Source organism: Rattus rattus, chromosome 14 (genome assembly GCF_011064425.1).
Source record: "Rattus rattus isolate New Zealand chromosome 14, Rrattus_CSIRO_v1, whole genome shotgun sequence".
Taxonomy (NCBI): Eukaryota; Metazoa; Chordata; class Mammalia; order Rodentia; family Muridae; genus Rattus; species Rattus rattus.
The window spans coordinates 46277199-46349287 of record NC_046167.1 but is presented as its reverse complement, the minus strand read 5'-3'; the positions used below and the strand labels follow the sequence as shown (position 1 = coordinate 46349287).

The following is a 72089-nucleotide window of genomic DNA, read 5'->3' as shown; positions in this document are numbered from 1 at the left end:
AAATTTTAACATAAGTAATTCACAAAATACAGATATTGAGGAATTAAGAAACTTTCATGTAGGGGTTGGGGATTTAGCTCAGGAGTAGAGCGCTTGCCAAGAAAGCGCAAGGCCCCGGTACAATCCCCAGTCCCCAAAAAAAAAAAAAAAAAAAAAAAAAAAAAAAAAGAAAAGAAAAAAGAAAAAGAAACTTTCATGTAGTTTTGTTTCTATACACTGTACATGAAATTTAATTTAATTTTTCATTAAAATTTGAATATTTAGTTCCTTCCTCTTTTATTCACTTTTCTTCTTCACTTTCAAAAGTCACACCAAGTTAGGCAGATATTAAAGAATCAAATTTATGAAAATCTAAGTGATTTAGTTATTGCCATTGTTTAGTATTTCAGGATGAAGAGATGACACACATTTATTTAGCTTCCTCTTTTCTGTCCATAAGAACTGACATTTCCTTTCCCCAGACAACGAAAATATAAATTTATTAATTGAAGCTGAAGAATATAGCTTGCCATGGTTATAATAGTTTTAAAATGAAATTGTATCACAAAAAATAAACTATTTTACAGTAATTTCTATGTAAGCTTAAAGTCAACAATATATACAAATATTAATTAATAGAATGTATTGAATTAGTCCTTGTATCATTAATAAATATTTAACTTACTTCATTTATTTTATTACTAATTTATTACTCTAATGATGCAAAAATCAATGTTTTAGCAATAATTTAATAAATTAATGGTTTAAAATTATAAATAATTTAATAATTAATATTTACTTATCTTTATTTCAATTAATCAGCTAATTCATGAAAGGTTAATGAATAATCATGAAGGTTAAGAAGTTGAAACACTGAATATTAAGAACAGGAAATACAAATGCTTTACAATGCTTTCTCTTCTAAAGCACAATCATTGACATGAGGTTCTTATAGGGAAGCAGCTAGAAGAAAGTAAGGTACTTACAAGATATGCAAACTGTCTAGATGAGAATTGGTTCTGGTACTGAGTCATGTTAAGGAGAGAGAAATAACATCTAGTCAATAAAAAATATGACAACAGGTTTATTCCTAACAGAGACACATTCTTTTGAGGCCCATCACATTGAAGGTTTGCCTGTTTCTATAGTTGCTTTTCTTCTGACCTTGAGAAATGACAATTACTGAAAGGGGAATGAATACACTCTTACTTCTGCCCTATATTAACGAACTCTTATTACTAAATACCTTTTAATCACAATTGCTAGATTTATGGTCTTCTTGTAAGGTTAGATTTTCTCTCTCTCCCTCCCCTCCTCTCTCTGTCTCTCTCTCTCTCTCTCTCTCTCTCTCCTCTTCCTCTCTCTCCCCTTCCTCTCTCCTCCCCTCCACTCCTCCTCTCCAGTTCCTTCCATTCTTCCAGCACTTCTTTCTTGCCACTTCAGCTGTTTCACTTTATCTCTGTTACAAATATATAGTTCACTGTACTATTCATATTTTACAGTATGTGCCTTCAGTATGCTAAATGAATATGTCAATAGAGTTGCATGATTTTGAATCCAAAAACAGAAAATGAGAGTTATTCCCGAAGCACATTGTAAAAGTTTGTATCATAATTAATTTCATCTTTTAATAAGGTAGAGAAAATATATTAATAACATTGGATACTATGAAATTTCATGGCACTGTCCAATTGGCCCTGTCCTTGTTTCAGTAGTTTGGGCATCTTTTATCTATAAGCTGTATTCTCAAATAATTTTTATCATGATGTTTTGTGTTTCTCATTCTCATATAGTTCAAGTATTAGTATGGAGGTTTAGGTACTTACGAACTCTACATGTAACTGGTCAGCAAGATTACGGAGGTTTTCAGCTTTTTGGATAGCACTGTTAAATGTTTCCTCGAGAGGGTCCCAGCAGCCACCATCTTCCACCATACATGCAGGAATTGATGCAGCTTTCTCCCACAGGAGCAAGTTTGAAACCACCAGCATCAGGAGTGTTCCAGCTACATAGAAACAAAACCCAACTGAGAGATGGTGTATTAATCTGAGTTCTCCTCAGACCAGACTGCTGTATCTGGCCAAAGGATTTTAGTTTTTAGATTTTTTTTGTGTGGTTGGTTTTTGTTGTTGTTGTTGTTCTTCTTCCATCTTTACTTTATATTGGATAGCTGCAATGGCATATAAAATCGCTCTCAGTACTTAGGCAAGTAATTGAAGTTTTCTGAACAATAGTTTAAGGAGCAGGTTATTTGACACATTTTGTATTGTATAAGAATTGTTTCTAAATTTAAAAAATCTAAAATTTAAATTAGTTCTATACTTGTATTTTGAGTCATATATTTTAAATGGATTAGTATCTTTGGAATATAAGCTCATTTTAGTTACCAAACTCTTGAAGAATGTGCAGTTTTAAATCATCATATCTGATGTCAATATTTTTTTTTGAAACTGTGGCACATGGATAAAACAGATTACTTCATTGCTTCCTCTATAAACTGGGCAATAAATACAACCATAATAATCACTAACAAGGAATTGAAGAGACGTTGTTCAATATATGATATTAGAACTACTAACATGATAAAACTCCATTAGAGATTTTTTTTCCTCAAAAACTACAGATCATTCTTTTTAAAGTTGATCTGCCCAATAATTTTGTCAGAAGATTAGACTCTATGTGATCTTGAAAGACCTCCGAAGTGGGGAGATCCTCACTCAAGTCTCGGGATGACTTGACCACCCCCCAAGAACTAAGGAGAGAGCGATCTTGATGCAATCAACAAGAGGTTTATTGATAGGGATGACAGAAACCAGTGCACTGGGGCCGAAACTCGTATCCCACACAGGAGTAGAGGAGTTTGACCTTGAATGGTTGGAAGAAGGGGTATTTAAAGGAAAAACCACACAGAATCACAAGGAAGAACCCCCTGTTTCTCATGATTGTTCTTTAAGATTTTAATCTAACGTTATGGTTAACCAATTCCTGCTACTATGGTCAGCTGCTATTATGGCAGTGGATGAACTAGCTAGTGCAATTACTCTTTCTGTGATCTGCTAGTTTCTGGAACAGTCAGTTCCAGGGCCCGCTTTTGGCTTCAACTTTTGTCTAGGGGGCAATTTTAAACTTTTTCCTTTCAATCTGAACACATTTAGGTTGGGGAAAGCTTACATGTTCAGTTTGTTTTTCTAATGGATTATTGTTGGCTAAGGTAGAAGTCAGAACACCAACTATCAGTACTTTTTATTCACAATCACAATTCTATTTCTTCAGCCTTGATGATCCACTGATTTTACACACTCAGTGTGTTCCAATATCTAAAACTCCAAAACATTGTCCATTTGGATGCATTGCTTTTCACTCAGGAGGATGTCTTTTGTATTGGAAGCTATTAAATATTTTCCATCAGTCTCACTCATTGGACACCAGGAACATGTTCATATTTCTCTCTCCTCAAGAGAGAAGACAAGACAACACAGACTTTCTTTGAACATAGCAACATGTTTCAAATTAAATGATATTGAAAACTACTAATCCAATTGTCTCCTGTAACCCTGTACAGTTTCTTTGAAAAAATAATTTTAAAGGTAATATAAAGCTATGCAATAATCTACCCCTGGAAATCCATGAACAAAATCTCTTCATGCCAGATAGAACATCAAAGATTGCAAATAAAGAATTCCATTAAAATAAATTTATGAAACCCCTGAATTAAATACTTTTACTAAGAGAGCACAGGTGTGGAGTGATTTACTTACAGAAGGGAGGTTGACTCAATGCCAGCTCCATCACTTAGGAGTTCCTAAGCAGGATGAGTTCTGTCTCTGAAGATCTAGTTCACTGGAATTGTACATTCAGTTAGTTTCCTGATCCTATATATTCTAGTGGATAACCCCCAGGGCATGCACAGCCATGGGACAACCAGAAGTAACTTATAGAAATAGTCTTTCATAAACCATGTCTTATATCTTCAGGGGATGTTAACTGTTTTATTACATCATACTTAATATCTGTCTGGATGGTTTCTCTTTGCTTGTTCCTACATGTTGATCCTTGTGCAAATTATATCTGAAATCTCTGAAGCCACCTGAGCTGCCTGATTTGAGATCATCTTGTCGGATCATGAGGAAATCATTGTTCATGATTACATCACATTGCTTAGATTCTAACATTCTTTGTTTCATCTTTTTCCTAATATTTATTAATAGCGACATAGTCTTCCTTGAATATTTGACCAACGTACCGCAGCATTAGTAAATTATCCATATTGTTATGAATTCTTTAAAGGCTAATGAATTAGTGGCTTTCAGACTCTGGAATCTAATCAACATTGAGGGATCCTCTAACTCAATGAAAACAAAATATCATAATATTGTTGAAAGAGAATACTTGCTGATTAGAAAATGAAGTCAAATCAGTTGGGTCTAATATTGATACAAAAAAAAATACAGCTATAAGAGTATCATGAGGGATTTTAGAAGCCTACTGTAACATAACTGTTGGGAAGGTAACTCTGATCTCCAGGTCATTGACATATCAGAGATTTAATTCCATATAATATGATTCTCAGGGATCCCTTTTCCTACACATATTTCATTTCCTTTTTATTAAATATTTTATATATTTACATTGCAATGGCTACCCACATTGCCCTTCAACCATACTGAAGTTCATCATTCCATCCCCCTTTCTCTTTGAGGGTGATTTCCCACACACCCAGCCCACCAACCTTATCCCAGGCATCAACAAATTACTCTGGAGCATCAATTTTCTACAGGTTAGGCACACTCTCTCTCATTCTGTCAAACAAGACATTCCTCAAGTACATATGTCTAAGGGGCCATGGACAGTGTACTCTATGTATGCTCTTTGGTTGGTGGCTTAGGCTTTGGGAGGTCAGAGATGTCCATGTTAGATGAAAGCATTGTTCTTCCTTTGGGGTTGCCATATATTTGAGCTCCTTCAACCGACCCCTAACTCTTCCATGGGTTCCAGTACCTCAGTCCATTAGTTGGCTGTAAGAATCTGCATCTGACTCAGTCAGTTGCTGGTAGAGCCTCTCAGAGGACAGCCATGTGCTCCTGTCTGCAAGCACAACATGGGGTCAGTAGTAGTGTCATAATTTGGTGTGACTGCATGGGATTGATCCAAAGTTGAGCTCATTGCATGGCCTTTCTTTTAGTCTGTGGTACATTTTTGTCCCTGGATTTCATTAGATAGGAACAATTCTGTATCTAATATTTTGAAGAGTGGGTGTCTCTATGACTCAACTGGCTGTTATGACTATCTATTGGAGGTGATCTCTTTAGGTTATATCTCCCCAGTGTTGGGCATTTCAGCCTATAGTCACTCCCATTGAGTCCTGGGTGCCTCTCACTGTCTCCCACTCCCTACTCCTGCATATTTAGATACATTATCCCAGCTCTCTGGGATTCTATCATGTATCTTTCTATGTTTAATTCTCCCTCCTTTCCCCATACCATTACCTTCTCCTACCCAGCTGCTTCCCTCACTCTGACTTCTGTAATTATTTGTTCCTTCTACTAAGTGGGACTGAAGTGTCCATACGTGGTCCTTGTTTATTATTCAGCTTCATATGGCCTGTGAATTGTGTCATGAATATCATGTTCTTTTGGTTAATATGCACTATCTGTGGGCAAATACCTTGCACATGTTTGGGGTCAGGGATAACTCACAGTGGTTGACAGCAATGGCTACTCTTCCAGAAATCCTGAAGTCAATTCCTAGCAAACATATGGTCATTTACAACCTCTTGTACTGGTGGGATCTGATGACCCCTTTGGGTACATTTGAAGACAGAGACAATATAATAATATCTATAGCCTAAACTCTCAAAGTTTCTTTAAGACTTGCATGTAGAATCCTTTTAGTTTTTTCAACAAATGAGTAAATGTGTAGATGTAGGATTTATGAAACAGAAGCTTAACAGAAGTTCACCACTTTTGCAGACCTACTGTCACCTGCGTCTAGACAAAATAAAGTGACTTGATGATTCTGCATCCACATGGACATTATTCACAGATAAGCAAAGGTATTACATAGAATGAACAAGCCTTGAGGTTATATGAGTGGTTTCTTCCAAATCATAAGACTGTGTGGAGTAGCATGGATGAGATCATTACTTCTGTTGTAAGCTTATAATCTAAAGACATCCCTCTGTACTTTTTAGGTTTCTTCTTTTCAGACCAACATAAGATCATTAAGAGGTTGCATTTTGCTAAGGGAATTGGTCCCATTCAGACCTGCCAAAACTTTTGTCTCTTCAGAAGTCTTTTAGCATTCCATAATTTCTTGCTTGGTCTTATGCTGTCTAGTTGTTTATCTGTCCACAATATTTTAGGAAAGGGCTCTGACCTGAATTAGTAATCTCCTCCCAACAGACTGTTTTATTTTCAACAACATGTTAAATATAATTTTCATAACCTGAGACAGAACACTGTAAACTTTATGTGACGTCTACATTTTTTTCTTGCATACATCACCATGACCCTATCTACATTAGAGAATTGTATACAAATGAGTGTAAAAGAGAGAGGTAATTGCCAACTACTAATGTAAGCTGAATCTTTTCTTTTTTATTCCTTGATCTATTTTCTCATTATTGCTGTGTTATTTTTTCTTCATGATTTTTGATTTCCATGATTTCTAATCAACTTGGCTAATGGATGAGGGCGGTTCCTTGATGAATCCTTAAAATGTACTCAGCTCCACTTAATGTTCAGATATTAAAGCAGTGGTAGTCAATCTGTTGATTGTAAAATACTGTCCATTTAAGACATCACTTTCTGACATCAAGAGAATATCCTGTCTCATTTTCTACCTCATGGAATACTGTTATTCACTTTAGAGCCTTTGTTCTGCTACTACCACACATACTTATCAGATCAACATTACTGTCGAGGATCCTAGATTGGTTGCAGTGAATATTTTGCCACATTTGTCTTCCCATAAGCCCAGTTCTCATATCTTTTTCTTTTTTTGAGTGTATTTTTATTATATTAGAACTTTATAGTTGATATTTAAGTCATATTCCAGTCACTTCTTTTCTACAGAGCCACTGCTTCTTCAAGTGCAATTTTATGCTGAATCATGATTTCCTGAAAGATAATATAAAAACTGTGTAGTGAAACTTTTGGAAACCAAACTGTCATCTCTTCAACAAAGTTAATGTGTTTTTCACAAATGCAGGATTTGAGATCTAAAACTACCTGACAGTAGTCAAAGGGCTTATTCTTGACATGCCTAAATAGGTATAATCCACTTAACTTTTAACTTAGTCAAGATGAAGAATCTTTCATCAATATTACCTGACTATACTACTTAGTAGAAAGTTGGATTCTCTTCTCAACTTTTTGTATCCTGAAATCTTTCTTTGTTTTTGGACTCTAATTTCTTTTCCCATATTTGGGTATTGTTTTTCTGCTATGCAATTTTATTCTAGATTTTGTAAACTTTAAAATGTACCTATTACAAACCTATTTTCCTGTACTAGTGCTCTTTGTCTGTCTCTTTCTCTCCCTCCAACACACAGGTGTACAATTTACCCTAACATTAAAATAACATGAATAAAGTATTGTTAGTTACATGTGATCCTTTAAAAAGATGATGAACCTAAAAACACATTGTGTGTTACGAGGCTCCCTAATCCATTTATGTGGAAGATAAATATTTTAAAATGAAAAAATCTAAGTGACTGACCTATAGTTTGTTGAAATAAAGAGTACATATTATAGAAAAACTGATATTTCTAATAAGGGGGCCAGTTGATCACATTTTTTTTGTCTATCTAAATTCTTTTGCCTTCCTTGCAGGTGATGCATTACTTTTCTCCTTGATTGCTTTTTTTCACAGGAATTAAGTGTCTACTGTGGGTATTCAGAGATCGTGACCCATTTAAACTGCATGATAATATTGCCAGGTACGAATGACCTAAATCATTTTCATTTATTGATACACATGTATAAATAAGTCAAGCTACCCAGTAATATGTTTGTTTCAATTTTTAGATTATTTTAAGATTTTTAAAAAACAATGGAACCAAAAGGCATTTATAAATATAATTTAGTGAATTATACATGGTATTTTTCCCTTAGCCTCTAGCAAAGTCGTCCATTCGTTGGTGGATAAATCTGAAGAACAATGACAAAATGTTGCCTTTAATAAAAATATCAATGGAACTTACTATGGAGGTTTGGTACTCTATTTCATATTTGCTAAGAGGATCATACATGAATCACATTAGTAATTTAATATAATTAATCGATTGGTGCCGGTTATTTAGTGATATGAAAAGGAATATAAGGGAGGACCTGAATAAGTCTTACAGATGAAATGTGTAAAGCATATTAAGAAGGGGAACATGTCAAATAGTGATTACTTTTATAGACACTTGAGAGTTTGATGCACGTGATTAAGAGCAAGCCTACATCCCCTTTCGCACAAATCATGTAAGGTGTACAAAAACATTTTAACCTTTCAAAGCCCCAGTTTTCGTATCTTAGCCAACTTTTATAAGGATCAAATGTAGCAGTGTCAGAACAGTGCTTTTTTAAATGTTTAGCACTGTAGTACCCTCAAGAAAAGCCATCACTTTCTCTCTTTCTTTGTCCTCATTTAACATTATTTTTATCAAATGTTATCAAATCATGGAATGTTATGGCATGAATCACAAAGAAAACATGATACCAAATATACATTAAGATAACATGACATGTTGAAGATCTTTCTATGATGGAGTTCCCAGTTACATCCTGACAAATATGTCATAATATTTCAGAAGAATATTTTCAGTACTTGCAATTAAGGAAGATATATGGAATATATAAGAAGCAGTTATAAAATAGAGAATCTCACATGTCAAGAATGTTTGATGTGAAGGTCAATAATACACATAGCTTCCAAAAGAGGGGAAATCTGAAAGACATAATAAATTCAACAGGTTCTGGAACAATGGGTCTTTAATTAAGAGCACTTATTCCTCTTAGCAGATATAGGTTTGGTTCTCACCACACACTTGACATCTCATAACTACCCATTTTTCCACGTCCAGAATACAGCAGGATTCAAGTACATATGAATTGACAGGCATGCAACACAGACAATATATATTTTGATATATATAATGTATATTATTAAAATTAATACAATTATATTAGTATTTTAATAGATATACATATATGTGTTCCTAATAAGACTGTACAGTTCACCTCTATGTTTCCTACGTGATGAACAATTAAATGATCTATTTTGGTGCCTACACAATCTACAGTATAGCAAAGACACTCATCAGTTAATTTGAAGAAACATGAGCTGATGATTCATTTGCATCCATTTGTCCTTGTGGGTATGGAATTGCAAAGGAAGAAGTATGACAGTCCTTTTTAGGCTATAAACTGATAATGATGGAAAGGCTCAGTAAGTTTGAGCTCAGGAACTGTATAAATGAATTTATGCTCAAAATATAAAAATACTTGTTTAGATTACAATTTTCAATATGTATTGCTTATAATTTGTAGTTTAAAAATTAAGGTTGGGACTCTTTTACACTTTTCTTGCTCCATATGTAATCATATTTTATGTTTCATCTGAATTTTTCACCCATCTCCTTCTTTACTAAGCTCTTCTCCCATCCTAAATTTTGCTGTCTGAAAGAAAAGCTAAACCCTTAATTTTACCATCATCTTTCACTGAGTCCAATACAATAATACATACAGATCTGTTTTAATTATGAACATAGTGGAGCATGTGACCTTGTTATGTGTTAGAGCAACTTTTGGGTATATGCCCATGAGTGGTATAGTTGGGTCCTCAGTTAGAACTCTTTCAATTTTCTGAGGAACCGCAAGACTGATTCCAGAGTGGTTGTACCAGCATGCAATCTCACAAACAGTGAAGGATTGTTCCTCTTCCTACACATCCTCCCAGCATTTGCTGTCACCTGCATGTTTGCTGTTAGCCATTCTGACTAGTGTAAGGTGACAGACCATCAGCATGTGGACTCCTGATTATATCAAAGCATGAAAACCAATATTTAACATATATTATAATTTTTTTTTAAAAATTTGATTCTTCTAAACATCGACTACATGTAATATACTCACATTGATAAATTCCTTTCTTTATTGTCTAAAATATGTCTTATTCTGAGGCAAAATAAAATTTCTTAATATTCTTCATTACACTAAAGTTTTCAGTTAATTTTCTTTGCCAGTATTTTCTACAAAGGAGATTTTCCTGAAAATTTCTTCTGTTTGTAATATGTTTTACATACATGATACTAACAAAATCATGTGACATAAATATGGGGCCATTGTATACTTAGACTTCAGAACAGAAAGATTCCTCAGTTATTTGAAAGTCAGAAAATGATACAGGAAAACTAGGGAGTTAAAACCAACAGCTTCAGTTTGTACATGATACGTGAAGTTTTTAAATGATTTACTATTCATTTTTATTAAATATTTAATTTAATTTATTTACATTTCAAATATTGTCCCATTACCTATTTGATCTCACTTCCTCAAAAGTCCCAAACCATTCCCTCTAAACTTTAACTCTTAGCGTTTATCACCCCTCCTACCACATCATGCTTCTCCTCTCCAGCATTTTCATTTGCTGGAGCATTATGTCTCCATAAGATAAAAGACCTCACCTCCAACTGATGCCAGATAAGGCAGTTCTCTGCTAAATATGTAACAGGACCAATGTACCCACCAATGTACCTTTTGGTTGGTGGCTTACTCTCTGTTAGCATTGTGGTGTCCAGTTAGTTTTTATTTTTGTTATTCCTATGGGGAGGCAATCACCTTCAGTTCCTTCAGGCCTTCCCCCAAATTCTTCCATTACCAGGGCTCAATCAAATGGTTTGGCAGTGAGTCAGGTGGTGGCAGAAAGTCTCAGAGGACCACCATGCATGGAACCTGTCTCCAAGCACTTTTTGCCAACAGAAGTAGTGTCAGGAGGGAGCATGTGTATTTGTTATACATTGCAGCATCTTTAGGGTATGTATCCAGGAGATATATATTTGGGTCTTCAGGTAGAACTATCTTCAATTGTCTGAGTAACCACAAGATTGATTTTCAAAGTGGTTGAACCAGCTTGCAATCCTACCAGCAATTGAAATGTGTTTTTTCTCCACATCTTTGCCAGCATTTGCTGTGGCCTGAGTTTTGGATCTTAGGCTTTCTTTTTGATGTAAGGTGGGATGTCATGGTTGTTTTTATTTATATTTTTCTTTTTTTTTCTTTTTTTTTTTCTTTTTTTTTTTTTGAGCTGGGGACCGAACCCAGGGCCTTGCACTTGCTAGGCAAGTGCTCTACCATTGAGCTAAATCCCCAACCCCTTATTTATATTTTTATGATGGCTAAGGATGTTGAAAATTCCTTTAGGTGCTTCTCGGCCATTCAAGATTTCTCAGTTGCTTCCGGTTTCCATCTGATCCCTGGAGATAACCCTTTTCGATACCTCTCAGTACAAAAATGCTGCTTGGGGAGAACTGATCTCCCAGGATTGCTGACACACCTCAGGACACAGATGAGACCACCACTATTGCTCTAATAACTGGGTCAGGAGGGACCCACCAGTATCACATAGGGCACAGGAACCAGTGAGCAGCCGAGGACAGAAACCTTCAGATTTCTGTCTGTACCTGAACCAACCCTGTACCACAGCACTCAGTACCCAAATCCCACTCCAATGGAGCTAGTTTTCCAGGAGTGTGGAAACACCCTGTATCAAAGCTCTCCACACATAATTACTGCCCAGAAGAAACTATCCTCCCAGGAATGCTGACAATTAAAAGTAGCTATCAAACTTACCTATGCATATGTCATATATATATATATATATATATATATCAGATATCTGGTGATAAGAATAGATAGATTTTCCACAGATGATACATATAGAAGACAATTAGGTGTTATATGATAAATTGAGATAGATGATAAATATGGTAGGTTATGGATATGATAGAGATATAAAAAATAAATTCATATATGATAGATGGGTAGCAATATAGAAGATAGACAGATAGACAGGTAGATAGATATAAATAGACAAATAAATGGATAAGAGCTAGATGGAGAGATACATAATACATAAATAGGTAGAGTTAGATTTACAGATATGTAGATGATAAATGATGTATAAGTAGATGAACTGTAAATGACAGAAGGATAATTTTTAGTTTGATAGTTTAGATAGATAGATCAAAAGATAAATAGATAGATAGACAGACAGACAGATAGATAGATGGATAGACAGACAGATAGATAGATAGATGATAGACACTTAGGCTTCCATTCCTATGATCAGACACTATTATCAAGGCAATTCTTATAAAGAACTTACAGTTTCAGAGGTTCAGTGTTTATCAAGATGGAAAGAAGCAAGTCAGTGTCCTGTCAAGCATAGCACTGGAGGAGCTGAGAATTCTACATCTTTTTCCAAATGCAAACTACAAAACACTTGCATCCTCTGGCAGCTAGGATGAAGCACTCTAAGCTCACCTCCATTGTGACACACTTCCTCCAACACGACCTCACCCACTCGAACATAGTCACACCTCCTAACAGTGCCACTTTCTTGGACATGAATACTGAAACCACAACATTCTATTCACTTGCCCACATAGGCTTGTTCAACCACATGAGCATGTAGGGACCATACCTAGCCATAGCATAATGTTCAATCCTCTAGTCCCACTTCAAAAGTCCCCATAGTCTATGACAATGTTGAAAGTCCAAAGCCTAAAAATTCTTCTGATGTTTAATTTAACCCTATTAAATCAAAACTATAAATTAGATTACATTCCTCTAACATCACAAGGTATAATTCCCACATGAAAATGGCATAGTGAAGAAATACTGGCCCAAAGTAAGACCAAAAGTGAGCTGGGCAAACTCCAGATTCTGTATCTCTATGTCTGTTACCAAGGCACTATCAGATCTCCAATTATTATTTTTGTTTTTTGGATTTTTAACTGCAGAACCATTCATTCTTTTTGACTGGTTCCACTCCCAGTTAGCTGCTTTCTTCAGCAAGTATCCCAATGCTCTCCCATCTCAAACATCTTGGGATTCCCAAGCAACTTCAACATTACAGCTTATTGTTCCAGTGCCAGGGATCCATACAAGATTATCTTGGTTTATGTACACTGCTTGAGTCACATCACCTGCTTTGCTTTCTGTAGAACTCTAGGCTCTAGTTGATGCCACTCCACTTCTATTTCTGTTCATCATGATCATCCAATAGTACTGGTATTTTAAATTGCCTGGAGTCTTCTGTTGCAACTAGGTTTCACCAATATCCTCTCAGAGGCTCTTTACATGAAGGAAAGTCTCAAATTTGGCTATCTGTTGAACAAATCATTGTGTACTCAGAAAACAATTCCCAGAAGACTTTACATCAATGATGCTGGTCTCTTCTCAATCACTGTGAATTTCTTATCTCTAGCTATAGAGTATCAATTGCACTAATAACCCCTTCTATTCCAGAATTCAAAGCCAGAGGCGAATTACTGAAGCCACTGAGTTCAGCTGCTTGGTAGAAATAGAAAATGTCCCCCTTACAGTATAGAACATTAGTCAATTAGCATCATGCCTTGAAATATGTCAGCATGCAGGCAGACAAAATTCTGAAGAGACAACTTAGAGTTTTACATTTGGATCCACTGGCAGCAGGCCAAAATGCCTGGAAAGACTAACTGAACCCTCAAATCCCATCTCCCAGTGACACACCAACGTGACTATGCCTACTTTAAGAAGCTATAGCTCTGGACACTGACAGAACCTGAAGGGACCAACTGGATAAACAGTTCTCTGCACCCAAATCCCATGGTAGGGAGAGCTAAACCTTCAGAGAGGCAGATCCACTTGGGAAACCAGAAGAGACTACACTCTGCCCACATCTCTGACTCCAAAGGAAAACACCAAACACCATCTGGGACCATGGTGCACGGAGGCTCCCGGAAATGGCTGTGCAGGTCCTCCTGGTTGCTGCCCCCCGACGGAGAGCTGATAAGCAACACCCCACGAGGAAACTTCAGTCTTGGGACACAGGTAAGACCAACTTTTCTGCTCGAAACGACCTGCCTGGTGAACTCAGAACACAAGCCCACAGGAACACCTGAAGACCTGTAATTGGAAAAACTACACGCCCGAAAGCAGAGCACTCTATTCCCATAACTGGCTGAAAGAAAACAGGAAAACAGGTCTACTACACTCCTGACACACAGGCTTGTAGGACAGTCTAGCCACTGTCAGAAATAGCAGAACAAAGTAACACTAGAGATAATCTGATGGCGAGAGGCAAGAGCAGGAACCCAAGCAACAGAAACCAAGACTAAATGGCATCATCGGAGCCAAATTCTCCCACCAACGCAAACACGGAATATCCAAACACACCAGAAAAGCAACATCTAGATTCAAAATCATATTTGATCATGATGCTGGAGGACTTCAAGAAAGACATGAAGAACTCCCTTAGAGAAATGCAGGAAAACATAAACAAACAAGTAGAAGCCTACAGAGAGGAATCACAAAAATCCCTGAAAGAATACCAGGAAAAAACAATCAAACAGTTGAAGGAATTAAAAATGCAAATAGAAGCAATCAAGAAAGAACACATGGAAACACCCTGGATATAGAAAACCAAAGGAAGAGACAAGGAGCCATAGATACAAGCATCACCAACAGAATAAAAGAGATAGAAGAGAATCTCAGGAGCAGAAGATTCCATAGAAATCATCGACACAATGGTAAAAGATAATGTAAAACAGAAAAAGCTACTGGTCCAAAACATACAAGAAATCCAGGACTCAATGAGAAGATCAAACCTAAGGATAATAAGTATAGAAAAGAGTAAAGACTCCCAGCTCAAAGGACCAGTAAATATCTTCAACAAAATGATAGAAGAAAACTTCCCTAACCTAAAGAAAGATATACCCATAAATATACAAGAAGCCTACAGAACTCCAAATAGATTGGACCAGAAAAGAAAGTCCTCCCATCACATAATAGTCAAAACACCAAATGCACAAATAAAGAAAGAATATTAAAAGCAGTAAGGAAAAAGGTTAAGTAACATATAAAGTCAGACCTATCAGAATCACACCAGACTTTTCGCCAAAGAATATGAAAGCCAGAAGATCCTGGACAGATGTCATACAGACCCTAAGAGAACACAAATGCCAGCACAGGTTACTGTATCCTGCAAAACTCTCAATTAACATAGATGGAGAAACCAAGATATTCCATGACAAAACCAAATTTACACAACACCTTTCTACAAATACAGCGCTGCAAAGGATAATAAGTGGTAAAGCCCAACAGAAGGAGGCAAGCTACACCCTAGGAAAAGCAAGAAACTAATTGTCTTCGCAACAAAACAAAGAGAAGAAAAGCACATAAACATAACCTCACATCCAAATATGAATATAACAGGATGCAATCATCACTATTCCTTAATATCTCTCAACATCAATCTTCTCAACTGCCCAATAAAAAGACATAGATTAAGAAACTGGATACTCAATGAGGACCCTGCATTCTGCTGCCTACAGGCAACACACCTCAGAGACAAAGACAGACACTACCTCAGAGTGAAAGGCTGGAAAACAAATTTCCAAGCAAATGGTCGGAAGAAGCAAGCTGGAGTAGCCATTCTAATATCAAATAAAATCAATTTTCAACTAAAAGTCATCAAAAAAGATAAGGAAGGACACTTCATATTCATCAAAGGAATAATCCACCAAGATGAACTCTCAATCCTAAATATCTATGCCCCAAATACAAGGGCACCTACATACGTAAAAGAAACCTTACTAAAGCTCAAAACACACATTGCACCTCACACAATAATAGTAGGAGATTTCAATACCCCACTCTCATCAATGGACAGATCACGGAAACAGAAATTAAACAGAGACGTAGACAGACTAAGAGAAGTCATGAACCAAATGGACTTAACAGATATTTATAGAACATTCTATCCTAAAGCAAAAGGATATACCTTCTTCTCAGCTCCTCATGGTACTTTCTCCAAAATTGACCATATAATTGGTCAAAAAACGGGCCTCAACACGTACAGAAAGATAAAATTATCCCATGCGTGCTATCAGACCACCACGGCCTAAAGCTGGTCTTCAATAACAATAAGGGAAGAACGCCCACATATACATGGAAGTCGAACAATGCTCTACTCAATGAATAACCTGGTCAAGGAAGAAATAAAGAAAGAAATTAAAGACTTTCTTAGGATTTAATGAAAATGAAGGTACAACATACCCAAACTTATGAGACACAAGGAAAGCTATGCTAAGAGGAAATCTCATAGCTCTGAGTGCCTGCAGAAAGAAACAGGAGAGAGCATATGTCACCAGCTTGAGAGCACACCTAAAAGCTCTAGAACAAAAAGAAGCAAATACACCCAGGAGGAGTAGAAGGCAGAAAATAATCAAACTCAGAGCTGAAATCAACATGGTAGAAACAAAAAGGACCATAGAAAGAATCAACAGAACCAAAAGTTCTTTGAGAAAATCAACAAGATAGATAAACACTTAGCCAGACTAACAAGAGGACACAGAGAGTGTATCCGAATTAACAAAATCAGAAATGAAAAGGGAGACATAACTACAGAATCAGAGGAAATTCAAAAAATAATCAGATCCTACTACAAAAGCTTATATTCAACAAAACTTGAAATCTGCAGGAAATGGACAATTTCCTAGACAGATACCAGGTACCGAATATAAATCAGGAACAGATAAACCATTTAAACAACCCCATTACTCCTAACGAAATAGACGCAGTCATTAAAGGTCTCCCAACCAAAAAGAGGCCAGGTCCAGACGGGTATAGTGCAGAATTCTATCAGACCTTCATAGAAGACCTCATACCAATACTATCCAAACTATTCCACAAAACTGAAACAGATGAAGAACTACCGAATTCCTTCTATGAAGCCACAATTAATCTGATACTTGAACCACACAAAGACCCAACAAAGAAAGAGAACTTCAGACCAATTTCCCTTATGAATATTGACGGAAATATACTCAATAAAATTCTAGCAAACCATTTCCAAGAGCCCATCAAAACAATCATCCACCATGATCAAGTAGGCTTCATCCCAGGCATGCAGGGATGGTTTAATATACTGAAAACTATCAACGTGATCCATTATATAAACAAATTGAAAGAACAAAACCACATGATCATTTTATTAGATGCTGAGAAAGCATTTGACAAAATTCAACACCCCTTCATGATAAAAGTCCTGGAAAGAATAGGAATTCAAGGCCCATTCCTAAACATAGTAAAAGCCATATAAAGCAAACCAGTTGCTTACATTAAACCAAATGGAGAGAAACTTGAAGCAATCCCACTAAAATCAGGAACTAGACAAGGCTCCCCAATCTCTCCCTACGTATTCAATATAGTTTTTGAAGTTCTAGCCAGAGCAATCAGACAACAAAGGGAGATCAAGGGGATACAAATTGGAAATGAAGAAGTGAAAATATCACTATTTGCAGATGATATAATACATTTAAGGGATCCCAAAAGTTCCACCAGAGAAGGACTAAACCTGATAAACACCTTCAGCAAAATGGCTGGCTATAAAATTAACTCAAATAAATCACTAGCCTTCCTCTACACAAAAGAGTAACAAGCCGAGAAAGAAATTAATGAAACAACACTTTTCATAATAGTCCCAAATAATATAAAATACCTCGGTAGGACTTTAAACAAGCAAGTAAAAGATCTGTACAATAAGAACTTCAGGCCTCTGAAGAAAGGAATTGAAGACGTCAGAAGATGGAAAGATCTCCCATGCTCATGGATTGGCACGATTAATATAGTAAAAATGGCCATTTTACCAAAAGCAATCTACAGATTCAATGCAATCCCCATCAAAATAGCAATACAATTCTTCAGAGAGTTACACAGAACAATTTGCAAATTCATCTGGAATAACGAAACACCCAGGATAGTTAAAATTATCCTCAACAATAAAAGGACTTCTGGGGGAATCACTATACCTGAACTCAAGCAGTATTACAGAGCATTAGTCATAAAAAGTGCATGGTATTGGTACAGAGACAGAAAGATAGACCATTGGAATAGAATTGTAGACCATGAAATTAAACACACTATAGTCACTTGATTTTTCACAAACGAGCCAAAACCATCCAATGGAAAAAGATAACATTTTCAGCAAATGGTGCTGGTTCAACTGGAGGTCAACATGTAGAAGAATGCAGATCGATCCATGCTTATCACCCTGTACAAAGCTTAAAGTCCAAGTGGATCAAGAACTTCCACATCAAACCAGATACCCTCAAACTAACTGAAGAAAAGGAGGGGAAGCATCTCGAACACATGGGTACTAGAGAAAAATTCCTGAACAAAACAACAATGGCTTATGCTCTAAGATCAAGAATCAACAAATGGGATCTCATAAATCTGCAAAGCTTCTGTAAAGCAAAGGACACTTTTGTTAGGACAAAACAGCAACCAACAGATTGGGAAAAGATCTTTACCAATCTTACAACAGACAGAGGGATTATATCCAAAATATACAAATAACTCAAGAAGTTAGACCTCAGGGAGACATATAAACGTATTAAAAAATCGGATTCAGGGCTAAACAAAGAATTCACAGATGAGGAATGCCGAATGGCTGAGAAACATCTAAAAAAAATGTTCAACATCTTTAGTCATAAGGGAAATGCAAATCAAAATAACCTTGAGATTTCACCCCACACCAGTTAGAAGACTAAGTTCAAAAACTCAGGTGACAGCAAATGCTGGCGGGGATGTGGAGAAAGGAACACTTCTCCATTGTTGGTGGGATTGCAGACTGCTACAATTATTCTGGAAATCAGTCTGGAAATTCCTCAGAAAATTGGACACTGAACTACCTGAGGACCCAGCTATCCCACTCTTGGGCATATACCCAAAAGATGCCCCAACATATAACAAAGACACATGCTCCACTATGTTTATAGCAGCCTTATTTATAATAGCCAGAAGCTGGAAAGAACCCAGATCCCCTTCAACAGAGGAATGGATACACAAAATGTTGTACATGTACACAATGGATTATTACTCAGGTATCAAAAACAATGAATTTATGAAAATCATAGGCAAATGGATGGAACTTGAAAATATCCTCCTGAGTGAGGCAACCCAATCACAGAAAAACATACATGGTATGTCCTCATTGATAAGTGGCTATTAGCCCAAATGCTTGAATTACCCTGGATGCACAGAACACATGAAACTCAAGATGGATGATCAAAATGTGAATGCTTCACTCCTTCTTTAAAAAGAGAACAAGAATACACTTGGCAGGGAATAGGGAGGCAAAGTTTAGAACAGAGGCAGAAGGAACACCCATTCAGAGCCTGCCCCTCATATGGCTCATTCATATACAGCCAACAAACTAGATAAGATGGATGAAGCAAAGAAGTGCAGGCCAACATGAACCGGATGTAGATCTCTCCTGAGAGACACACCAAGAATACAGTAAATGCATAGGCAAATGCCTGCAGCTAACCACTGAACTGAGAACGGGACCCCTGTTGAAGGAATCAGAGAAAGGACTGGAAGAGCTTGAAGGGTCTCGAGACCCCATATGTACAACAATGCCAAGCAACCAGAACTTCCAGTGACTAAACCACTACCCAAAGACTATACATGGTCTGAACCTGGGCTTCACCATCATAGGTATCAAAGAATAGACTAGTAAGAGCACCAGTGGAAGTGGAAGCCCTTGGTCCTGCCAACATTGAACACCCAGTGAACGTGATTGTTGGGGGAGGGTGGTAATGTGGGGAGGATGGGGAGGGGAAGCCCATATAGAATGGGAGGGGGAGGGGTTAGTGGGATGTTGGCCTGGAACCGGGAAGGGTAATAACAATTGAAATGTAAATAAGAAATTGTCATGTTAATAAAGATAAAAAATATAAAGTTCTAGTATGACAAAAAATACACACAGAAAACAGAAAATATATAACACATGGTCTTATGGGAAAACAAATGTGGCAATATTTTACCTGTCACCAATCTAGGATCCTCAAGAGCAATGTTGACCTGATAAGAAGGTACAGTATTAGCAGAAGAAAGGCTGTAAGTGAATAAGAGTACTTCATGAGGTAGAAAATGAGAGAGAGTATTCTATTGATGTCACTGCTGTAGGAAAGTGATGTCTTAAATGGACAGTAGTTTTAAAATTAAAAAGATTGACTACCAGTGCTCTTATGTCTGAATATTAAGTGGAGCTGAGTATATCTTTAAGGATTCATCAAGAAACCGCCCTCATCCATTACCAAGTTTATTAGAAATCATGGCTATCAAAAATCGTGAAGAAAAAATAAAAATGCAATAATGATAAAATAGATCAAGGAATAAAAAGAAAAGATACAGCTTGCCTTAGTAGTTGGCGATTATCTCTCCCTCTTACATTCGTCTGTGTACAATTGTTTAGTGTAGATAGGATTATGGTGGTGTATGCAAAGAAGAGAGGTAGACTACACATAAGTTTACAGTGTTCTGTTTCAGGTTACATAAATTATGTTTAACATGTTGTTGAAATTAAAAATATCTGTTGGGAGGAGATTCCTAATGCAGGTCATAGCCCTTTCCTAAAATACTGTTGACAGATAAACAACTAGACAGCATAAGACCAGGCAAGAGATTATTGAATGCTAACAGACTTCTGAAGAGACGACAGATTTGCTAGAACTGAGTGGGCCCCACTCCCTTAGCAAAATGGTACCTCTTAATAATCACATGTCAGTCTTAGCAGAAGCAACCTAAAGAGTACAGAGGGCTGTCTTTAGGTTATAAGCTTACGACAGAAGTAATGATCCCATCCATGCTACTCTACACAGTCTTATGATTTGGAAGAAACCACTCATGTAACCTCAAGGCTTGTTCATTCTGTGTAATACCTTTGCTAATCTGTGAATAATGTCCATGTGAATGTAGAATCATCAAGCCAATTTATGTTGTCTAGACGCAGGTGACAGTAGGTCTGTAAAAGTTTTGAACTTCGGTTAAGCTTCCATTTCATAAATCCAACCTGTATACATTTACACATTTCGTGAAAAAACTAAAAGGATTTTACATGTAGGTCTTAAAGAAACTTTGAGAGGTTAGGCTATAGATATTATTATGTTGTCTCTGTCTTCAGATGTACCAAAAGGGGTCATCAGATCCCAGTACAAGTGTTTATAAATGACCATATGCTTGCTAGGAATTAACTTCAGGACTTCTGGAAGAGTAGCCATTGCTGTCAACCACTGTGAGTTATCCCTGACTGCAAACATGTGCAAGGTATATGCTCACAAATAGTGCATATTAGCCAAAAGAACAAGAAATTCACGATACAAATTACAGGGCATATGTATCTGAATAATAAGCGAGAACAAAGTATGGACACTTCAGTCCCACTTAGGAGTAGGAACATATAATTACAGGGAAGCACCTGAGTAGGTGAGGGTAATGGTATGGGGAAAGGAGGGAGTATTGAACATACAAAGATACATGGCAGAATCCCAGAGAGGTGGGATAATGTATCTAAATATGCAGGAGTAGGGAGTGGGAAACAGTGAGTGGCACGCAGGACTCAATGTGAGTGACTATAGGCTGAAAGGCCCAACACTGGGGAGATATAACCTAAAGAGATCACCTCCAATAGATAGTCATAACAGCCAGTTGAGTCATAGAAATGCCCACTCTTCAAAATATTTCATATAGAATTGTTCCTATCTAACAGAAATCCAGGGACAAAAATGTACCAGAGACTAAAAGAAAGGCCATGCAATGAGCTCAACTTAGGATCAATCCCATGCAATCACACCAAATTATGACACTACTAATGACCCCATGTTGTGCTTGCAGACAGCAGCACATGGCTGTCCTCTGAGAGGCTCTACCAGCAACTGACTGAGTCAGATGCAGATTCTTACAGCCAACTAATGGACTGAGGTCCTAGAACCCTTGGAAGAGATAGCGGTAATGTTGAAGGAGCTGAAATATATGGCAACCCCAAAGGAAGAACAATACTTTCATCTAACATAGGCATCTCTGACCTCCCAGAGCCTAAGCCACCATAGGAAGAGCATACATAGAACATACTGTCCATGGCCGTGGAGACATATGTACTAAAGGAAGGTCTTTTTTGACAGAATGAAAGAGATTGTGCTTAACCTGTAAAAATTTGATGCTCCAGAGGAGTGTTTAGATGTCTGGGATGAGGTAGGTGAGGTGGGTGTGTGGGAAATCACCCTCTCAGAAGCAAAGAGAAAGGGGGATGGAATGATGAGCTTCAGGAAGGGTGAATGGCGATGGGGGTAACCATTGCAATGCAAATAAATGGGTAATTTGATAAAAAGGAAATGAAATATATGTAGAAAACGGGATTCCTGGGAATTATATTTTATTGAATTAAATCTCTGAGATGTCGATGACCTGGAGGTCAGAGTTACCTTCTGAAGAGCTATGTTAAAGTAGGCTTCTGAAATCCTTCATGATATTCTTGTAGCTGCATTTTCTTTTGTATAAATATTAGGCCTAACTGATTTGCTTACAGTTTTTAATCTGCAAGTACTCTTTTTCAACAATGTTAGGATATTTCATTGGCATTGAGTTACAGGATCCCTCAATGTTGACTAGATGCCAGAGCCTGGAAGCCACTATGGGACTAAAGTTAAAAGAATTCATATCACCATGGATTATTGACTAATGGTGCTGTAGGTTGGTCAAATATTCAAGGAAGAATATATTTCTTTTAATAAATATTAGGAAAAAGATGAAACAAAGAATAAAAGAATCTAAGCAATGTGTAGTAATCATGAAAACTGTCAATGTGTTCCATTATATAAACAAACTGAAAGAACAAATCCACATGATCATTTCATTAGATCCTGAGAAAGCATTTGACAAAATTCAACAACCCTTCATGATAAAAGTCCTGGAAAGAATAGGAATTCAAGGCCCATAACTAAACATAGTAAAAGCCATATATAGCAAACCAGTTGCTAACATTAAACTAAATGGAGAGAAACTTGAAGCAATCCCACTAAAATCAGGGACTAGACAAGGCTGCCCACTCTCTCCCTACTTATTCAGTATAGTTCTTGAAGTTCTAGCCAGAGCAATCAGACAACAAAAGGAGATCAAGGGTATACAAATTGGAAAAGAAGAAGTCAAAATATCACTATTTGCAGATGATATGATAGTATATTTAAGTCTTCCCAAAAGTTACACCAGAGAACTACTAAACCTGATGAACACCTGCATCAAATTGGCTGGGTATAAAATTAACTCAAATAAATCAGTAGCCTTCTTCTACACAAAAGAGAAACAAGCCGAAAAAGAAATTAGGGAAACGACACACTTCATAATAGTCCCAAATAATATAAAGTACCTTGTTGTGATTTTAACCAATCACGTAAAAGATCTGTAGAATAAGAACTTCAAGACTCTGAAGAAAGAAATTGAAGACGTCAGAAGATGGAAAGATCTCCCATGCTCATGATTCGGCAGGATTAATATAGTAAAAATGGCCATTTTACCAAAAGCGATCTACAGATTCAATGCAATCCCCATCAAAATATCAATCCAATTCTTCAAAGAGTTAGACAGAACAATTTCCAAATTCATCTGGAATAACAAAAAACCCAGGATAGCTAAAACTATCCTCAACAATAAAAGGACTTCAGGGGGAATCACTATCCCTGAACTCAAGCAGTATTACAGAGCAATAGTGATTAAAAAAAACTGCATGGTATTGGTACACAGACAAACAGATAGACCAATGGAACAGAATTGAAGACCCAGAAATGAACCCACACACCTATGGGCACTTGATTTTTGACAAAGGATCCAAAACCATCCAATGGAAAAAAGATAGCATTTTTAGCAAATGGTGCTGCTTCAACTGGAGGTCAACATGTAGAAGAATGCAGATCGATCCATGCTTTCAACCTGTATAAAGTTTAAGTCCAAGTGGATCAAGGACCTCCACATCAAAACAGATACACTCAAATTAATAGAAGAAAAAGTGGGGAAGCATCTGGAACACATGAGCACTAGAAAAATTTTCCTGAACAAAACACCAATGGCTTATGCTCTAAGATCAAGAATCGACAAATGGGATCTCATAAAATTGCAAAGGTTCTGTAAGGCAAAGGACACTGTGGTTAGGACAAAATGGATACCAACAGATTGGGAAAAGATCTTTACCAATCCTACAGCAGATTGCAAAGCTTCTGTAAGGCAAAGGACACTGTGGTTAGGACAAAATGGATACCAACAGATTGGGAAAAGATCTTTACCAATCCTACAGCAGATATCCAAAATATACAAAGAACTCAAGAATTTAGACCGCAGGGAGACAAATTATAATCCTATTAAAAAATGGGGTTCACAGCTAAACAAATTATTCACAGCTGAGGAATGCTGAATGGCTGAGAAACACCTAAAGAATATTCAACATCTTTAGTCATAAGGAAAATGCAAATCAAAATAAGCCTGAGATTTTACCTCACACCAGTGAGAATGGCTAAGATCACAAACTCAGGTGACAGCAGATGCTGGCGAGGATGTGGAGAAAGAGGAAAACTCCTCGATTGTTGGTGGGATTGCAGACTGCTACAACCATTCTGGAAATCAGCCTGGAGGTTCCTCAGAAAATTGGACATTGACCTACCTGAGGACCCAGCTCTACCTCTCTTGGGCATATACCCAAAAGATGCCCCAACATATAAAAAAGACACGTGCTCCACTATATTCATAGCGGCCTTATTTACAATAGCCAGAAGCTGGAAAGAACCCAGATGCCCTTCAACAGAGGAATGGATACAGAAAATGTGGTACATCTACACAATGGAATATTACTCATCTATCAAAAACAATGACTTTATTAAATTCATAGGCAAATGGTTGGAACTGGAAAATATCCTCCTGAGTGAGGTAATGCAATCACAGAAAAACACACATGGTATGCACTCATTGATAAGTGGCTATTAGCACAAATGCTTGAATTACCCTAGATGCCTAGAACAAATGAAACTCAAGACGGATGATCAAAATGTGAATGCTTCACTCCTTCTTTAAAAGGGGAACAAGAATACTCTTGGCAGGGAATAGAGAGGAAAAGATTAAAACAGACACAGAAGGAACACCCGTTCAGAGCCTGCCCCACATGTGGCCCATACATATACAGCCACCCAATTAGACAAGATGGGTGAAGCAAGAAGTACAGGCCGACAGGAGCCGGATGTAGATCTCTCCTGAGAGACAAAGCCAGAATATGGCAAATACATAGGCGAATAGGAGCAGCAAACCACTGAACTGAGACCAGAACCCCCGTTGAAGGAATCAGAGAAAGAACTGGAAGAGCTTGAAGGGGCTTGAGTCCCCATATGAACAACAATGCCAAGCAACCAGTGCTTCCAGGGACTAAGCCACTACCTAAAAACTATACATGGACTGACCCTGGACTCTGACCTCATAGGTAGCAATGAATGTCCTAGTAAGATCACCAGTGGAAGGGAAAGCCTTTGGTCCTGCTAAGACTGAACCCCCGTGAACGTGATTGTTGGGGGGGAGGGTGGCAATGGGGGGAGGATGGGGAGGGGAACACCCATAAAGAAGGGAAGGGGAAGGGGAGGATTTGGAGGATGTTGGCCCAGAAACTGGGAAAGAGAATAACACTCGAAATATAAATAAGAAATACTCAAGTTAATAAAAAATTAATTAAAAAAAGCAGTTATAGCTCCAAAGAAGACAACAAACTATGTCCCATTTTTATCAAATCCACCACACCAGCCTTGGACATATACCAAAGGTATGTGACTTCACACTTTCAAGAAGTCTCTTATTCAAAAATATTCAGTGCTGTTGTATTGATAATGACGGGAAATTGGCAACTCTATAGATGTCCCTCAACAAACAAATAAATAAAGGAAGCATGGTACATTTACATATTGGAATATTACTCAGCAGGTAATAATAATGACACAATGGCTTTGCATTTTTTGTTTTTGACTTTTTGCTTTGATTTATGCATTGTGAATTGGAACTCATCCCTAGATAGAGCATTCTCTACTACATTCTAGAGCCTTTGGTACACGCAGTTTCTCTGCATGCTCCCAAAAGAAAACAATGCAAGCATGAAGCCAGCCACAAACTCCCTGATCAAAATTGGTGTATGCTGTGTAAGATATGCTGCCCAAAGTATCCACAAAATTGAACAGAGTAACCACCCAATATTTGGTTTGGCTTCAGGGCTACTCCACAGGCCAAATCCCATTTCCAACACTAGTTGGGAAATAAAGAAGCAGAGATTAGATATCTCATTTACCTGAATTAAAGCCAAATACTTCTGGTCTTAAAATTACAACAGTAAAAAAACATAGTGATAAAATGACCCCTGGTAACATTTTGTTGTATTCATAGATCTGTGCCTTGTTTAACCTACATTGGAGAGACTTCCTCCTGCAACACATAAGAACAAATATAGATAACTACAGTCAGAAATTATGTAAAGAATACTAGACCTTGCAAAACTTCAGCCTTACTTGAATGACTTCATTAATCCTTTCTTGAGAGCACAGAGTAATTGTGGAAGAGGAGTGAGAAAGGGGTAAGAATAAAAGAAGGTTAATGAGATAAAAAAAGAAAGAAAGAAAGAAAGAAAGAAAGGAAAGAAGGAAGGAAGAAAAAAAGGAAAAAGAAAAAACAGAACCAAAGCTCTAACTCTACATGAGCAAAGGTCATGAACTCACAGAAATGAAAACAGCATATTCATGCCTGAACCAGGTCTTCTGTGACTATATTAGATCTTCCATTTTACTGTTTTTATGTGATTCCTTAGTGTTCCAAAGAGCTACTGTCTGATTCTTGTGATTTCTCTTAGGATCATTTTTTTCTTCATTAGCTTGTTAAAATACTTTGATTATTTTTGTTTTATATTATTTTATTTTATTTTATAATGGTGCACTGTATTTTTACATAATTTTTAGAAGATTACATTTTATTATAGAGAATCAAAAAAATAGTGAATCTGGAGGGGTAAAATAAAAAAAAAACTAATATCACAGAAAAACATATGATAGGCACACATTAATAAGTGGATATTAGCCCAAATGCTCAAATTACCCAAAATACTCAGACCACATGAAACTCAAGAAAGATGACCGAAATGCAGATGCTTCACTCCTTCTTTAAAAGGGGAACAAGAATACCCTTAGGAGGGTATAGGGAGGAAAAGTTTAGAACAGAGTCTGAAGGAACACCCATTCAGAGCCTGCACCACATGTCTCCCATACATATACAGCCACCAACCTAGATAAAATGGATGGAGCAAAGAAGTACAGACTGACAGTAACCTGATGTATATCTCTCCTGAAAGACACAGCCAGATTATGGCAAATACATAGGCGAATGCCAGCAACAAACCACTGACCTGAGAACAGGATCCCTGTTGAAAGAGCTGAAGGGGCTTGAGACACCATATGAGCAACAATGCCAACCAACCAGAGCTTCCAGGAACTAAGCCACTACCCAAAGACTATATCCAAATTCACAGGTAGCAATGAATAGCCTAGAAGGGGTACCAATAGCAGGGGAAGGCCTTGGTCCTGCCAAGGCTGGACCCCCCAGTGAACGGGATTGTTGTGGGGTGGTCGGTAATTGGGGGATGATGGGGAGAGAAACACACTTGTGTAAGGGGAGGGGGAAAGGGAGAGGGAGGAGGATGTCAGCCTGGAAACTGGGAAGGGGAATAACATTTGAAATGTAAATAAGAAATACCCAATTTAATAAAGATGGTAGAAAAATACTAATATCTAATTTAAAAGATTATTTTTTATTTTAAATCTCATAAAGAAACATGGTTTTAATATGTTTCAGATTTCAATAAATACATTGATGTGATTGATTTTAGAAATCTATATTTCAAAGTTTACTTTTACATAAAAAATGGACTAATTTAATATTAAAGGTATTTCATAGGCAACTGAAATGGAACTTCAGGTGCCTAAGAAATTATTCTTTTGTTAGAAATAGCTTTCATGAAGAATGTTGCTTCTATGCAGACCATTCAGGAGTAATTAAAGACTCCATGAATAAACTTAGAGAAAGGTTAGAAAAAAGACAGACAGAGAAGCACATCAGGGATGGTTCGAGAGCTGGTTTAGTAGATCTCCTTGGATGACTACTCTGATATCTTCCCTTATGGAACCCTTCTTAGTTTTGCTTCTGCTTCTGAAACTCGTTAATAGGTTTGACTCCTACAAAAAGATAGAGACGCTCAACAATGTTGGTTTGAGTCTTGGTTCACTAGGTCTCCCTGGATGACTACCCTACTCTCTGCTATATGGCTGGGCCATTACTAATAATTTTCTTGGTTTTAGTTTTTGGACCCTGTGTGACAAACAGGTTAATTGCTTTTGTTAAAAATCGAGTGGGTGTTGTGCGGTTGATGGTTCTGAGACAACAGTACCAGTCAGTTAGGACAACTGGTGAGACCAAATACGAGAATTGATATCAAAATTCTAAGATTAGAATTACTTAGTAGAAGAAGAGGGGAATGAAAGGAAAATTATACAGATTTAAGGTTTAAAAATATGAAGTTGAAAGAGTAAGTTTCAAAATTCACAGACTCAGGGCTAAACACTGTGAAAAGCAAGTTCAGGCAGCCCCGCCCTGCCGCTAGGACTAACAGACCATAAAGATAAAGAAAAGGAATGCAGGAACCAACCCGAGTTATCAGGACTGACTCAAACCATCTGACAGAAGGGCACCTCCCCCAGCTTACTCAGAGTCACACCTTAACCAGATGTCCTTCAAACCCTGATACGCCCCTAGCTTCTAAAATCCTGTACGCTCCAGTCAATATGTACTCTCCTGCTGTGCTGTAATCTCACTGCCATGTTTAAATGAGCCAATCACTTATAGCCGCGCCAGAAATTAGCCAATTGTGTATAACCGCGCCAAACCCCCTAGCCTTCCCTGACTTTTGAGCTTCGGGGTCGACACCTCTGTCTCCTGCGTGGAATACGTGTCAGCCCGGAGATCCCCATAATAGATCTCTGTAATAAACCTCGCCTTTGCTTATTATAAAAAAAAAAAAAAAGAAATAGCTTTCATGCTATAAGAATATGCGATTCAAACTTACAATAATGGAAACAACTTAAAGTCCTGCCTAGGTAATGACAGTTATGATTACAAAAAAGGCCTGTAGGGTATATAGGTATTTATTGGCTCTCATATCTTGGTGGCATCCAAAAGTTCACTCATTTAATTTAAAAACTAGTTTACAAGAAGAAAACATACTCTTCTCTGGAAATCTATCCAAATTATCTGGGACTAATGAAATGATGAATCTTATATGAGGACTTACTACCTTCATTTTAATGATCCAAGATAATCATTAATTATATTATAAATATTTGTTATGCCTAAGCTAAGTGTGCTGCCCAATCTTGATCAAGAGCTCTTTATTGCAACACACTGAGCTAAAGAGAGAAAACTACATCCAGCCAAAATGCCGAGATAAAGAGTTCTGTCCCCATGGATCCACACATACACTCAAGGAATCCCATTCATAAGGCTCAGAGACCATTGTAAAAGAGGTGTAACAATCCTGAGTCAGAAGTGAATTGGAGGGTTTGCTGTGAGACTGTGTACTTTAGTAGTATCAGAAGCTACATACATAAGACCTTACCAACAAATCTACCTCATATGTGATAAACAGTGGCAACAGTACATATGCAAAAGGGATGGGGAAACAACCATAGTCCTCAACTTTTCATAAACATGTGCAGACAACTAAGAAATGCAGAACATGAAAAATAGTCTTCTGTGAAAAATACAGCAATTACTTATGTAATAACAAATATACAGCATTTCAACACCTACATACAAAAAACATTAAAGAGCTTTAGCAGATTTTCAGGAGGGTGCCATGGGGGTGTTTTTTTTTTTTTCTTTCTTTTTTTTTTTTTTTTTATTAACTTGGTATTTCTAATTTACATTTCGAGTGTTATTCCTCTTTGCGGTTTCCGGGCAAACATCCCCCTAGTACCTCCTCCTCCCCTTCTTTATGGGTGTTCCCTTCCCCATCCTTCCCCCATTGCCGCCCTCCCCCCAGCAATCTAGTTCAGTGGGGGGTTCAGTCTTAGCAGGACCCAGGGCTTCCCCTTCCACTGGTGCTCTTACTAGGATATTCATTGCTACCTATGAGGTCAGAGTCCAGGGTCAGTCCATGTATAGTCTTTAGGTAGTGGCTTAGTCCCTGGAAGCTCTGGTTGCTTGGCATTGTTGTTCATAAGGGGTCTCGAGCCCATTTGAGCTCTTACAGTTCTTTCTCTGATTCCTTCAATGGGGGTCCTATTCTCAGTTCAGTGGTTTGCTGCTGGCATTCGCCTCTGTATTTGCTGTATTCTGGCTGTGTCTCTCAGGAGAGATCTATATCCGGTTCCTGTCAGCCTGCCCTTCTTTGCTTCATCCATCTTGTCTAATTGGATGGCTGTATATGTATGGGCCACATGTGGGGCAGGCTCTGAATGGGTGTTCCTCCAGTCTCTGTTTTAATCTTTTCCTCTCTATTCCCTGCCAAGGGTATTCTTGTTCCCCTTTTAAGGAAGGAGGGAAGCATTCACATTTTGATCATCCGTCTTGAGTTTCATTTGTTCTAGGCATCTAGGGTAATTCAAGCATTTGGGCTAATAGCCACTTATCAATGAGTGCATACCATGTGTGTTTTTCTGTGATTGCATTACCTCACTTAGGAGGATATTTTCCAGTTCCTAGGAATTTCATAAAGTCATTGTTTTTGATAGCTGAGTAACATTCCATTGTGTAGATGTACCACATTTTCTGTTTCCATTCCTCTGTTGAAGGGCATCTGGGTTCTTTCCAGCTTCTGGCTATTATAAATAAGGCTGCTACGAACACAGTGGAGCACGTGTTTTTTTTTATATGTTGGGGCATTTTTGGGTATATGCCCAAGAGAGGTATAGCTGGATCCTCAGGCAGTTCAATGTCCAATTATCTGAGGAACTTGCAGACTGAACTCCAGAATGGTTGTAGCAGTCTGCAATCCCACCAACAATGGAGGAGTGTTCCTCTTTCTCCGCATCCTCGCCAGCATCTGCTGTCACCTGAGTTTTTGATCTTAGCCATTCTCACTGGTGTGAGGTGAAATCTCAGGGTTGTTTTGATTTGCATTTCCTTATGACTAAAGATGTTGAACATTTCTTTAGGTGTTTCTCAGCCATTCGGCATTCCTCAGCTGTGAATTCTTTGTTTAGCTCTGAACTCCATTTTTAATAGGGTTATTTGTCTCCCTGCGGTCTAAATTCTTGAGTTCTTTGAATATTTTGGATATTAGGCCTCGATCTGTTGTAGGATTGGTAAAGACCTTTTCCCAATCTGTTGGTGGCTGCTTTGTCCTAACCACAGTGTCCTTTGCCTTACAGAAGCTTTGCAGTTTTATGAGATCCCATTTGTCGATTCTTGATCTTAGAGCATAAGCCATTCGTGTTTTGTTAAGGAATTTTTTTCCAGTGCTCATGTGTTCCAGATGCTTCCCTAGTTTTTCTTCTATTAGTTTGAGTGTATCTGGTTTGATGTGGAGGTCCTTGATCCACTTGGACTTAAGCTTTGTACAGGGTGATAAGCATGTATCGATTTGCATTCTTCTACATGTTGACCTCCAGTTGAACCAGCACCATTTGCTGAAAATGCTATCTTTTTTCCATTGGGTGGTTTTGGCTCCTTTGTCAAAAATCAAGTGCCCATAGGTGTGTGGGTTCATTTCTGGGTCTTCAATTCTGTTCCATTGGTCTATCTGTCTGTCTCTGTATCAATACCATGCAGTTTTTATCACTATTGCTCTGTAATACTGCTTGAGTTCAGGGATAATGATTCCCCCTGAAGTCCTTTTATTGTTGAGGATAGTTTTAGCTACCCTGGGTTTTTTGTTATTCCAGATGAATTTGCAAATTGTTCTGTCTAACTCTTTGAAGAATTGGATTGATATTTTGATGGGGATTGCATTGAATCTGTAGATCGCTTTTGGTAAAATGGCCATTTTTACTATATTAATCCTGCAAATCCATGAGCATGGGAGATCTTTCTATCTTCTGAGGTCTTCTACAATTTCTTTCTTCAGAGTCTTGAAGTTCTTATTGTACAGATCTTTTACTTGCTTGGTTAAAGTCACACCGAGGTAGTTTATATTATTTGAGAGTATTATGAAGGGTGTCGTTTCCCTAATTTCTTTCTCGGCTTGTTTGTCTTTTGTGTAGAGGAAGGCTACTGATTTATTTGAGTTAATTTTATACCCAGCCATTTTGCTGAAGTTGTTTATCAGCTTTAGTAGTTCTCTGGTGGAACTTTTGGGATCACTTAAATATACTATCATATCATCTGCAAATAGTGATATTTTGACTTCTTCTTTTCCGACCTGTATCCCCTTGACCTCCTTTTGTTGTCTGATTGCTCTGGCTAGAACTTCAAGAACTATATTGAGTAAGTAGGGAGAGAGTGGGCAGCCTTGTCTAGTCCCTGATTTTAGTGGGATTGCTTCAAGTTTCTCTCCATTTAGTTTAATGTTAGCAACTGGTTTGCTGTATATGGCTTTTACTATGTTTAGGTATGGACCTTGAATTCCTATTCTTTCCAGGACTTTTATCATGAAGGGTTGTTGAATTTTGTCAAATGCTTTCTCAGCATCTAATGAAATGATCATGTGGTTTTGTTCTTTCAGTTTGTTTACATAATGGATCACGTTGATGGTTTTCCGTATATTATACCATCCCTGCATGCCTGGGATGAAGCCTACTTGGTCATTATGGATGATTGTTTTGATGTGCTCTTGGATTCGGTATATATATATATATATATATATATATATATATATATATATATATGAATGAAAAATCTACAAATTTGAAAAGGAACATTGAAAGATACATGAAAGGCTTTAGAGGGAGGAAATATAAGGGAGAGACGATTTAATTATAGTCTCAGCAATATGTCAAAACTATTGGGCAATATAGGACTTTAAAGTCTGTCAGCTATATTTCTATGTCTACCTCTACTGTTCTATGAACAGAGACTATGACATGTGATTATTCACAATGAAGAGGGTGCTTACTGAGGAGTTTTGAAAACTAGGAAAAAGAATTCTTAGTACTTCCTCCTATGAATATTTTCATTCCGCCTTTTAAGTAGGACTGAAGCATCTGCACTTTGCTCATCCTTATTCATGAGCTTCATGAGTTCTATGGACTGTATATTTGGGTAATTCGAGCTTCTGGGCTAATATCTACTTATCAGTGAATGCATACTTTGTGTGTGTGTGTGGTTTTTCTTTTCTTTTTCTTTTTCTTTTTCTTTTTTTTTTTTTTGAACTGGATTACTTCACTCAGGATGATAGTCTCTATTTCCATCCATTTGTCAAATAATTTCGTGAAGTCATTGTTTTTGCTAGCTGTGTATTACTCTATTGTAAAGATGGCCCACATTTTTTTGTATCCATTCCACTGATGAAAGACAACTGGGGTACAGAGATAGTCAGCTAAATCAGTGGAACAGAATTGAAGACAAAGAAATGAAACTACACACCTATAGTCACTTGATCTTTCACAAATGAACTAAAGCCATCCAATGAAAGAAAGAAAGCATTTTCAACAAAAGATGCTGGTTCAACTGGAGGTCAGCATGTAGAAGAATGCAAATGGTCCATTTTTATCACCCTGTACAAGCTTAAGTCCAAGTAGATCAGGGACTTCCACATCAAACCAGGTACACTTAAACTAATAGAAGAGATAATTGGGAAGAGTTTTAAACAAATGCATCCTGGGGAAAATTTCCTGAACCTGAATGTCAATGACTGATGCTCTAAGATGAAGAATCACCAAATGGGATCTCATAAAACTGCAACAATTCTGTAAGGCAAAGTACACTTTCATTAGGATAAAATGGCAACCAAGTGATTTGGAAATCACTTTCCAAATCCTACTGCTGGAATTTACTAATCCTACATCTGATAGAGGGCTCATATCCAAAATATACAAACAATTCAAGAAGTCAGACTCCAGAGAGCCAAATAATCCTATTAAAATGGGGTACAGAGGTACCCCATTCTCAGGTGAGGAATATCAAATGATTGAGAAGTATGTAAAGAAATGTACAACATCCTTAGTCATCAGGGAAATGCAAATGAAATCAACCCTGAGATTTCACCTCACACTAGTCAGAATGGCTAAGAGCAAAAACTCAGGTGACAACAGATGCTGATGAAGATGGGGAGAAAGAGGAACAATCCTCCATTGTAGGAGGGATTGCAACCTGGTAAAACCACTCTGGAAATTAGTCTGGAGATTTCTCAGAAAATTGGACACTGTACTATCTAAGGACCCAGTTATACCTCTCCTGGGCATATATCCAAAATATGTTCTAACTACAACAAAGACTCATGCCCCACTATGTTCATAGCAGCCTTATTTAAAATAGCCAGGTCTGGAAAAAACCAAGATGCCCTTCAACAGAGGAATGGATACAGAAAATTTGGTATATCTACACAATGGAGTACTACTCAGCTATCAAAAACAATGATTTCGTGAAGCATATAAGCGAATGGATTGAACGAGAAAATACCATCCTGAGTGAAATAACTCAATCACAGAAAAACACTCATAATATGCACTCAGTGATAAGTGGATATTAGCCAAAAACTCAAATCAGCCAAGATACAATGCACAGACCTCATGAAGCTCAAGAAGAAGGATTTCCAAAATGCTGATGTTTCACTTCTTCTTAAAAGTGGGAACAAAAATATTCATAGGAGGGGATAAGGAGGCAAAGTTTGGAGCAGAGATTGAAGGAAGAGTAGGTTTCATTTACATTAATTAAAAAAAGAAAAATGAAAAGCAATTCTCACTTTTATATGGAAAAACCAAAATCCCAGGATAGCTAAAACAGTTCTGCAAAATAAATGAACTTCTAGAGGTATGACAATCTCTGATTGCAAGCTATATTATAGAGCAACAGTATTTAAAACCACATAGTATTGCCAGAAAATCAGACAAGTTGATCAAAGAAATAGAATCAAAGTCACAGAACTAAACCCACACAGGCATGGACACTTGATTTTCTAAAACTATACACTGTAAAAATAAAACTAGAAAGCATCTTCAACAAATAGTACTGGTTTAACAAGAAGTCAGTAGGTAAAAATTTTGAAGAAATAATATTTAACTCACAAAAATTAATCCAAGGGGATCAAAGACATAATCATAAAAGTAAATGTAATAGAAAGAAAATAGGGGAACATCATTGAACACAATTTTATAATAGACAACTTTCTGAATGAAAGAGCAATGACTTAGGCATTAATTAGGTCAATAATAAATGGGACCCATGAAACTAAAAAAATTTGCAAGGCTAAGGACAACATTAATAGGGCAGAATGTTAGCCTACAGAATGGAAAAATATCTTCACCAACCCTACCTCTGACAGAGGACTAAAAGGTAAAAAAAATAAATGTGTGTGTGTGTGTGTGTGTGTGTGTGTGTGTATCTCTAGTTATGAGAAATTTATTAATCAAATAATCCAAATTAAAATGGAATTCAGAGCTAAACAGAGAACTCTAAGCAAAGGAATATCTACTGATCAAGAAGCATTTAAAAATATCCAATATTAATCATCACAGAAATGAAAATCAATACATGCATAGATTCAACCTAATACACTTCAAAATGGTTAAGGTCAAAAACTCAAGGGACAGCACATGCTGGTGAGGATGTAAAGCAAGGGGAACACCTCTCCACTTATGGTCGATATACAAACATGTATAACCACCTTGGAAATCAATTTGGCAATTCTAGGAATGTAGAGAATATATTTAACTCAAGATGAAGCTTTACAACTCCTGGGCATATACTGAACATACTCCTTACAGTTCAACAGGACCATTTGCTCAATCTATGTTCATAGCAACTTTCTTCATAATAGGCACCTACTAGAGGATACATAGATATTTCACAACTAAAAAATGTAAAGATAATATATTACATTCACACAATGGAATAATAGTCTGCTATTAAGAACAAAGACATCCAGTATTTTGCAGGCAAATGGGTGGAAGTTGAGAATATCATCCTAAGTGAGTTAATGCATCCACCGAAATATTTCTTCTATGGAATCACTTAATAGGGTAATAGCCATAAACAGCAGGATAAGTTGGATACAATCTACCAATCCAAAGAAACTGGATAATGAGTAGGAAACAAATGTTTATGTGTGAATCCCATTCAGAATTTAAACAATATAGTATTTAGATGTAGATGGACAGAGGGAATTGTTTGAGAATGGTGGTGAGATTTGGAAATGACAATCAGGTGTGGGATGAGGGGAGACAATCCAAGGCTGGGAGTGAGAAGATAATCAGTGGGGTGCATCTCTCCTGCTAGCAGGAGACCTGCGATAGGGGAGGCTCTTGTGAATCTATGGGAGTCACCCTGAGACTCCTAGGAGTTCGTGTTATGGAAATTGAATTAGCCACTTCCTGTAGTCAGGTGGGACTTCCAATGTTTGGAAGGGAACATCACCCCACCCACAAAAGTGTTAACCTTCTCAAAAAATGAACTGAATACAAGATACATAGAAATAATGATGGAAAAGAAATCGAGGGAATGTCCAACCAATGATTTGCCCAACTTGACCCCTCAATATTGGAAGAAAGCTAATATGGACAACCTTAATTTTATTGTTCTATGGTTGCAGACAGGAGCCTTTCATAAGTGTCTCCAGAAAAACTTGGTCCAGCAGTTGATAGAAAAAAATTCAGAGACCCACAGTCAAACATCAGGCAAAGCTTGGGGAGTCTTATGGATGAATAGGAAAACTGAGTGAGTCTGAGTGGTGAAGCACATTAAAAATTCTATGAGGTCAACAAAGTTGGGTCATGGGGGTTCATAGAGATTGAACCAGAAAACAAAAAGTCTGCAGGCACTGATCCTAAACACCCTGCCCCTTTATAAAAGCTGTTCAGCTTGGTCTCCAAGCGCATATCCAATCAATGTGAGGCAGAATGACAGACACTTGTTGCTTCATCAGAGTTTCATGGAAGACTTCCCAAGGGATTGTCAACCTTAAGGCTCCAATGTTTTTAATGCACATATCATATGAAGTGTGTAGTTTTTTTAATACCATAGTGCAACAAAATTCTTGTTGGACAAGGCAAAATGAAAACATGTAGAACGTAACTATGATCATGCAATTGCAAAGCAACTATATAGTTGGACTTTTGACACATCTTGAAGAGATAATCGCCGATATATGCATCCTAAAAGAATTTTATTTTTTAAAAATCAAGTTTTTGGTAATCTTACACGTGAATTCAGTTTATCTTTTTCATTTTCAGCGCTTGCCTCCTTCTCTCTAAGTTCCCTTGAGGCCGTTGAGAGCAATTGTATTCTATCAGCTTTGCTTTCACTGTTAATATTGTTTCCTAAGGACAATTTGTATGTTATAAGTTATTAAAAATTTTATAATTCTGATTACGATACATGTATTAGTTAAGAAGTTTTACACATTGATTATAATAACTTTACTTTCATTATTTTTCTGTAAAATAAATGTGACTCATTGAACTAAGTTTTAATATTGTTTGTTTTATTGACATCTATTGTTTATAATGTACTTGATTGGGCCAACTTAACTTTACTGATATATGTTCTATTCAATGAATAAAAGACGAATAGGGTTTTTAGATTTGGACATTAAAAGACAATGTTTCTTTATTAGATTTTAAAATTTACATTTCAAATGTTAATCCCCTTACCCGATTTCGGTTTCCTATCCATGACACTTCTAATCATATCCCTCCTTGCCCTTATTCTATGAGGGTATTCTAAGATCAAGAATCTACAAATGGGATGGTAGAAAATTGCAAATCTTCTGTAAGGCAAAAGACATTGTCCTTAGGACAAAATGGCCACCAACAGATAGAGAAAAGATCTTTACCAATCCTACTCTGATAGAGGGCTAATATCTAATATATACAAAGAACTCAAGAAGTTTGATTCCAGAGAATCAAGTAACCCTATTAAAAATGGGGTACAGAGCTAAGCAAAGAATTCACAGCTGAGAAATGTCGAATGGCTGAGAATTACCTAAAGAAATGTTCAATGTCCTTAGTCATCAGGGAAGTGCAAATCAAAACAACTCTGAGATTCCACCTCACCCCAGTCAGGATGGATAAGTTCAAATATTCAGGTGACAACATATGCTGGGGAGCATGAGGAGAAAGAAGAACATTCTTCCATTTTTGGTGAGATGGAAAGCTGGTACAACCACTCTGGAAATCAGTCTGGAGGTTCTTCAGAAAATTAGACATAGTACTAACTGAGGACGCTGCTATACCCCTCCTGGGTATATATCCAAAAGATGCTCAAATATATCACAAGGACACATGCTCCACATTGTTCATAGCAGCCTTATTTGTAATATCCAGAAGATAACCCAGATGCCCTTCAACAGAGGAATGGATACAGAAAATGTGGTATATCTACACAATGGAGTTTCACTCATCTATTAAAAATAATGACTTCCTGAAATTCATAGACAAATGGATGGAAATAGAAAATCTCATCCTGACTGAGGAAACCCAATCACAAAAAACCAACCAAACAAACAAAAAACCAACCAAACAAACAAATAAAAACAAACCAATAAATCCGCACATGGTATGCACTCATTGATAAGTGATTAGTCCAAAAGCTTGGCTTGCCCAAGGTATAATCCACAGACTACATGAAGCTCAAGAATAAGGACAACCAAAGTGTGGATGCTTCAGTCCTTCTTTTTTTAATTTATTTATTCTTTTTTGCTATAAATATACTGTAACTGTCTTCAGACACACCAGAAGAGGGCATTAAATCCCATTGCAGATGGTTGTGAGCCACCATGTGGTTACTGGGAATTGAACTCAGGACCTCTGGAAGAGCAGTCAGTACTCTTAACTGCTGAGCCATCTCCCTATTCCCCTTCACTCCATCTTAAAAAGGGGAACAGAAATATTCATAGGAATTGATTTGGTGACAAATTTTGGAGCAGAGAATGAAGGAATGGCCATTTAGAGCTTGCCATATACATACAGACAGCAAACCCAGACAGAAAATATTGCTGATACCATGAAGTGCCGGCTGAATATTTTTTTTTTATTTTTTTTAAAGCTTATACATTATATCCACAAATGGATTTGAAATATATACAATTAAAGGCAAATGCTCTACAATGAACTGTCTTAGAGCATCTCCCAAGCAGACATGGTAAATGTACACTTAGCAATCTTTCCCAGTTATGAGACAGTTCAATATTTCGATATAATGTATAGTGTACTTTGTGTCATACTCTAGACAGCTGGAAAGGTTAAATATTGCCAAAAATTTATGCTTTTTATTACTTGATTTTAAGAATGAAAGGTAGTCCCAGCTGGGAAATTCTTCCTTTATCTCTGCTGTAGGGAAGACCTAAAAATTAAAATGATAATCAGTTACTTGTTGTTAGAGCTTCTTTCTTCTTATTTCTTTTGTATTTGATCAGAGAAATACACTCAGAAATGAGCTGCTTCTACCAACGTTATAAGTTTTCATTTATCTAAACCAAGAGACCCTCAAGCCGTTGGACATTTTGAGCCTGTGATGAAGACTCATGTGCATTTCTTCTAAAATGTAATTAATTGCATTGGAAACTTCGCCCTTTAAGAAGAACAGGAAAAGTACTAAATTTCTGTTAGATTCTGGGCCTATGGAATAGCTCATATCAGTAATTCCTTCAGGAAATTCTTATATGTCCTATCATATGTATTTCACAGACGTTGATATGCACAAATATTCTACTAAATCTAACTTACAAGAGGTCTATGTATAAAATTCTCACAAATTATGAGGATCATATTATAATTGTGATTGAAGGACCAGATCTCTTGCATGCAAGCTGGAAAGGTGTACTTTAACTGCCTGTGAGGAACAACTGTGTTTCATTCTTATCCCTAGATTGGAGAGAAATGAGAAGCATCTGTAAATATTGGAGATGCCAGCAAACTATTAAAAGGACTGGTTCTCAAATTTTCAAATTCTGTTACCATTTAATATATTTCCTTATGCTCTGGCGACCCCCTAAACATACATTTATTTTTGTCCTTAGTTGATTACTTTAATTTTCCAAATTATTTAAATATCTGACATGCAGGACATCAGTTATATGACCCCTGCGAAAGGGTCATTTGGCCCTCAAAGAAGTCATGATCCACAGACTGAGAAACACTGTCTTATGGAATGATTGTCAACAAGATCAAATATGTATATTTCTTCCTGGAGAGATAAGGTATTTTAGAATTGATATTTGTTATTCTTGTTAATTTACACACTCTCCTATTTTATGAGTGAAAATAAACTCCTGGGAAGTGCTCACCTTGGTGAGTATCCACCTAAGGTCATCCAAAAGTTGTCTGTTGTTCTCTTCCAGATCCTTAGCTTTAGAGAGGATAGTTTCAGGGACACCCTCCATGGCACTCAGTTCAATTACCAGATGGAATAGAGGGCTGATCCATGAACCCACAAAATTGATCGACATTTTTAAATACTCTTCGGTCTGTGAAACACAATTGAGCAATTGCATTAAATAGTTTCAGTTTAGCAGCTTAGACACCTATAATATTTATGGAAAGAAGCTGAATTACAATGTGGATTTATTATGTGTACATGACACCCATATAGAAGTTACACACTTTGGCATTATAACATTAAACAAGTATATTTTCTAAAAACTAAAACAAATAATGTTTTCCTGTTAGCTGTTTTCTGAAGTTAGGTCATCATATTTTCCTCTCCCCATGCATATCTAAGAGTTTCCTTTCCAGTGACCTATTAACTATTTGGTTATTCGTTTATCAATTTCCACAATGATTTTTGCTACTACTCAATAGGAACCAATGAGGCTTGACTCATAATAGATACAGGGGTAAGTGCTTAAAATCATTTTCAATAATGGATTCATGTATACCATATATACGGTAAGAACTATAATACAATAAAATAGCACTGATATGATATGTAGAACTATCTGTCAAGAATTTGGAAGTTGTTGCATCCTGAAGACCATAGACTATTATATCACATGACTACTCTGCTCATCTTGTTTTCAGTTAAGACATAAAGAATAATAGAATAATGAATAGTTATGTAAAAAGAAATAGAACAAGGCAGATTTGAAAATGAAGAAGGAGGATAGTGTTCAGTATCATGAAGAACTATCATGTAGAACCCATTAATAACATATAATAAATACAGTCATATTGTTATCACTGATGGAGGAATGGGTATATATCCATGGACAGTCAGTTTAGCTCAAATATTCCTAAACCAATAACAGTTAAATTTGAATCTTTGGTCTTCCCTTAAATACCATTCTGTAAATGGTACATTTAAGAATTTGCTACACAGTTTTTGGGTATTTGATTTCACTTGTAATTTATCAGTACTAAAATGTACTTATATACTTTATCTTCATTTTTTCTGGAAACCTTATTAGTGTAAAATGCCTTTAATAACTGACAGTACCACGAACCCAATGTACTGCTTTGGAAGTTCTGTGAAAAACACAGGAAAGAAACTTACATCAATATCTACTCCCCTAGTTTTGGGTCTTGCAAGAGTTGAATGGCAGTAAGTTCCAGCTTTGAGAACAGTCTCGTCCTTCCTAATCATTTGTGAACTCTGCAAATGAAACAGAAAACAGAGTTCAGAAATCATAAAAAACTGTATGAACAGAATATTAGTGCATTTCATTGGATCTTTAAATTTTAACATAAGAAATTCCAAAATACAGATATTGAAGAGTTAAGAAACTGTCATGTAGTTTTGTGTCTATACATTGTACGTGCAATTTAATTTAATTCTTCATTAAAATTTGAATATTTAATTCCTTCCTCTTTTAGTCTTCACTTTCAAAAGTCACACCAAGGCAGACATTAAAAAATCAAATTAATCAAAATCTAAGTGATTAGTTATTACCACTGTTTAGTATTTCAGCATGAAGACATAACACATATTTATTTAGCTTTCTCTTTTCTGTTAAAAAGAACTGACATTTCCTTTCCCAGACAATAAAAATATAAATTCATTAATTTAACGCTGAAGAATATGGCTGGCCAGGATTATAATAGTTATAGAATGAAATTGTATCACAAAAATATACTATTTTACAGTAATTTCTATGTAATCTTAAAGTCAACAATATATACAAATATTAATTAATAGAATGTATTGAATTAGTCCTTGTATCATTAATAAATATTTAACTTAGTTTATTTAATTACTAATTTATTACTCTAATGATGCAAATATCAATGTTTTAGCAATAATTTAGTAAGAATTAATGGTTTTAAAATTGTAAATAATTTAATAATTAATATTTACTTGTCTTTATTTCAATTAGTCAGGTAATTCATGACCGGTTAATAAATAATTGTGAAGGTTAAGAAGTTGAAACACTGAATATTAAGAACAGGAAATACAAACACTTTATAATGTTTTCTCTTCTAAAGCACAATCTTTAACATGAGGTTCTTATTGGGAAGCAGCTAGAAGAAAGTAAGGTACTTACAAGATCTGCAAACTGTCTAGATGAGAATTGGTTCCGGTACTGAGTCATGTTAAGGAGAGAGAAACAAAATCTAATCATTAAAAATATGACAACAGGTATATTCCAAACTGAGACACAGTCTTTTGATGCCCATCATGTTGAAGGTTTGCCTGTTTCTGTAGTTGCTTTTTTTCTGACCTTGAGAAATGTCAATCACTAAAAGGGGAATGGATACAGTTTTATTTCTTCCCTGTATTAACAAACTCTTATCACTATATATTTTTAAATCACAATTGCTAGTATTTATGGGCTTCTTATTTGTAAGGCTAGATTTCTCTCTCTCTCTCCCCTCTATATTCTCTCTCTCTCTCTCTCTCTCTCTCTCTCTCTCTCTCTCTCTCTCTCTCTCTCTTTCCTCCTCATCCTCACTTCCTTCCATTATTTCAGTACTTTTCTCTGGACACTTCACCTTTCCCTTTATCTCTGTTACAAATACATTGCTCACAGTACTATACATATTTTACAGTATGTACCTTCAGTATGCTGAGTGAATATGGCAATAGAGTTACATGATCTTGAATCCCAAACAGTAAATGATAGTTATTAATATCACAATCAAATTTACCTTATAATAAAGTAGAGAAAATATATAAATAACATTAGATACTATTAAATTTCATGACACTGTCCAATTGGCCCTGTCCTTGTTTCAATAGTTTGGGCATCTTTTACCTATAAAGCCGTGTTTTCTAATACTTTGTATCATGATGTTTTGTGTTTTTCATTTTAGTACAATTTATGTATTAGTATGGAGGTTTAGGTACTTACGAACTCTACATGTAACTGGTCAGATAGATTACGGAGGGTTTCAACTCTCTGGGTAGCACTGTTAAATGCTTCCTGGAGGGGGTTCCAGCAGCCACCGTCTTCCACCATACATGCAGGAATTGATGCAGCTTTCTCCCACAGGAGCAAGTTTGAAACCACCAGCATCAGGAGAGGGCCAACTACATAGAAACAAAACCCAACTTTGAGATGGTATTTTAATCTGAGTTCTCCTCAGACCAGACTGTTGTATCTGGCCAAAGGATTTTAGTTTTTCGATTTTTTTTCATGTGTTCGGTTTTTGTTGTTGTTTTCTTTTTAATTTTTTCCATCTGGACTCTATACTGGATAGCTGCAATGGCATATAAAGTCACTCTAAATATTTAGGCTAGTAATTGAATTTTTCTGACTAATAGTTTAAGGTTCAGGTTATTTCACATATTTTGTATTGTATAAGAAGTATTTCTGAATACCAAAAGTCTAAAATTTAAATTAGTTCTATACTTGTATTTTGACTCATATATTTTAAATGGTTTCGTATCTTTGGAATATAAGCTCATTTTCAGTTCCAAACATTTGAAAAATGTGCAGTTTTAAATCATCATATCTGATGTCAATGTTTTAGAAACTGTGGTACATGGATACAACAGTTTACTTCATTGCTTCCTCTATACATTAGAAAATAAATACAACCACAATGATTATTATTAAAGAGTCGAGGAGACGTTGTTCAATATATATTAGAACTGCTAACATAATAAAGTCCATTAGAGATTTTATCTCAGAAACTTCAGATCATTCTTTATAAAGTTGATCTGCCCAATAATTTTGTCAGAAGATTAGACTCTCTTAATGTGATCTGAACATATTCAGATTGGGGAAAGCTTACATGTTCAATTTGTTTTTCTAATGATTTATTGTTGGCTAAGGTAGAAGTCAGAACACCAACTATCAGTACTTTTTATTCACAATCACAATTCTATTTCTTCTGCCTTGAGATAAGATTAATTAGATCAACTAATCTTATACACTCAATATTTTCCAATATCTAAAATTTGAAAACATTGTCTATTTGAGATGCATTGCTTTTTGCTCAGGAAAATGTCTTTTGCATTGGAAGCTGCTAAATGTTTCCATCAGTCCCACTCATTGGACACCAGGAACATGTACATACTTCTTTCTCCTCAAGAGAGAAGACAAGACAACACAGACTCTCTTTGAACATTTTAACATGTTTCAAGTTAAGTGATGTTGAAAACTAAGAATTCAATTGTCTCCTGTAACCTTGTACAATATCTTTCAAAAATATGTTTAAAAGTTAATATAAAGTCTATGCAGTAATCTTCGCCTGGAAATCTATGAACAAATATCCCTTCACACCCAATAGAAGATCAAAGATTCCAAATAAAGAATTCCATTAAAATAAACTCTTGAAACCCCTGAACTATATACTTTTACTAACAGAGGCACAGGTGCAGAGAGATTTACTTACAGAAGGGAGGTTGACTCAATGCCAGTTCCATCACTGGGGAGCCCTAAGGAGGCTGAGTTCTGTCTCTGCAGATCTGCTTCACTGGAGTTGTACATTCAGTTAGTTTCCTGATCCTATATATTCTAGAGGATAACCCCCAGGGCATGCACAGCCATGTGACAAGAAGTCACTTATAGAAATAGTCATTCAACCACCGTGTCATATATCTTCAGGGGATGTTAACTGTGTTACTACATCATTCTTCATATGTGTCTGGATAGTTTCTCTTTTCTTGTTTCTACATGTTTATCCTTGTGCAAATTATTTCTGAAATCTCTGAGGCCACCTCATCTGCCTGATTAGAGCTGATCATGTCAGATCATGAGGAAATGATTGTTCATGATTACTTCACATTGCTTAGATTCTTTTATTCTTTGTTTCATCTTTTTCCTAATATTTATTAAAAGAAATATATTCTTCCTTGAATATTTGACCAACCTACAGCACCATTAGTCAATAATCCATAGCGATATGAATTCTTTTAAAGTTAGTCCCATAGTGGCTTCCAGGCTCTGGCATCTAGTCAACATTGAGGGATCCTGTAACTCAATGCCAATGAAATATCCTAACATTGTTGAAAGAGAGTACTTGCAGATTAAAAACTGTAAGCAAATCAGTTAGGCCTAATATTTTTACAAAAGAAAATGCAGCTACAAGAATATCATGAGGGATTTCAGAAGCCTACATTAACATAGCTCTTCAGAAGGTAACTCTGACCTCCAGGTTATCGACATCTCAGAGATGTAATTCAATAAAATATGATTCCCAGGAATCCCGTTTTCTACATATATTTCATTTCCTTTTTATCAAAATACCCATTTATTTGCATTGCAATGATTACCCCCATCGCCATTCACCCTTCCTGAAGCTCATCATTCCATCCCCCTTTCTCTTTGCTTCTGAAAGGGTGATTTCCCACACACCCACCCCACCTACCTCATTCCAGACATCTAAACACTACTCTGGAGCATGAAGTTCTTACAGGTTAAGCACAATCTCTTTCATTCTGTCAAAAAAGACCTTCCTTTAGTACATATGTCTCCATGGCCATGGACAGTGTACTCTATGTATGCTCTTCCTATGGTGGCTTAGGCTCTGGGAGGTCAGAGATGCCTATGTTAGATGAAAGTATTGTTCTTCCTTTGGGGTTGCCATATATTTTAGCTCCTTCAACATTACCGCTATCTCTTCCAAGGGTTCCAGGACCTCAGTCCATTAGTTGGCTGTAAGAATCTGCATCTGACTCAGTCAGTTGCTGGTAGAGCCTCTCAGAGGACAGCCATATGCTGCTGTCTGCAAGCACAACATGGGGTCAGTAGTAGTGTCATAATTTGTTGTAACTGCATGGGATTGATCCAAAGTTGAGCTCATTGCATGGTCTTTCTTTTAGTCTCTGGTCCATTTTTGTCCCTGGATTTCTGTTAGATAGGAACAATTCTATATGAAATGTTTTGAAGAGTGGGCATTTCTATGACTCAACTGGCTGTTATGACTATCTATTGAAGGTGATCTCTTTAAGTTCCATCTTCCCAGTGTTGGGCATTTCAGTCTATAGTCACTCACATTGAGTCCTGGGTGCCTCTCACTGTCTCCCACTCCATACTCCTGCATATTTAGATTCATTATCCCAGCTCTCTGGGATTCTGTCATGTATCTTTGTATGTTTAATACTCCCTCCTTTCCCCATACCATTACCCTCACCTACAAGGTGCTTCCCTGTAATTATATGTTCCTACTCCTAAGTGGGACTGAAGTGTCCATACTTTGTTCTCCTTATTATTCAGCTTCATATGGCCTATAAATTGTATCGTGAATTTCTTGTTCTTTTGGCTAATATGCACTATTTGTGAGCATATACCTTGCACATGTTGGGGTCAGGGATAACTCACAGTGGTTGACAGCAATGGCTACTCTTCCAGAAGTCCTGAAGTCAATTCCTAGCAAGCATATGGTCATTTACAACCACTTGTACTGGGATCTGATGACCACTTTTGGTACATCTGAAGACAGAGACAACATAATAATATCTATAGCCTAAACTCTCAAAGTTTCTTTAAGATATGCATGTAGAATCATTTTAGTTTTTTCATGAAATGTGTAAATGTGTACAGGTTGGATTTATGAAATGGAAGCTTAACCGAAGTTCAAAACTTTTACAGACCTACTGTCACCTGCGTCTAGACAACATAAATTGGCTTGATGATTCTACATTCACATGGACATTATTCACAGATTAGCAAAGGTATTACACAGAATGAACAAGCCTTGAGGTTATATGAGTGGTTTCTTCCAAATCATAAGACTGTGTAGAGTAGCATGGATGGGATCATTACTTCTGTCATAAGCTTATAACCTAAAGACAGCCCTCTGTACTCTTTAGGTTGCTTCTCCTAAGACTGACATGTGATTATTAAGAGGTACCATTTTGCTAAGGGAGTGGGGCCCACTCAGTTCTAGCAAATCTGTCGTCTCTTCGGAAGTCTGTTAGCATTCAATAAATAATCTCTTGCCTGGTCTTATGCTGTCTAGTTGTTTATCTGTCAACAGTATTTTAGGAAAGGGCTATGACCTGCATTAAGAATCTCCTCCCAACAGATATTTTTAATTTCAACAACATGTTAAACATAATTTATGTAACCTGAAACAGAACACTGTATACTTATGTGTAGTCTACCTCTCTTCTTTGCATACACCACCATAATCCTATCTACACTAAACAATTGTACACAGACGAATGTAAGAGGGAGAGATAATCGCCAACTACTAAGGCAAGCTGTATCTTTTCTTTTTTATTCCTTGATCTATTTTATCATTATTGCATTTTTATTTTTTCTTCATGATTTTTGATAGCCATGATTTCTAATAAACTTGGTAATGGATGAGGGCGGTTTCTTGATGAATCCTTAAAGATATACTCAGCTCCACTTAATATTCAGACATAAGAGCACTGGTAGTCAATCTTTTAATTTTAAAACTACTGTCCATTTAAGACATCACTTTCCTACAGCAGTGACATCAATAGAATACTCTCTCTCATTTTCTACCTCATGAAGTACTCTTATTCACTTACAGCCTTTCTTCTGCTAATACTGTACCTTCTTATCAGGTCAACATTGCTCTTGAGGATCCTAGATTGGTGACAGGTAAAATATTGCCACATTTGTTTTCCCATAAGACCATGTGTTATATATTTTCTGTTTTCTGTGTGTATTTTTTGTCATACTAGAACTTTATATTTTTATCTTTATTAACATGACAATTTCTTATTTACATTTCAATTGTTATTCCCCTTCCCGGTTCCAGGCCAACATTCCAATAATCCCTCCCCCTCCCATTCTATATGGGCTTCCCCTCCCCATCCTCCCCACATTACCACCCTCCCCCAACAATCACGTTCACTGGGGGTTCAATGTTGGCAGGATCAAGGGCTTCCACTTCCACTGGTGCTCTTACTAGTCTATTCATTGATACCTATGATGGTGGAGCCCAGGGTCAGACCATGTTTCTCTCCCTCAAGTTTAAGGTTAGCTTACTGGTTTGCTGTATATGGCTTTTACTATGTTTAGGTATGGGCCTTGAATTCCTATTCTTTCCAGGAATTTTATCTTGAAGGGGTGTTGAATTTTGTCAAATGCTTTCTCAGCATCTAATGAAATGATCATGTAGTTTTGTTTTTTCAATTTGTTTATATAATGGATTAAGTTGATGGTTTTCCATATATTAAACCATCCCTGCATGCCTGGGATGAAGCCTATTTGATCATGGTGGATAATTGTTTTGATGTGCTCTTGGGTTCAGTTTGCAAGAATTTTATTGAGTATTTTTGCGTCGATATTCATAAGGGAAATTGGTCTGTAGTTCTCTTTCTTTGTTGGGTCTTTGTGTGGTTGAGGTAAAAAAGTAATTGTCGCTTCATAGAAGGAATTTGGTAGCGCTCCATTTGTTTCAATTTTGTGGAATAGTTTTGATACTATTGGTATGAGGTCGTCTATGAAGATCTGATAGAATTCTGCACTGAACTCCCTCTGGACCTGGGCTCTTTTTGGTTCGTAGACCTTTAATGACTGCTTCTATTTCGTTAGGAGTTATGGGGTTGTTTAAATGGTTTATCTGATTTAATTTGTTACCTGGTATCTCTCTAGGAAATTGTCCATTTCCTGCAGATTTTCAATTTTTTTGAATATAGGCTTTTGTAGTAGGATATGGGTATTTTTGAATTTACTCTGATTCTGTAGTTATGTCTCCCCTTTCATTTCTGATTTTGTTAATTTGGACACACTCTCTGGGTCCTCTTTTTAGTCTGGCTAAAGGTTTATCTACCTTGTTGATTTTCTCAAAGAACCAACTTTTGGTTCTGTTGCTTCTTTTTATTGTCCTTTTGTTTCTACTTGGTTGATTTCAGCTCTGAGTTTGATTATTTCCTGCCTTCTACTCCTCTTGGGTGTATTTGCTTCTTTTTGTTCTAGAGCTTTTAGGTGTGCTGTCAACTGCTGATATATGCTGTTTCCTGTTTCTTTCTGCAGGTACTCAGAGTTATGAGTTTTCAACTTAGCACAGCTTTCATTATGTCTCATAAGTTTGGGTATGTTGTACCTTCATTTTCATTAAATTCTAAGAAGTCTTTAATTTCTTTCTTTATTTCTTCCTTGACCTATTTATCATTGAGTAGAGCATTGTTCAACTTCCATGTATATGTGAGCGTTCTTCCCTTATTGTTATTGAAGACCAGCTTTAACCCATGGAGGACTGATAGGACGCATCAGATTATTTCTATGTTTCTGAATATGTTGAGGCCTGTTTTATGGTCAATTTTGGAGAAAGTACCATGAGGTGGTGAGAAGAAGGTATATCCTTTGATTTTAGGATAGAATGTTCTATAAATATCTGTTAAGTCCATTTGGTTCATGACTTCTCTTAGTCTGTCTATGTCTCTGTTAATTTCTGTTTCCATGATCTTTCCATTGATGAGAGTGGGGTGTTGAAAACTTCTACTATTATTGTGTGATGTGTACTTCTGCTTTGAACTTTAGTAAGGTTTCTTTTATATATGTAGGTGCCCTTGTATTTGGAGCATAGATATTTAGGATTGAGAGTTTATCATTGTGGATTTTTCCTTTGATGAATGTGAAGTGTCTTTCTTTAACATTTTTGATGACTTTTAGTTGAAAATTGATTTTATTGGATATTAGAATGGCTATTCCAGCATGCTTCTTCAGACCATTTACTTTGAAAGTTGTTTTCCAGTCTTTCACTCAGAGGTAGTTTCTGTCTTTGTCTCTGAGGTGTGTTTCCTGTAGGTAGCAGAATGCAGGGTCCTTATTGCGTATCCAGTTTGTGAATCTATGTCTTTTTATTGGGGAGTTGAGACCATTGATGTTGAGAGATATTAAGGAATAGTGTTTTGGATGTGAGATTATGTTTCTGTGCTTTTCTTCTCTTTGTTTTGTTGCCAAAATGATTAGTTTCTTGCTTTCTCTAAGGTGTAGCTTGCCGGCTTATTTTGGGCTTTTCCATTGATTATCCTTTGTAGCGGTGGATGTGTAGAAAGATATTGTGTAAATTTGGTTTTGTCATGGAATATCTTGGTTTCTCCATCTATGTTCATTGAGATTTTTCCCAGATACATTAACCTGGGCTGACATTTGTGTTCTCTTAGGGTCTGTATGACATCTGTCAAGTATCTTCTGGCTTTCATAATCTCTGGTGAGAAGTCTGGTGTGATAGTGATAGGTCTGCCTTTATATGTTACTTGACCTTTTTCCCTTACTGCTTTTAATATTCTTTCTTTATTTTGTGAATTTGGCATTTTGACTATTATATGATGGGAGGAGTTTCTTTTCTGGTCCAATCTATTTGGAGTTCTGTAGGCTTCTTGTATATTTATGGGCATCTCTTTCTTTAGGTTAGGGAAGTTTTCTTCTATGATTTTGTTGAAGATATTTACTGGTCCTTTGAGCCGAGAGTCTTTACTCTCTTCTATACCTATTATCCTTAGGTTTGATCATTTTATTGAATCCTGGATTTCCTGTATGTTTTGGTCCAGTAGCTTTTTCCATATTAAATTATCTTTGACTGTTGTGTTGATGATTTCTATGGAATCTTCTGCTCCTAAGGTTTTCTCTTCTATCTCTTGTATTCTGTTTGTGATGATTGTATCTACAGCTCCTTGTCTCTTCCTTTGTTTTTCTATATCCAGGGTTGTTTCCCTGTGCCCTTTCTTTATTGCTCTATTTCCATTTTTAATTCCTTCAACTGTTTGATTGTGTTTTCCTGGAATTCTTTCAAGGATTTTTGGGATTCCTTTCTATAGGCTTCTACTTGTTTATTTATGTTTTCCTGCGTTTCTCTAAGGGAGTTCTTCATGTCTTTCTTGAAGTCCTCAAGCATCATGATCACATGTGATTTAAAATCTAGATCTTGCTTTTCTTGTGTGTTTCGATATTCAGTGTTTGCTTTGGTGTAAGAATTGGGCTCTGATGATGCCATGTAGTCTTGGTTTCTGTTGCTTGGTTTCCTGTGCTTGCCTCTTGCCATCAGGTTGTCTCTGGTGTCATCTTGTTCTGCTATTTCTGACAGTGGCTAGACCATCCTATATGCCCGTGTGTCAGGAGTGCTGTAGATTTGTTTTCCTGTTTTCTTTCAGCCAGTTATGGGAGCAGAGTGTTCTTTCATGCATGTAATCTTTCCTGTCTACTGGTCTTTAGCTGTTCCTGTGGGCCTGTGTCCTGAGTCCACCAGGCAGGTTGCTTGGAGCAGAAAAGTTGGTCTTACCTGTCATTCCGTGTCTGAACTTGTTCATGGGGGGGGGTGCTTTTGAGCTGTCCATGAGAGCGGCAACCAGGAGTGCCTGAGCTGTCTTTTTCTGGAGCCCCTATGCACCGGGGTGCCAGATGGCATTAGGTGTTTTCCTCTGGAGTCAGAAATATGGGCAGAATGTAGTCTCCTCTTGCTTCCCAGGCATTTCTGCCCCTCTGAAGGTTTAGCTCTCCCTCCCTCATGATTTGGGTGTAGAGAACTGTTGACTAGGTCCCTTTAGGTCCGGGTGGTGTCTGGACTTGAACATTATAATTTATAAGTCATGTTCCAGTCACTTCTTTTCTACAGATCCACTTCTACTTCAAGTGCAATTTTATGCTGAATCATGACTTCTACAAAGATTATATATAAACTGTGCAGTGAAGGCTTTGGAAACCAAACTGTCATCTCTTCAACAATGTCAATGTGTTTTTCAGAAATGCAGAAGTTGGGATCTAATACTCCCTGACTATACTGCTCACTAGAAAGTTGGATTCTCTTCTCAACTTTTTGTATCCCGAAATCCTCCTTTGTGTTTGGATTCTAGTTTTTTCTCCCAGATTTGGGTATTGGTTTTCTTCTTTGTAATTCCATTCTAGGTTTTGTAAACTTTAAAATGTATGTAGTATAAAACTACTTTCCTATGCTAGTGCTCTTGGTCTGTCTCTGTCTCTCCCTCCAACACACAGGTGTGCGGTTTACCCAAACATTAAAATAACATGAATATAAAAAAATAACATGAATAAAGTACTGTTAGTTACATGTGATCCTGTCAAAAAGATGATGAGCCTAAAAACACAATGTGTGTTACTGAGGCTGCCTAACACTTTTATGTTTATGATATATATTTTAAAATAAAAAATCTAAGTCACTGCCGTACAGTTTTTGAAATAAATTGTACACCTTATAGAAAACCTGACATTTCTAATAAGAGGGCCAGTTGATTACAATTTGTTTTCCATCTAAATTCTTTTGCCTTTCTTCCAGGTGATATCTTATTTTTCTTCTTGATGGCTTATTTCACAGGAAGGAAGTTTCTGCTGTCTCAGCAGGTACTCAGAGATCCTGAGCCATTTAAACTGAATCATAATATTGCCAGGTACAAATGACCCAAATCATTTTCATTTAGTGATACAGATGTATAAATAAGTCAAATTACCCACTAATATATTTGCTTCGATTTTTAGATTATTTTAAAAGTTTTAAAAAAGCAATGGAACCAAAAGGCACTTATGAATATAATTTAGTGAATTATATATGATCTTTTGCCCTTAGCCTCTATCAAAGCCGTCCATTTTTTGGTAAGTAAATCTGAAGAACAAGGACAAAATGTTGCCTTTAATAACCATATAAATGGAACTTACTGTCAAGATTTGATCCTCTATTTCATGTTTGCTAAGAGGATCATGCATCAATCACATCTGTAATTTAATATAATTAACCAGTTGGTGCCGGTCAATTAATGATATGGACAGGAAAATAAGGGAGGACCTGAATAAGTCTTACAGATGAAATGTAAAGCATATTAAGAATGGGAACGTGTCAAATAGTGATTACTTTTATAGACACTTGAGAGTTTGATGCACGTGATTAAGAGTAAGCCTACATCCCCTTTCACACAAATCATGTAAGTTGTACAAAAAATGTTTTAACCTTTCAAAGTCCCAGTTTTCTTATCTTAGCCAACTTTTATAAGGATCAACTGTAGCAGTGCCACAACAGTACTTTTTGAAATGTTGAGCACTGTAGTACCCTCAAGAAAAGCCATCACTTTCTGTCTTTGTCCTCATTTTCCATTATTGTTATCAAATGCTATTTAAGAAAAATCATGGAATGTTATGGCATTAATCTCAAAGAAAACATGATACCAAATATATATTAAGCCAAAATGACATGTTGATGATCTTTCTATGATAGAGTTCACAGTTGCATCCTGACAAATATTCATAAGAATATTTTCAGTACTTTCATTTAAGGAATAGATATGGAATATATAAGAAGCAATTATAATATAGAGAGTCTCACATGTCAAGAATGCTTGATGTGGAGGTCAATAATACACATAGCTGAAAAATATAATAAATTTCACAGGTTCTGGAGCAATGGGTCTTTCATTAAGAGAACTTATTTCTCTTGGCAGATATAGGCTTGATTCTTAACACACACTTGACATTTCATAATCATCCATTTTTCCACTTCCAGAATACATCAGGATTCAGGTATATATCAATTGACATGAGCTGATGATTCATTTGCATCCATTTGTCCTTGTGGGTATGGAATTGCAAAGGAAGAAGTATGACCGTCCTTTTTAGGTTGTAACCTGATAATGATGGAAAGGTTCAGTAAATTTGAGCTCAGGAACTGTATAAATGAATTTATGCCCAGAGTATAAAAATACTTGTTTAGATTACAATTTTCAATATGTATTGCTTATAATTTGTAGTTTAAAAATTAAAGATGGGACTCTTTTACACTTTTCTTGCTCCATATGTAACCATATTTTATGTTTATTTGAATTTTTCACCCATCTCCTTCTTTACTAAGTTCTTCATCAATCCTAAATTTTGCTGTTTGAAAGAAAAGCTAAACACAGATCTGTTTTAATTATGAACATAGTGGAGCATGTGACCTTGTTATGTGTTAGAGCTACTATTGAGTATATGCCCATGAGTAGTATAGCTGGGTCCTCAGTTAGAACTCTTTGAATTTTCTGAGGAACCGCCAGACTGATTTCCAGAGTGGTTGTACCAGCATGCAATCTCACAAACAATGAAGGATTGTTCCTCTTCCTACACATCCTCCCAGCATTTGTTGTCACCTGAGTGTTTGCTTGTAGCCATTGTGACTAGTGTAAGGTGACAGACCATCAGCATGTGGATTCCTGATTATATCAAAGCATTAAAGCCAATATTTAACATATATATATACATATATATATATATATATATTCACATGGATAAATTCCTTTCTTTATTATCTAAAATGTGTTTCATTCTGAGGCAAAGTAAAATACAATTTCTTCATATTCTTCATTACATTAAAGTTTTCAGTTAATTTTCTTTGCCAGTATTTTCTACAAAGGAGATTTTCCTATAAATTTCTTTCTGTTTGTAATATTTTTGATGTACATGATACTAACAAAATCATGTGACACAAATATGGTGCCATTGTATACTTAGACTTCAGAAGAGAAAGATTTCACAGTTATTTTTAAGACAGAAAATGATATAGGAAAACCAGGGAGTAAAAACCAACAGTTTAAGTTTGTACATGATACATGAATTATTTTTAATGATTTACTATTAATTTTTATTAAATGTTTAACTTAAATTATTTACATTTGAAATGTTGTCCCATTACCTATTTGATCTCACTTCCTCAAAAGCTCCACACCATTCCCTCTAAACTTTAACTCTTAGCGTTTACCACCCCTCCTACCACATCATGCTTTTCCTCTCCAGCATTTTCTTTTGCTGGAGCATTATTTCTCCATAAGATAAAATACTTCACCTCCAACTGATGCTAGATAAGGCAGTTCTCTGCTAAATATGTAACAGGACCGATGTACCTTTTAGTTGGTGGCTTACTCTCTGTTAGCATTGTGGTATCCAGTTAGTTGTTATTTTTGTTATTCCTATGGGGAAGCAATCGCCTTCAGCTCCTTCAGGCCTTCCCCCAAACTCTTCCATTACCAGGGCTCAATCAATGGTTTGGCAGTGAGTCAAGTGGTGGTAGAAACTCTCAGAGGACCACCATGCATGGAACCTGTGTCCAAGCAATTTTTGCCACCAGAAGTAGTGGCAGGAGGGAGGGAGCATGTGTACTTGCTATATGTTGGATCTTTAGGGTTTGTGCCCAGGAGATATATTGCTGGGTCTTTAGAACTATCTCTAATTGTCTGGGTAACCACAAGATTGATTTTCAAAGTGGTTGAAACAGCTTGCAATCCCACCAGCAATTGTGGAGTGTTTTTTCTCCACATCATTGCCAGCATTTGCTGTGGCCTGAGTTTTAGTTCTTAGGCTTTCTGTTTGATGTAAGGCGGGATCTCATGGTTGTTTTTATTTACATTTTCATGATGGCTAAGGATGTTGAAAATTCCTTGAGGTGCTTCTGGGCCACTCAAGATTTCTCAGTTGCTTTAGTTTTCCATCTAATCCCTGGAGATAACCCTTTTCTATACCTCTCAGTACAAAAATGCTGCTTGGGGAGAACTGATCTCCCAGGATTGCTGACACACCTCAGGACACAGATGAGACCACCACTATTGCCCTAATAACTGGGTCAGGAGGGACCCAACAGTATCAAATAGGGCCCAGGTACCAGTGAACAGCCGAGGACAGAAACCTTCAGATTTCTATCTGTACCCGAGACAACCCTGTACCACAGCATTCAGTACCCAAATCCCACTCCAATGGAGCTAGTCTTCCAGGAGTATGGACACACCCTGTATCAAAGCTCTCCACACATAATTACTGCCCAGAAGAAGCTATCCTCCCAGGAATGCTGACAATTAAAAGTAACTATCAAAAGTACCTATGCATATGTCATATATATATACATATATATATATATATATATATATGATATCTGATGATAAGAATAGATAGATTTTACACAGATGATACATATGGAAGACAATTAGGAAATGTATGATATATTGAGATAGATGATAAATATGGTAGGTGATGGATATGACAGGTATAAAAAATTAATTGATATGTGATAGATGGGTAGCAATATAGAAGATAGATAGATAGACAGACAGACAGGTAGTAGATATAAATAGACAGATAATAGCTAGATGGAGAGATAAATAATAGACAAATAGTTAGAATTAGATTTATATATATGTAGATGATAAATGATGTATAAGTAGAATAAATGTATAAATGTATAAATAGATGTATAAATGATAGAAGGATAATTTTTAATTTGATGATAGATAGATAGATAGATAGATAGATAGATAGATAGATAGATAGAGATACTTAGGGTTCTATTCCTATGATCAGACACTATGACCAAGGCAATTCTTATAAAGTACATACAATTCCAGATGTTCAGTCTTTATCAACATGGGAAGAAGCAAGTCAATGTCCTGTCAAGCATAGCACTGGGGGAGCTGAGATTTATACATATTTTCCCAAAGGCAAACTACTAAAGACTTGTATCCTCTGGCAGCTAGGATGAAACACTGAAAGCTCACCCCCACTGGAAAACATTCCCTCCAACAAGGACACACCCACTCTAACAAAGTCCCAACTTCTAACAATACCATTTTCTTGGACATGTAAACTCAAACTAAAAGATCCATTATCTTGCCCCCATAGACCTGTTCAGACATGTGTGCCTGTGGAGCTCATAACTAGCCATAGCATAATGCTCAATCCTTTAGTCCCCCTTTAAAAGTTCCCATAGTCTATGACAATGTTGAAAGTTCAAAGCCTAAAATTTCTTCTGATGTTCAATTGAACTGCAATACCCTATTAAATCAAAATCATAAAGCAGATTGCATACCTCCCACTTCACAGGATATAATTCCCACATCAAAATGACATAGTGAAAAAGTACTGGCCCAAAATAAGACCAAAAGTCCAAGATTTGGCAAGCTCCAGATTTGGCATCTCTGTGTCTGTTACCAAAGCACTCTCAGATCTCTAATTATTTTTTTTGATTTTTAATGGCAGAACCGTTCATTCTTTTTGGCTGTTTCCACTTCCAGTTAGCTGCTTTCTTCAGCAACTATCCCATAGCTCTCCCATCTCAAACATCTTGGGATTTCCAAGGAACTTCAACATTACAGCTTATTGTTCAAGGGTCAGGGATCCACACAAGATCATCTGTGTTTGTGCAAACTGCTTGGGTCACATCACCTGCTTTGTCATCTGCAGAATTCTAGGCTCTGGCATATGCCACTCCAGTTCTGCTTCTGTTCTTCATGATTGTCCAATAGTCCTGGCATTTTGAATTCCCTGGAATCTTCTGTTGCAACTATGTTTAACCAATAACCTCTCCTATGCTTTTTAAATGAAGGAAAGTCTCAAATTCTTTGTATGACTCCTTCAGTCCTGGGCCATCAATTTGTAACTGAATCTTAAATTTCTCCAATAGCCTTCCTTGGTCTTACAGAGAACCAATCATCAGCTGCTCTACCTGGCTCCTTCTTACCTTTAAAACTCTTACAACATGGGTGATTTTTTATATATTAACAAGTCCAGCTGCAGCATGAAATTCAACCTAGGCTATCCTTTGAAAACATCTTTGTGTACTCAGAAAACAATTCCCAGGAGTCTTTACATCAGTGATGTTGGTCTCTTCTTGATCACTGTGAATTTCTTTTCTCTAGCCATACAATAGCAAATGCCCTAATAACCCATTCTATTCCTGAATCCAAAGCCAGAGATGAATTTCTGAAGCCACTGAGTTCTGCTGCTTGATGGAACTAGAAAATGCCCCCCCTTACAGTATAGAATATTAGTCCATTATCATCATGCCTTTTAGTATGTCAGCGTGCAGGCAAAGTTCTGAAGAGATAACTAAGAAGGTTACATTTGGATCCACAGGCAGCAGGGAGAGACAATGAGCCAAAGGTCTGGAAAGACTAACTGAACCCTCAAATTCCATCTCCCAGTGACACAGCAACATGGTCATGCCTACTTTAAGAAGCTATAGCTCCAAAGAAGGCCACAAATTATGGCCAATTTTTATCAAAACCACAACCCCAGTTTTAGACATATACCCAAAGTATGCCACTTCACACTTTCAAGAAGACTCTTGTCCAAAAACGTTCATGGCTGTTGTATTGATAATGACAGGAAATTGGCAACATTTTAGATGTCCCTCAAAAAATGAATAAAAGAAATCATGGTACATTTCCCTAGTGGAATATTACTCAGCAGGTAACAATAATGACACAATGACTTTGCATTTTTTTGTTTTTGACTTTTTGCTTTGATTTATGCATTGTGAATTGGAACTCATCCCTAGATAGTTCTCTACTATATTCTAGAGCCTTTGGTATAGGCACTTTCTCTGCATGCCCCCAAAAGAAAAGAATGTAAGCATTAAGCCAGCCACAAACTCCCTGATCCAAATTGGTGTATGCTATGTAAGATATGCTGCCCAAAGTTTCCACAAAACTGAACAGAGTAACCACCCAATATTTGACTTGATTTAAGATCTACTTCACAGACCAAATCCCATTTCCAACACTACTTGGGAAATCAAGAAGCAGAGATTAGATATCCCATGAACCTGAATTAAAGCCAAATATTTCTGGTCTTAAAATTACAACAACAGAGCACAGACTCCTGATAAAATCACTCCTGGTAACATTCTGTTATATTCATAGATCTGTGCCTTGTTTAGCCTAGATTGGAGAGACTTCCTCCTGCAACACTTAAGAACAAATATAGAAAACTAAAGTCAGAAATTATTTAAAGAATACTAGACCTTGCAACACCTCAGCCTTAGTTGGATGACTTCATTAATCCTTTCTTGAGATTTCTTGAGAGCACAGAGTAATTGTGGAAGAGGAGTGAGAAAGGAGTAAGTATGAAAGACGGTTAAGGACATCAAAAAACAAAACAAAACAAAACAAAAAACCCAAAACAAAGCTCTAATTCTACTTAAGCAAAGCTCATATGAACTCACAGAAATGGAAACAGTATGTACATGTCTGAAGCAGGTCTTCTGTGACTATATTAATGCTTCTATTTTACTGTTTTTATGTGATTCCTTAGTGTACCAAAGAGCTAGTGTCTGATTCTTTTGATTTCTCCTTGGATCTTTTTTTTGTTTGTTTGTTTCTTTTGCTTGTTAAAATTCTTTGATTATTTTTGTTTTATATTATTTTATTTTATTATGTTGCACAGTATTGTTACATAATTGTTAGAAGCTTATATTATACTATTGAGAATCAAAAAATAGTGGATCTGGAGGGGTAAAATAAAAAATACTAATATCACAGGAAAACCCATATGATATGCACTCATTTACAAGTGGATATTAGCACGAATGCTCAAATTACCCAAGATACACAGACCACATGAAACTCAAGAATGATAACAAAAATGCGGATGCTTCACTCCTTCATTAAAAGCAGAACAAGAATATGCTTGGGTGGGTATAGGGAGCCAAAGTTTAGAACAGAAACTGAAGGAATGCCCATTCAGAGCCTGCCCCACAAGTGGCCCATACATATACAGCCACCAAACTAGATAAGATGGATGAAGCAAAGAGGTGCAGGCCAACAGGAATCAGATGTAGATCTCTCCTGAGAGACACAGCCAGAATATGGCAAGTACATAGGTGAATGCCAGTAGCAAACCACTGAACTGAGAACAGGACCCCTGTTTAACGAATCAGAGAATGTACTGAAAGAGCTGAAGGGGCTTGAGACCCCATATGAACAAAAATGCCAACCAACCAGAGCTTGCAGGAAGTAAGCCACTACGCAAAGCTATACATGGACTGACCCTGGGCTCCAAATTCACAGGAAGCAATGAATAGCCTAATAGGGGCACCAGTGGATGTGGAAGCCCTTGGTCCTAAAAAGGCTGGACCCCTCATTGAACGAGATTGTTGAGGGCAGGTCATTATTGGGGGCAGGATGGGGAGGGGAACAACCATTTGGAAGGGGAGGAGGAAGGGCTAGGGTTATGTTGACCTGGAAATCGGGAAAGGGAATAACATTTGAAAGGTAAATAATACCCAATTTAATAAAGATGGAAGAAAAAAATATCTACTTTAAAATATTATTCTTTATTTTAAATCTAATAAAGAAACATGGATTTAGTATGTTTCAAATTTGAATACATACAGTGACTTGATTTTAGAAATGTATATTTCAAATTTACTTTTACATAATAAATGGGCTAATTTGATATTAAAGGTATTTCGTAGACACCTGAAATGGAACTGTCTCAATTTTTCCTTCATGAGAGATAGCTTTCATGCATTGAGAATATGCCATTCAAACTTACAATAATGGAAATAACCGAAAGTTCTGCCAAGGTAATCTCACTTATGAATACATGAAAGGCCTGCATAGTATATAGTTATTTATTGGCTCTCATATCTTTGTGGCAGCCAAAATTTCACTCATTGAACTTAAAATTAGTCTACAAGAAGAAATCATACTCTGCTCTGGAAATCTCTCCAAATTATATGGGTCTAATGTAATGATGGATCCTATATGAGGACTTAATACCTCCATTTTAGTAAACCAGGATAATCTTTAATTATATTATAAATATTTGTTATGCCTAAGCTAAGTGTACTACTCATTCTTAATCAAGAGCTCTCTATTGCAACATATTGAGCTAAAGAGAGAAAACTACATCCAGCCAAAATGCCGAGATGAGGAGTTCTGTCCCCTTGGATACATACATATACTCAATGAATCCCATCCGTAAGGCTCCAAGACCATTGTAGAAGGAGAAGTGTAACAATTCTAAGAATTAGAGGGTAAATTGGAGGGTTTGCTGTGAGACTGTGTCTTTTAGTAGTATCAGAAGCTACATGCATGAGACCTTACCGACAAATCTACCTCATATGAGATAAACATGGGCAACAGAAGACATGCCAAAGAGATGTGGAAACAACCAGTAGACCTCAACTTTTCACAAAAATTTACAGACAACTAAAAATGCAGAACATGAAAAAATAGTCTTTTTCAGTGAATACAACAATTGCTTATCAACAAATATACAGCATTTCAACACCTACATAGAAGAAACATTATAGAGCTTTAGCATGTTTTGTGGTGGGTTACATGGGGGTATTTTTAATATATATATATATATATAAAATACAATATATATAAGGGAGAGATGATTTAATTATAGTCTCAGCAATATATGAAAACTATTGGGCAATATAGGAGTTTAAAGCCTGTCAGCTATGTTTCTATGTCAACCTCTACTGTACAATGAACAGTGACCATGACATATGATTATTCAGAAGGAAGAGGGTTTTGAAAACTAGAAAAAAGAATTCCTTTTATTTCCTCCTATGAATATTTTTATTCCACCTTTTAAGTAGGAATGAAGTATCTACATTTTTCATCCTTATTCTTGAGCTTCATGAGTTCTATGGACTGTATATTTGGGTAATTCGAGCTTTTTGGCTAATATCAACTTATCAGCGAGTACACACTTTATGTGATTTTTTGTGATTGGGTTACCACACTCGGATATTTGCTAGTTCCATCCATTTGACGAGGAATTTCATGAAGTCATTGTTTTTAATATCTGTGTAGTACTCCATTGTGTAGATGGACCATATTTTCTGTATCCATTCCACTGGTGAAAGAAAGCTGGGGTACAGAGGCAGGCAGATGTACCAGTGTAACAGAATTGAAGACCCAGAAATGAAACCACACACCTGTACTCACTTGATCTTTGACAAAGGAACTAAAACCATTCAATGGAAGAAAGATAGAATCTTCAACAAATGGTGCTGTTTCAACTGGATGTCAGCATGTAGAAGAATGCAAATGGTCCCCCTGTACAAGCTTAAGTCCAAGTAAATCAAGGGCATTCGCATCAAACCAGGTACACTAAAACTAATAGAAGAGAAAATGGGGAAAAGCCTCAAACAATTGGCACTGGGGAAAATTTCCTGCACCCGAACATCAATGGCTTATGCTCTAAGATCAAGAATAACCAAATGGGACCTCAAAAAACTACAATGTTGGGGTTGGGGATTTAGCTCAGTGGTAGAGCGCTTGCCTAGGAAGCGCAAGGCCCTGAGTTCGGTCCCCAGCTCCGAAAAAAGAACCAAAAAAAAAAAAAAAAAAAAAAAAAACAAACTACAATGTTTCTGTAAGGCAAAGGACACTTTCATAAGGATAAAATGGCAACCAATAGATTTGGAAAAGATCTTTACTAATCCTACATTTGATAGGGAGCTAATATCCAAATTTTACAAACAATTCAAGAAGTTATACTCCAGAGAGCCAAATAACCCTATTAAAAATGGGGTTCAGAGCTAAACAAGGAATTCTCAGGTGAGGAATATCAAATGGCTGAGAAGTACATAGAGAAATGTACAATATCCTTAATCATCAGGGAAATGCAAATGAAATCAACCCTGAGATTTCACCTCACAACAGTCAGAATGGCTAAGAGCAAAAACTCAGGTGACAACAGATGCTGATGAAGATGGGGAGAAGAGGAACAATCCTCCATTGTAGGAGGGATTGCAACCTGGTACAAGCACTCTTGAAATTAGTCTGGAAATTTCTCAGAAAATTGGACACTGTTATACCTAAGGACCTAAGGACCCAGTTATACCTCTCCTGGGCATATATCCAAAATATGTTCTAACTACAACAAGGGTAAGGACTCATGCTCCACTATGTTCATAGAAACCTAATTTATAATAGCCAGATCTGGAAAAAACCAAGATGCCTTTCAACAGAGGAATGGATACAGAAAATTTGATATATCTACACAACGGAGTACTACTCAGCTATCAAAAACAATGATTTCGTGAAGCGTATAAGCAAATGTATTGAATTAGAAAATACCATCCTGAGTGAAGTAACACAATCACAGAAAAACACATATAGTATTCACTCACTGATAAGTGGATATTAGCCAAAATCTTGAATCACCCAAGATACAATGCAAAGACCACCTGAAGCTCAAGAAGAAGGATGTCTAAAGTGCTGATGCTTCATTCCTTCTTAAAAGTGAGAACAAAAATATTCATAGGAGGGGATAAGGAGGCATAGTTTGGAGCAGAGATTGAAGGAACATCCATTCAGAGCCTGCCCCACATGTGGCCCATATATATACAGTCACCAAAACTAGATAAGAGTGATGAAGCCGAAAAGGGCATGTGGGCAGGAACCATATATAGATGTCTCCTGAGACATACCAAAATATGTCAAATACAGAGGCGAATGCTAGCGGCAAACCATTAGACTGAGTACAGGACCCCTGTTGGAGGTATTATAGAAAAGATTGAAAGAGCTGAAAGGGCTTGCAGCCCTTTAAGTACAACAATGGCAACTAACCAGAGTTCACAGGAACTAAACCACTACCCAAAGACAATGCATGGACTGACTCATGGCTCCAAATGCATATGTAGCTGAGGATGGCCTTGCTGGGCACCAAAGGAAGGAGAAGCCCTTGGTCCTGGCAGCCCCAAGGTCAGGGAATGTCAGAGGGGGGCGGGAAGGGAGAGAGGATGCGGAAGGAAACACCCTTATAGAAGAAGGGGAGTCGGAAGGGATGGGGGCTTTTGAACAGGAAACTGGGAAAGGGAATAACATTTGTAATGTAAATTTAAAAATCCAATAAAATTAATCAATAACCAATAAAATATAATAAAGAGTAGGTCTTATTTACATTAAGTAAAAAAAAGAAAAGAAAATTGAAAAACCAATTCTCAATTTTACATGGAAAAACCAAAATCCCAGGATAGTTAAAACAGTTCTGCAAAATAAATGAATTTCCAGAGATATATCACGATCCCTGATTTCAAGCTGTATTACAGAGCAAAAGTATTTCAAACTACATGGAATTGCTAGAAAATCAGACAAGTTGATCAAAGAAATAGAATCAAAGTCACAGAACTAAACCCACACAGTCATGGACACTTGATATTCTAAAACCATACACTGTAAAAATAAAAATAGAAAGCATCTTTAACAAATAGTACCGGTCTAACAAGAAGTCAGTAGGTAAAAATTTTGAAGAAATCATATTTAACTCACAAAAGTTAATCCAAGGAGATCAAAGACACAATCATAAAAGTAAATGTAATAGAAAGAAAATTGGGGAACAGTATTGAACACAATTTTACTATAGACATCTTTCTGAACCAAAGAGCAATGACTTAGGCACTAATTAGGTCAATAATAAATGGGACTCATAGAACTGAAAACCTTTTGGAAGGCTAAGGACACCATCGAAAGGGCAGAATGATAACCTACAGAATGGAAAAAGATCTTCACCAACCCTACCTCTAACAGAGGACTAAAATAAATAACTCAAGTTATGAGAAATTTACAAATCAAATAATCCAAACGTAAAATGGAATTCATAGCTAAACAGAGAATTCTTTTTTTTTTTTTGTATTTTTTTTTATTAACTTGAGTATTTCTTATGTACATTTGGCAAACATCCCCTTCCCTCCCCCCCCTTCCTTATGGGTGTTCCCCTCCCCACCCTCCCCCCATTGCGGCCCTCCCCCCGAAAGTCTATTTAACTGGGGGTTCAGTCTTAGCAGGACCCAGGGCTTCTCCTTCCACTGGTGCTCTTACTAGGATATTCATTGCTACCTATGAGGTCAGAGTCCAGGGTCAGTCCATGTATAGTCTTTAGGTAGTGGCTTAGTCCCTGGAAGCTCTGGTTGCTTGGCATTGTTGTACATATGGAGTCTCAAGCCCCTTCAAGCTCTTCCAGTTCATTCTCTGATTCCTTCAACGGGGGTCCCGTTCTCAGTTCAGTGGTTTGCTGCTGGCATTCGCCTCTGTATTTGCTGTATTCTGGCTGTGTCTCTCAGGATCGATCTACATCCAGCTCCTGTCGGTCTGCACTTCTTTGCTTCATCCATCTTGTCTAATTGGGTGGCTGTATATGTATGGGCCACATGTGGGGCAGGCTCTGAATGGGTGTTCCTTCAGTCTCTGTTTTAATCTTTGCCTCTCTCTTCCCTGCCAAGGGTATTCTTGTTCCCCTTTTAAAGAAGGAGTGAAGCCTTCACATTTTGATCATCCGTCTTGAGTTTCATTTGTTCTAGGCATCTAGGGTAATTCAAGCATTTGGGCTAATAGCCACTTATCAGTGAGTGCATACCATGTATGTCTTTCTGTGATTGGGTTAGCTCACTCAGGATGATATTTTCCAGTTCCAACCATTTGCCTACGAATTTCATAAAGTCGTTGTTTTTGATAGCTGAGTAATATTCCATTGTGTAGATGTACCACATTTTCTGTATCCATTCCTCTGTTGAAGGGAATCTGGGTTCTTTCCAGCTTCTGGCTATTATAAATAAGGCTGCGATGAACATAGTGGAGCACGTGTCTTTTTTTTATATGTTGGGGCATCTTTTGGGTATATGCCCAAGAGAGGTATAGCTGGATCCTCAGGCAGTTCAATGTCCAATTTTCTGAGAAACCTCCAGACTGATTTCCAGAATGGTTGTACCAGTCTGCAACCCACCAACAATGGAGGAGTTCCTCTTTCTCCGCATCCTCCAGCATTTGCTGTCACCTGAGTTTTTGATCTTAGCCATTCTCACTGGTGTGAGGTGAAATCTCAGGGTTGTTTTGATTTGCATTTCCCTGATGACTAAAGATGTTGAACATTTCTTTAGGTGTTTCTCAGCCATTCAGCATTCCTCAGCTGTGAATTCTTTGTTTAGCTCTGAACCCCATTTTTAATAGGGTTATTTGTCTCCTGTGGTCTAACTTTTGAGTTCTTTTGTATATTTTGGATATAAGGCCTCTATCTGTTGTAGGATTGGTAAAGATCTTTTCCCAATCTGTTGGTTGCCATTTTGTCCTGACCACAGTGTCCTTTGCCTTACAGAAGCTTTGTAGTTTTATGAGATCCCATTTGTCGATTCTTGATCTTAGAGCATAAGCCATTGGTGTTTTGTTCAGGAAATTTTTTCCAGTGCCCATGTGTTCCAGATGCTTCCCTAGTTTTTCTTCTATTAGTTTGAGTGTGTCTGGTTTGATGTGGAGGTCCTTGATCCACTTGGACTTAAGCTTTGTACAGGGTGATAAGCATGGATCGATCTGCATTCTTCTACATGTTGACCTCCAGTTGAACCAGCACCATTTGCTGAAAATGCTATCTTTTTCCATTGGATGGATTTGGCTCCTTTGTCAAAATCAAGTGACCATAGGTGTGTGGGTTCATTTCTGGGTCTTCAATTCTATTCCATTGGTCTATCTGTCTGTCTCTGTACCAATACCATGCAGTTTTTATCACTATTGCTCTGTAATACTGCTTGAGTTCAGGGATAGCGATTCCCCCAGAAGTCCTTTTTATTGTTGAGCATAGTTTTAGCTATCCTGGGTTTTTTGTTATTCCAGATGAATTTGCAAATTGTTCTGTCTAACTCTTTGAAGAATTGGATTGGTATTTTGATGGGGATTGCATTGAATCTGTAGATCGCTTTTGGCAGAATGGCCATTTTTACTATATTAATCCTGCCAATCCATGAGCATGGGAGATCTTTCCATCTTCTGAGGTCTTCTTCAATTTCTTTCTTCAGAGTCTTGAAGTTCTTGTTGTACAAATCTTTTTACTTGCTTGGTTAAAGTCACACCGAGGTACTTTATATTATTTGGGTCTATTATGAAGGGTGTCGTTTCCTAATTTCTTTCTCGGCTTGTTTCTCTTTTGTAGAGGAAGGCTACTGATTTATTTGAGTTAATTTTATACCCAGCCACTTTGCTGAAGTTGTTTATCAGCTTTAGTAGTTCTCTGGTGGAACTTTTGGGATCACTTAAATATACTATCATAACATCTGCAAATAGTGATATTTTTGACTTCTTCTTTTCCGATCTGTATCCCTTGACCTCCTTTTGTTGTCTGATTGCTCTGGCTAGAACTTCAAGAACTATATTGAATAAGTAGGGAGAGAGTGGGCAGCCTTGTCTAGTCCCTGATTTTAGTGGGATTGCTTCAAGTTTCTCTCCATTTAGTTTAATGTTAGCCACTGGTTTGCTGTATATGGCTTTTACTATGTTTAGGTATGGGCCTTGGATTCCTATTCTTTCCAGGACTTTTATCATGAAGGGGTGTTGAATTTTGTCAAATGCTTTCTCAGCATCTAATGAAATGATCATGTGGTTTTGTTCTTTCAGTTTGTTTATATAATGGATCACGTTGATGGTTTTCCGTATATTAAACCATCCCTGCATGCCTGGGATGAAGCCTACTTGATCATGGTGGATGATTGTTTTGATGTGCTCTTGGATTCGGTTTGCTAGAATTTTATTGAGTATTTTTGCATCGATATTCATAAGGGAAATTGGTCTGAAGTTTTCTTTCTTTGTTGGGTCTTTGTGTGGTTTAGGTATAAGAGTAATCTAAGCAGAGGAATATCTAATGACTAAGAAGCACTTAAAAATATTCAATGTTAATCATCACAGAAATGAAAATTAATACATGCCTAGATTCCACCTTGTATACTTCAAAATGTGTAAGGTCAAAACTCAAGGCACAGCACATGCTGGTGAGGATGTAAAGCAAGGATAACACCTCTCCATTGATGGTGGATATACAAACATGTATCACCACCTTGGAAATTAATTTGGCAGTTTTAGGAAAGTTGAGAATATATTTAACTCAAGATGAAGCTATACAACTCCTGGACATATACCGAACATACTCCTTACAATTCAAAAGAATCATTTGCTTAATCTATGTACATAGCAGTGTTCTTCATAATAGCCACCTACTAGAAACTACCTAGAATTAGCTACTTCCTGTAATAAGATGGGACTTCCAATGTTTGGAAAGGAACATCACCCCACCCACAAAAGTTTTGACCTCCCCCAAAAAATGAACTCAATACAAGATACATAGATATAATAATGGAAAAGAGATTGAGGGAAATCAAGGATTTGCCTAAATTGTCCCCTCCATATTGGAAGAGAGCTAACCATGGACAACCTTAATAATATTCTTCTATGGTTGCAGACAGGAGCCTTTCATAACTGTCTTCTGAAAAACTTCATGCAGCAGCTGATAGAAATAGATGCATAGACCCACAGTCAAACATCAGACAGAGCTTGGCGAGTCTTGTGGATGAATAGAAAAACCGAGTGAGCCCGAGTGGTCAAGGACATCACAAGATCTACAAGGTCAACAAACCTGGGACATGGGGGTTCATAGAGATTGAACCAGAAAACAAAGAGTCTGCAGGCACTGATCCTATGCGTAGAAGACATTCGGCTTGGTCTCCAAGCGTATATCCAATCAATGTGAGGCAGAGTGACAGACACTTGTGGCTTCATCAGAGTTTCATGGCAGACTTCCCAAGGGATTGTCCACCCTAATGCTCCAATATTTTTAATGCACATATCATATGAAGTGTGTAGTTTTTTTTTTTTTTTTTTTTTTCGGGGCTGAGGACTGAACCCAGGGCCTTGCACTTGCTAGGCAAGCGCTCTACCACTCAGCTAAATCCCCTACCCGAAGTAGTTTTTTTTTTTTTCTCAATACCATAGTGCAAGAAAATTCTTGTTAGACAAAGCAAAATGAAAACATGTAGAACTTTCTATGATCATGCAATTGCAAAGCAAAGTTATAATTGGACTTTTGACACATCTTGAAGAGATCATCACTAACTGATATATTCATTCTAAAATAATTTTATTTTTTAAAAATCAAGTTTTTGGAAATCTTACACATTAATTCATTGTATCTTTTTCATGTTCAGCCCTTGCCTCCTTCTCGCTAAGTCCCCTTGAGGCCATAGATTCAGAGAGCAATTGTGTAATATCAGCTTTGCTTTCACTGTTAATATTGTTTCCTAAGGACAATCTCAATGTCATGAGGCATTAAAAATTTTATAAATCTGATTACAATACATCTATCAGTTAAGGAGTTTTATACATTGATTACAATAACTTGACTTTCATTACTTTTCTATCAAATATAAGTGACTACATTGAACTAAGATTTAATATTGTTTATTAAATTGACATCTATTGTTTGTAAAATATTTGATTGGGCCAACCTAAGTTTACTGATATATATTCTTTTCAATGAATAAAAGATGAGTAGGGTTTTTAGATTTGCACATTAAAAACAATGTTTCTTTATTAGATTTTAAAATTTACATTTCAAATGTTATCCCATTATCCAATTTTAGTCTCCTGTCCACTAAACTCCTAATCATATCCCTCCTTGCCCTTGTCTATGAGGGTACTCTAAGATCAAGAATCTACAAATGGGATGGTGTAAAGTTGCAAATCTTCTGTAAGGGAAAGCACATTGACCTTAGGACAAAACGGCGACCAACAGATTGAGAAAAGATCTTTACCAATCCTACATCTGATAGAGGGCTAATATCTAATATATACAAAGAAGTCAAGAAGTTAGATTTCAGAGAATCAAATAACCATATTAAAAATGGGGTACAGAGCTAAACAAAGAATTCTAGGCTGAGGAATATCGAACGGCTGAGAATTACCTAAAGAAATGTTCAATGTCCTTGGTCATCGGGGAAATGCAAATCAAAACAACTCTGAGATTCCACCTCACCCCAGTCAGAATGGATAAGATCAAATATTCAGGTGACAACAGATGCTGGGGAGGATGGGGAGAAAGGAACATTCCTCCATTTTTGATGAGATGGAAAGCTGGTACAACCACTCTGGAAATCATTCTGGAGGTTCTTCAAAAAATTGTACATAGTACTACCTGAAATTCATAGACAAATGGATGGAAATAGAAAATCTCATCCTGAGTAAGGAAACCTAATCACGAGGAACAAACAAACAAACAAACAAAAGAACAAACAAACCAAACAAACAAATAAAAACAAACCAAAAATTTCCACATAGTATACACTCATTTATAAGTGGATATTAGTCCAAAAGCTTGGCTTGCCCAAGGTACAATCCACAGACCACATGAAGCTCAAGAAGAAAGATTACCAAAGTGTGGATGCTTCAGTCCTTCTTAAAAAGGGGAACAGAAATATTCACAGGAGGCAATTTGGTGACAAAGTTTAGAGCAGAGAATGAAGGAATGGCCATTTAGAGCTTGCCATATACATACAGACAACAAACCCAGAGACAAAATATTGCTGATGCCATGAAGTGCAGGCTGAATCTGTTTTATTTTTTAAAGCTATACATTATATCCACATATGGACTTGAAATATATACAATTAAAAGCAAATGCTCAACAATGAACTGCTTTAGAGCATCTCCCAAGCAGACATGGTAAATGTGCACTTAGCAATCTTTTCCAGTTATGAGACATTTAAATATTCTGAGATGATGTAGAGTGAACTTTGTATCATTGTCTAGACAGTTGGAAAGGTTAAACATTGCCAAAAATTTATTATTTTTGTTACTTGATTTTAAGAATGAAAGGTAGTCCCAGCTGGGAAATTCTTCCTTTATCTCTGCTGTAGGGGAGACCTAAAAATCAAAATGATAATCCGTTACTTGTTGATTACATTGTTAGAGTTTCTTTCTTCTTATTTCTTCCATGTTTGATCAGAGAAACACACTCAGAAATGTGCTTCTTCTACCAAAGTTATAAGTTTTCATTTGTCTAAACCAAGAGACCCTCAAACCCTTGGATTTTTGAACCTGTGATGAAGACTCATGTGCATTTCTTCTAAAATGTAATTAATAGCATTGGCAATATGCCCTTCTAAGAAGCACAGGAAAAGTACTAAATTTCTGTTATAATCTGGGCCAATGGAAGAGCTCATATCAGTAACTCATTCAGGATATTCTTACATGTCCTTTCATGTGTATTTCACAGAGGTCGATATGCACAAATATTCCATGTATAAAATCTCACAAGTTATATGGATCATATCGTAATTATGATTGAAGGACCAGAGCTCTTTCATCCACCCAGGAGAGGTGTACTTTAACTGACTATAAGGAACATCTTTGTTTCATTCTTTTCCGTAGATTGGAGAGAAACGAGAAGCATCTGTAAAGATTGGAGATGCCAGCAAACTATTAAAAGCACTGGTTCTCAAAATTTCAAATTCTGTTACCATTTAATATATTTCCTTATGCTCTGGTGACACCCTAACCATAAATTTATTTTTATTCTTACTTAATTACTTTAATTACTTTAATTTTCCAAATTACATAAATATCTGACATGCAGGATATCAGTTATATGACCCCTGCAAAAGGGTCATTTGGCCCTCAAAGAAGTCATGATCCACAGATTGAGAAACACTGTCTTATGGAATGATTGTAAATGAGATCAAATATACATTTTTCTCCCTGGAGAGATAAGGTATTTAAGAATTGGTATTTGTTAGTCTTGTTAATTTCCACACTCTCCTATTTTATATGTGAAAATAAACTCCTGGGATGTGCTCACCTTGGTGAGTATCCACCTAAGGTCATCCAAAAGTTGTCTGTTGTTCTCTTCCATATCCTTGACTTTACAGAGGATAGTTTCAGGGACACCCTCCATGGCACTCAGTTCAATTACCAGATGGAATAGAGGGCTGATCCATGAACCCACAAAATTGATCAACATTTTTAAGTGCTCTTCGATCTGTGAAACAC

General features: G+C 36.8%; 3 protein-coding genes across 10 annotated transcripts in view; all 3 read right to left on the bottom strand.

Annotated features, from left to right (window-relative positions):
- Nucleotides 1-3811, bottom strand: part of LOC116883671 (prolactin-8A4-like) — a 6481-nt gene extending 2670 nt beyond the window's left edge. Inside the window, exons 1-3 of one of the 3 annotated variants that reach the window (XM_032884868.1) lie at nt 3738-3811; nt 1806-1984; nt 966-1004 (exon numbers count right to left, since the gene is read on the bottom strand). In XM_032884868.1, the coding sequence (XP_032740759.1) occupies nt 966-1004; nt 1806-1984; nt 3738-3768 (249 nt within the window). In that variant the 5' untranslated portion in view covers nt 3769-3811. Of the gene's footprint in view, nt 1-965; nt 1005-1805; nt 1985-3733 lie in introns of all 3 variants that reach the window. The other 2 variants (XM_032884869.1, XM_032884870.1) reach the window with 2 other exon arrangements.
- A 35062-nt stretch (nt 3812-38873) lies between these two features.
- Nucleotides 38874-45073, bottom strand: LOC116883506 (prolactin-8A5). 3 transcript variants are annotated; one of them, XM_032884676.1, is made up of 6 exons: nt 44996-45073; nt 43507-43685; nt 42700-42738; nt 41712-41810; nt 40507-40686; nt 38874-39563 (listed from the first exon to the last, which is right to left on the bottom strand). In XM_032884676.1, exons 1-6 carry the CDS (start codon nt 45024-45026, stop codon nt 39375-39377), a joined length of 717 nt encoding a protein of 238 aa, XP_032740567.1. In that variant the 5' UTR covers nt 45027-45073; the 3' UTR covers nt 38874-39374. The 3 variants fall into 3 exon arrangements, with proteins under 3 accessions (XP_032740567.1, XP_032740568.1, XP_032740566.1); XM_032884677.1 differs by having other exon boundaries at nt 39231-39563; nt 43507-43677; nt 44991-45026; XM_032884675.1 differs by having other exon boundaries at nt 39231-39563; nt 40507-40677; nt 41697-41810; nt 43507-43682; nt 44996-45026.
- A 25295-nt stretch (nt 45074-70368) lies between these two features.
- The window catches only part of LOC116883530 (prolactin-8A4), a 6410-nt gene continuing 4689 nt past the window's right edge, over nt 70369-72089 (bottom strand). For 2 of the 4 annotated variants that reach the window (XM_032884703.1, XM_032884704.1), the window contains exons 4-5: nt 71899-72078; nt 70369-70964 (exon numbers count right to left, since the gene is read on the bottom strand). In XM_032884703.1, the coding sequence (XP_032740594.1) occupies nt 70776-70964; nt 71899-72078 (369 nt within the window). In that variant the 3' untranslated portion in view covers nt 70369-70775. The remainder of the gene's footprint in view (nt 70965-71898; nt 72079-72089) is intronic. The other 2 variants (XM_032884701.1, XM_032884702.1) reach the window with 1 other exon arrangement.

Coding starts and splice junctions, on each gene's coding strand:
- LOC116883506 (XM_032884675.1), bottom strand. CDS start 45,026: ATGGAACTGGCATTGAGTCAACCTCCCTTCT. Junction 42,739..43,506: donor ACCAGTTACATGTAGAGTTC/GTAAGTACCTAA, acceptor AACATGACTCAG/TACCGGAACCAATTCTCATC. Junction 41,811..42,699: donor CTAGACAGTTTGCAGATCTT/GTAAGTACCTTA, acceptor TTTCATTTGCAG/AGTTCACAAATGATTAGGAA.